The sequence below is a fragment of the Cetorhinus maximus genome, chromosome 11, assembly GCF_964194155.1.
Source record: "Cetorhinus maximus chromosome 11, sCetMax3.hap1.1, whole genome shotgun sequence".
NCBI classification, from domain to species: Eukaryota; Metazoa; Chordata; class Chondrichthyes; order Lamniformes; family Cetorhinidae; genus Cetorhinus; species Cetorhinus maximus.
Genome location: NC_135889.1, coordinates 106,089,563 through 106,161,651, shown reverse-complemented (window position 1 = coordinate 106,161,651; position 72,089 = coordinate 106,089,563). Strand labels below are relative to the sequence as shown.

Sequence of the window (72,089 nt, the reverse complement as noted above, 5' to 3'; positions counted from 1 at the left end):
AAACATTTACTTAGGACAGAGTCACAAAACTTTAGAATATAATCCTCCATAAGCCTGATGATTATAATGCCATTGGTAAAACAAAACTATATTTCCATTATTTTAGTTGTCTATTTGTGCATTGACTTCTTGGTGATTGTGTGCTGCTTGAATAGAAAGGTAAATAATCTTGGGATTTGCCCAGAGCTTCATAAGGATCAGTATTTGGCTATGTGGGTGTTCCTACTTTGCAATAACTGCCTCTAAATATTTGTCTCTTTTCACTGTGATTCCTTCTTAGTTGTTTAGTTTAGTTTGGATATAAAGCATTTACTGATTTGTGTTTTCTTTTGACAGCCCTTACTTCAATGATAAATGAAGGGAATGGTGGCATCATAACACAGGTAAGAATCGAGTCCAGCTGGTGCTGCTGTTCTGGTAGCAGTACCACTCCGGGGGCAGAGTGACCCAAGCAGTTAAAGTTAAAACTTATTTGCTTCATCCTCATTTGCTGATGGTTGGACAGCATCCAGTCCTATCTGAAAATCCTCAGGTAATGGAGTAGTCCAGGGCTGCATGCAGTAAGGTCTGGGCAACATTCAGTCTTGGGCTTACAAGTAGAAAACACACACATGCCAGACAATGATCATCTCTAGCAAGAGAGAATCTAACCATCTACCCTTGCTATTCAATGGCATTATCATTGCTGAATCCCCCGCCATCATCTTGGAGGTTACCGCTGACCAGAATCTTAACAGGACCCGCCAAATAAATACTGTGGCTACAAGACCAAGTCAGAGGCTGGGAACGCTGTGATGAGTAACTCACCTCTTGACTCCCCAAAGCCTGTCCACCATCTACAAGGCACAAGTCAGGTGTGTGATGGAACTCTTCACTTGGTTGAATGAATGCATCTTCAACAACACTCAAGAAGCTCAATACCATCTAGGACAAATCAACCCAATTGATTAGCATCCCATCCACCATCCAGGATCAGACATGATCGCATTGAATGGCAGAGTAGGCTTGACGGGCTATATGGTCTACTCCTGCTCCTATTTCTTGCATTCTAGGGTTCCCTGGGAATTGGGCTGGGTGACCCCAGAACGGGTGTGGAGGTGGGCTGGGCAAGAGGCCTGTCTCGGTGTTCTGGCACTGAGTTGAAATTTAATTTTTAAAAAGCAAAACATAAAACAGCACTCACACCCCTCAATCTCCCACAAATCCCCCTAGCCACATCCATGCCACCCATGCCTCCTTATGCCCTCTGCCCTTCCCACATGGCCCTTCGGAGCCCCTATGCGAACCTATGCCGCCAACAATCCCCATGGCCCTTTATAGCCCCTATGCCAACTTTATCCCCTCTCCCCATTGCCCTTTATAGCCCCAATGCCAACCTCTGCCCCTCTGCCCACTCCCATGTCCCATTATAGCCCCTATGCCAACCGCTGCCCCTATGCCAACCCCATAACCTTTTCTAGCCCCTAGGCCAATCTCTGCCACTCTGCCCACCCCCCATGTCCCTTTATAGCCCCTATACCAACTTATTCAGGTAGACAAAGAACGATCTTTCTAAAGAGCCTCACAAATTGGATGAATGTACCATCAACTAAGATGATCCGTGCCTCCAGGGCAAGATTAACATGGAGGTCCATGTTCACCAATGCCCTTTTAGGGCATTGTACCTGAAGAGAGAGGTGCTAACCTAGGCCCCTCTGCCCACTCCCATGGCCCTATACAGCCCACATGCCAACCTTTACTTCCCAGCCATCTCCATGGCCCTTTATAGCCCCTATGCAAGCTTAGTGCCAACTCATAACAACCCATGCATTCCACCCCCACCCACCACCTTTTGCCTTTACATCTACCATGCCAGCTCAAACAGGACCCATGCTGAGGTTAAATAAAATGAAGTTACAAGTGTCTATTGCAGACTTCATTAAAAAAAAAAATCTCGTTCACAAAATTCATTTACTACATTTATATTCCTTCAACTACATTATCCCTTATAACAACAAACATTTAATTCAATTGCCTATTTCCTTACAAAAACAAGCATTGGAATTCATGGTCCCTTCAAAGAGTCCATAACTACTTGGAGCTGACAATCAAACTGTGAAATGTCAGGCACCCTCCTATGATAATGGATATTTGAAATTAGTCATGCAGCACTAATCCAGTAATGGAAGCCCTCAGGCTTACCGCAACAGACAGAGTGAAATAGCAAGCTATCTTTTTCTTTAACACTCCAGATGATTTTTTCCAAAGAGTTATAGGGCAGCAGTTTTAAATGCCTTGACAACTTTACAGCTCGACTTGATAGTTCACCTTGAAGCTTTTGACATTTGGTTTTGACAACTCCAACGAGCTTCACAGTTCCCATGAGTTTATGCACTTTTTACGCACATTTTTTGCCCACGTTTAACAATCCCAAAGGGCACCTGACCTCCCACAAAAGACAACTGACCTACTCCAAAGGTGCCCCTGGACCGTACCCACCTTACCTCTCGAAAAGTGTATGATGGATATCCAAACAAATGCACAAAGTTCAGACCTGCTCCTACCAGGTCTAACCTGTGTATGCCAGATTTCAGGCACCTGTTGGGTTCCTATGACTTGGAGAAGAAACCTAACACTGTATATTTTAAAATGTTATCTTAATTGCTATTTTATTTTTAAACTGAATTTTTTCTGCTGAACAAAAAGATTAAGATGGCTGCTATAAGTCACTTGATCACAGGGCTGACCCTCTGTCTGGGAGCTGTCCCCAGGAGTTTCAAGGACAAACGAGTTCCTTTCTTTTTTTCTGGAACATCAAACTGTGTTAGGCCTAGACAGCTACTAACAGACTCACATTACACCTGGGACTGTTCAGACCAATTTCAGAGGGAGCTACAGGAATGTCATTTGCATTCAATAAGCCAACCTTTCTAGTGGAGTGAGTAGGTCTGCTGAGACAATGGCTTCCCAAATGCCAGACCCTCAACACAGATAGCAACCCTTTCAACAACAAATGACCGAGACATTATCAGTCCTGAAACCAAAACCAATTCCAGTCATTGGATAAACATCCCTTTTGAAGTCATTGTGGAGAAGGAAAGACATGACCCAAGCCTCTGGCCTTTTGGATAGTTTAATATTACATCTTTGGCCTTTGCAGCCAGAGTGCTGTTTTAACATCAACTGGACTGAATTCTTTGGACAGGCTGGCTAAGCAGTCTCAACTCCTCAAAACCTGCTTGATTCTATAAGTATCTGATCAATTCTAGCCAAGTTGTGTAAATGCAGGCAAGCCCCTCGTGCAGCAGCATCATTCATTTCAAGGATTTTTGTATTGTTCAATCAGCTAGAAACACATTGGAGCAGAACCCCACCATAAAGGAAACATCCCCCGGACTCTGACTTTGAACTCTGGACGTTACTATTCTATTTTTCTGTGTTCTTTACACTGTAAAACTCCTTTTCTCTATCCCCCTTTTACTGCGTGAATGCGCAAGAAGGAAGTGATGAATACTCTATTTATTCTTAGTATTGAATGGCGTTTTTTATTCATTCATGGGATGTGGGTGTCGCTGACTAGACCAGCATTTATTTCCCATCCCTAATTTCCCTTGAGAAGCTGGTGGTGAGCTTCTTGAACCGCTGCAGTCCATGTGGTGTAGGTACACCCACAGTGCTGTTAGGAAGGGAGTTCCAGGATTTTGACCTAGCATCAGTGAAGGAACGGCGATATATTTCCAAGTCAGGATGGTGAATGGCTTGGAGGGAAACTTCCAGGTGGTGGTGTTCCCATGCATCTGCTGCCCTTGAAAGTGCTGAACCTTGGCGAATTCCTGCAGTGCATCTTGTAGATGGTACACACTGCCGCCACTGTGAATTGGTGGTGGAGGGAGTGAATGTTTGTGGATGGGGTGCCAATCAAGTGGGCTGCTTTGTCCTGGATGGTATCGAACTTCTTGAGTGTTTTTGGAATTGCACTCATCCAGGCAAGTGGAGAGTATTCCATCACACTCCTGGCTTGCGCATTGTAGATGGTGGACAGACTTTGGGGAGTCAGGAGGTGAGTTACTCGCTGCAGGATTCCTAGCCTCTGTCCTGTATTTATATGGCTAGTCCAGTTTAGTTTCTGGTCAATGGTAACCCCAGGATGTTGATAGTGGGGGATTCAGCGATGGTAATGCCATTGGATATCAATGGGCGATGGGTAGACTCTCTCTTATTGGAGATGGTCATTGCCTGGCATTTGTGTGGCTCAAATGTTACTTGCCACTTGTCAGCCCAAGCCTGGATATTGTCCAGGTCTTGTTGCATTTGGAAATGGACTACTTCAGTACCTGAGAGTCGCAAATGGTACTGAACATTGTGCAATCATCAGCGAACATCCCCATTTCTGATCTTATGCTGGAAGGAAGGTCATTAATAAAGCAGAGACCCAGGGTAATGCTCCAGGGACCCAGGTTCGAATCCTGCCAAGGCAGATGGTGGAATTTGAATTCAATAAAAATCTGGAATTAAAAGTTGAATGATGACCATGAGAACATTGTCGATTGTTGTAAAAACCCATCTGGTTCACCAATGTCCTTCAGCGAAGGAAGTCTGTTGTCCTTACCTGGTCTGTCCTACATGTGACTCCTGACCCACAGCAATGTGATTGACTCTTAAATGCCCTCTGAATGGCTTAGCAAGCCACTCAGTTGTATCAAACCGCTACAAAGTCACAAAAAATGAATGAAACCGGACGGACCACCCAGCAACAACCTAGGCACCGGAAATGACAATGACAGTCTCAGCCCTGTCAACCTGCAAAGTCCTCCTTACTAACATCTGGGGGCTAGTGCCAAAATTGGGAGAGCTGTCTCACAGACTGGTAAAGCAATAGCCTGACACAATCATCCTCACGGTATCATATCTTACAGACAATGCCCCTGACACCACCATCGGCATCCCTGATATGTCCTGTTCCACCAGCAGGACAGACCCAGCATAGATGGCAGCACAGTGGTATATAGTCAGGAGGGAGTTGCCCTGGGAGTCCTCAACATCGACTCTGGACCCCATAAAGTTTCATGGCATCAGGTCAAACGTGGGCAAGGAAACCGCCTGCTGATTACTATGTACGATCCTCCCTCAACTGATGAATCAGTGCTCCTCCATGTTAAACACCACTTGGGGGAAGCACTGAGGGTGGTAACGGCGCAGAATATACTCTGGTTGGGGAGCTTCAATGTCCATCACCAAGAGTGGCTCGGTAGCATCACTACTGACCAAGCTGGCCGAGTCCTAATGGACATAGCTGCTAGACTGGGTCTGCGGCAGGTGGTGAGGGAACCAACAATAGAGAAAAACACATTTGACTTCATCCTCACCAACCTGCCTGCCGCAGATGCATTTGTCCATGACAGTATCGGCAGGAGTGACCACTGCACAGTCGTGGAGACCAAGTCCCGCCTTCGCATTGAGAATACCCTCCATGATGTTGTGTGGCACTACCACCATGCTAAATGGGATAAATTTTGAACAGATCTAGCAACTTAAGACTGGGCATTCATGAGGCACTGTTGGGCATCAGCTGCAGCAGAAGTATACTCAAACCCAATCTGTAACCTCATGGCCTGGCATATCCCCCACTCTACCATTACCATCAAGCCAGGGGATCAACTCTGGTTCAACAAAGAGTGCAGGAGGGCATGCCAGGAGCAGCGCCAGGCATACCTAAAAATTAGGTGTCAACCTGGTGAAGCTATAACACAGGACTACATGCATCTCCAGTCTTTTTACAGAACTGAAGTCCCTTATATATGTAAAAATGAAAACAGAAAATGCTGGAAAAACTCAGCAGGTCATCTACTATCTCAGCAGCTACTCCCTTTAAGACCCTAGAATGAAGTTCATCAGGATCTGGGGATTTGTCGGCCTTTAGCTCTCACAATTTTCTCATTACCCTTTCCCTGGTGATTGTAATTCTTTTAACTTCCTCCCTCCCTTTCACCTCTTAATTTACAAATATTTCTGATGTGTTATTTGTGTCTCCTACAGTGAAAACAGACACAAAATATCTGTTCAATGCATCCGCCATTTCCTTATTTCACATTATTAATTCCCCAGTGCTTTGATCCTAGCTGATGTTACTAATGGACAAGAGAGATCCCAGGGTGGAACCCGGCTTGATAGATCCTAACTTTTATTTTTTGTTTAGGAACAGAGTCACAGGAGTCAGCTGATGAACTTTTAACAAAAGAATAAAACATTTATTAAACAAGAAAAGATGAACTACATTACCCACAACTATACCTTTATAGATATATACAGTAAGGATAGCACAAGTTACAAAAGCTGACTTATATTCTAATGTTCATAGTAAGTGCACCATCTATATAATCTAATAGGTGATCTGTGGTCAGGCACACCACACTCTGAAAGAGATGCCACCCCAAACAGATACTATGGATCCCTCATTAGCTTCCCTCAGACACTTGTCACACTGTAAGCCAACCAGTCTCACTGAACTCTATCTTTCACACGAGGGTTTCCAATCTCCACTCTCGAAGAACTTGTTTTGAAATCTTTTCCCAAAGGACATTTTCTCTTGGACACCTCCCAAAAGGGTCCACTTAGGGTTTTGAACTCTGCTTCCAATGTTCCTCTCCCCTGGATCGCCACATGCATTCAAGCTTTCTTCCATGCTCTCCCTCTCAGATACTCAGCCATGCCAACAGAACATCACTGCTTCACATGCCCACTTCACCATCTTCCTGGGACCTTTCTCCCATTCCACTCCCTGATTTTGGGACTTTTCCTTTCATTCTTTGGAGCCTGCTTCCTGCAGTTCCCTCTCCTATGTCCAACTTCTCCTGGCATCTGCTTCCAACTGAATTTAAAAAACTGCTGTTCTGTCTCTGTGGGTCCCCTCTCTAGACCCCTGTTGCTAGGCAGCAGCGCAGTTTTTTCTACCTTGTGTTTGTTTCAACTTCTCTTTAAGAGTCACAAAACCTCATTTGAATGCAGGCATCTTTTAAAGTGAAACCAAACTGAAGTCTTTCTTAACACATCAATACAGAAACACAAATCAAACTTGAACTTAATGCTAAAACTCGTTCCTATCACCTGCAAATATAAATATAACTTAATTAAACTATTACTGGTTCCGAACACCAGATTATCTCTTTAGACGGTCAACATTCACTTTAGTTATTCTTTACCTGTAGAAACTCTTACGATCTGTTTTTCATTGATGTCATTGATGAAGCATCTGAAGATGGTCCAGCCTAGGGCATTAACCTGAGGAATTCCTGCAGCAATGTTTTACTTCAGTTTCAGAACTGGAACTAGTAAAATGAATCGATTCTCAAAATCAAACCTAAACACTTTCAGAAATAAATCAATTGTAATTCATATTTTTGCAAACAGTTTTTGCTGTGGTACAGGGAATAACATTCCCACTGTGAGACCAGAGCACTGAGATCCACAAAATACCTACATGCATTCCAAGAGGTTTTTTGATTCCCATGATGTAATTTTATGCAATATTAGGTTTCAACCTTGCCTGCGTGGATAGCACATTATCTCTGAATCAGTTGGTTGTAGGTTCAAGCCCTACTCCAGAGATTTGAGTACATAATCAAGGCTGACGTTTTAGTCCTGCACAGAGGGAGTGTGATGTTGTTGCACACTCTTGTCAATTGGATGAGGTTTAATCTGAGGGACAATCTGCCTCTCAAATAAATGTATAAGGTCCCATGGCAGCATTAAAAAAAGAACAGGGATGTTCTCCCACTATTCTGGCCAATATTCATCTCCTACCCAACGCTACCAAAACAGGTTATTTGATCATTTAACTCATTTCTGCTTGTGGGTCCTTGCTGTACACAAATTGACTGCCACGATCCCCATTTTGCAAAAGTAAATTGAAATGGCATCTGCTGTGTAGCTGTTGGACGGTCTAGAAATTGAAACTCACCTTCTGGCAAGTGCTGGTGCACTTAGTGACTAGTTGTAATGATGAGCCGCCTACTCATGTAATAGGGAGTGACTATGATTAATGAAACAATATGCCATAATTCATTATCAAAATCTGAAACAAGGTTGGTATTAACAGAAAGAGAACACAATGGAAATGAATAGGAGGTTCATCAGGACATACTAATGCTTTGTTTGGTGAAACTCCAAGATTAATATAGCTGTAAATGTAGCAGCAAAACAGTGAGTATGGTGTCCCTAAGTTGGGATAGTAGAATCGAGGTCATAGTTTCAGGCAGTCCTGTAAACCTGTAGACTTTTTACAAAGTGTGAGGGTCTGAAATCTTAGGAACTATTTTTAATCTCAGGCACTTAATGGTAAGGAACTTTGCTGTGAATGCTTAAAAACATTTACAAAATTTTGAGGCAAGATTTGTTCTTAGGATAGGAAGAAGAAGATTATGAAAACATGGAGGAAGTTGGAAACAAGGAGACTGAGGCACCATCAAGGTGTAATGCCTTACTCGTTGATATCTATTATAGAGTGAATACCAAGCTAGCAGGTACTACTTCAATTATTTTCAATTAGGCCAACATTTCCCCACACCCACCTTACTATCCCAAAAAACTTTAGTAGAATTATGCCAATTTCTTGCCAAAAGCTTGCAGACCAAATCAACAAGGAACGTAGTTTTGTCAGTGACTTTAAAAATGATCTCAGCCTTGAATTTTTAGGTCACCAGGGGCAGAATTTTATGTCCCACGGGTGGCGCACACCTGACCCAATCAGGCGTAAAATCGCAAGATATGACGTCGGGCGAGCGTCCTGACGTCATCGCACACTCGCGCGTTATATCGCTCGACGGGCAGGCACAATGGAAGCAATTAAGAGGGCAATTAAGCCCATTAATGGTGCATTTGTCTCCTATTTTTCGTGGCCCGCCGTGCCAATCGTGTGCGCCCGCCAAGGGTAAAATTCAGGCCCAGTACTTCCAGGCAGCCTTAGATAATCTCAGTTACATGTGACAATCCACTCTATATTGGGTGGGCATCACAATTTATAATCTTCCCTATGTACTTTATCAGGCAAAGAAAGTAAGCAACGAGCCTTCAGTAAATAGCAAGATTCCTCGAGGTATGGGACAATCAATGAAACTTATCTGGCCTATATGAGAACATCCTCAATTTCATTAACAGAAAGCAGCATCATTCTATTAATGTGTAATTTGTGTGTGATGCTCATCCCATCATCTTGCATATGAATGTGTGTAACACAGGATGCTACCATGGCTTGCCAAACAACTGTACCATCATTTTTGAGCCAGAACGCTGTATCAGATTGGAGACTGGGGATACCTCCTGCAGCCTTGACTCTCCTGGCATCCAAGTTCAACAGTGGAGAACAGAATCAAAACGTTAAAAGAGAAAACAATTGACATATTGAAGCTGTATTTCAATTGCCTAGCTAGATCTAGAGGATCCCTGCAATGGACAGAAGAAGCAAATTGTCACTAGCTTTTGAGAAATGGCAGCAGATAATCACCTACTGTTTCTAATAAATATCATTAATGGCCGGCATACTAGACAATGATGCACTGCCAATGAATCATGGTTGAGCATCCCAGTGCTGAGGTGACACTCATCTCAGCAAAGTTAATGTCCTTGAAGAACTAGCTTAGAAGGGGTGTACTTAGACCTTCAAACGTTTTTTTCTGCTCCTGGGCATTCAATTATGAAGTGGCAGCATTGACACAGCTATTCTGGAAGAAATCCACCTAGAAGCCGTCTGATTTATTGGACTACTTCCCAAATGGCATTCGTGGCATCAATCAACAAATCTGAAATGTTACAAATCAGTACCTTGCCTCCTTGATAGTCCTGCTGAGAAAACACCAGACCTGTCATCTTAATATTGACAGAATACGTTGATATAAGTACCTCCTGTTTTAAATCCCACCTGTACATGCAACGCAACAAGATAACCTTTCCTTTACTTTGGATTTACGAATGTAGCTACTTTGACTTAAGATGATAAGAATTCCTTTCATTTCAATTAGAAGTGATATCACAAATACATTGTGAAGATGCCCTCATTTTGGTGTGTGTTGCAAAATAGTAAACAGTTTTTAACAAAAAGGACACATTTCTGATTTTACTATAAATACTGAATGGGGTAGTCTTCCTGAATATATTAAAGATGTCACTGCACATGCCAATCATTGGAAGCCTTTCTGCATAATGGAGCTGAATAGCAAAACTTGCTATGGTTCGGTGAATCCTGGATAAACACTTGCATTAAGTTATATTTTCCCACTAGGTTCTGAGTGTATGTAGGATATTTTAAACGTAACTCTTTAAATTTGAACTATTCCTTGTAATTCTCTTGAATTCACTCCAGACTCAGTATAATTAACAGTTCAAGATTAAATAAAATTCCAAAAATACCAGGGTTTCAATTAAGATTCTTGGCAATTGGATTCCTTGTATTCTTACTTTAACTTACCGCTGGATTAACTGTCAAGTGAAAATCCATCTATTATAAATTACTTCTATATACATGTTACCTTTAACTACAAATGCTGTCAACCCTCTAATTGCTTATGCCAGAAAACTGCAAATGCCAACATGATACTCTTAGGACATAACAGAATCAAATAAAAAATTTAACACTTGTCAATGAGAATTTTTCACTTCTGTTAAGTCACAGAGTTAAAAGCTGTTCAAAACATATCAAATGAATGGATTCTGCTTAATTATCATCATGTTAATCTATCCCTCAGAGACAGATGTATGCCATCTACAGATGTTCAAACTGATTGTGCCCCATGCTGATCAATAGCTACTGGCACTGGTGAGGGATCTGGGCCAGATCTGCAGCTGTCAACCCACGTGCCTGACATGAGTTGGAATAGAAAAGAATTGCTTTGACTGCACAGCCTAGCTAGCCTGCAGATATCATGCCCTAATCACACTGGAAACAAATTACCGAATCCTACAGTCCACATGTTGGATTTTATTGCAGCCATTCTCAATGTACAAGGGGACTTTGCGGCTGTAGTGTGTACACCTTTGTTTTCACCAGCTAATTAATATCGCTTTAAGAAAGGTTTTGTGAGTAATATTATGATATGAAGCTTAAGTTTCAGTCATGAATATCCTGGCTAATTGTCTGTAATAAGCCCTATGGAATTTGATATGATTGAAAAAAAACCTAAGGAGAGTCCATGACAAAGAGATAGATATTCCTCCTATAGACGTTCATCCCTTCAATAACTTACCATTATGCCAACTAACTGCATTTGGCTGTGTTGGAATAAATAATGAATGATTTTAGAGCAAGTTAACTTGTGAAAGTGTGACACTGCAGGAAAATTACATCTTGAACTGGGAGGATAAGTTAACATTTAGCTTCCTTTCCGCTGTTTTGCAGCTTCTAATGCATCTCCCATTACGGTCCTCAGGGTGAGTTGGTGGATAGAAGTGGAGTGTGGCGAAATACATTGGTTGATTCAAATTTCCCACAAACCATTCAGATTTTTTTTGGATAGCAGGCACTTACACTTTAAGTACACTTACCCACCCCAGCTCAGAAGCTGCCTTCACCTTAATATTGGGACCAGTATAATGGAACAGGCAAAATCCAGTGGTCAAATCTGCACGTCAGATTATCTGGCTTCAGCTTGATTGAGGAAATCAATTTTGCCTGCTGAGTTTCATACCACCAAGCCACAAAACAGGTTTGATGCATACAGGCATGATGTGACCTCAACTCTATTTGAAGGGACAATGTAGAAAATGAATTTGGAGGAGCCAGGAGGTGTTTATGATGGATGCAGGGAGCAAGGATTCCTGGAATTACTACTGGATGCAGTAAAGAACAGGAGGGACATACCTCTCCCCAGCAATGGAAAGAAGAAAACCATGGCTCTTATCAAGATGGCTGAAGAGGTGAGCAGCTGTAGCATTGTGCCTACATCTTGATGCAGTCCAGGAAGTGATTTAATAACCTAACCTGGTCAGGGAAAAATGAGTAGCCAAAATGCGTCTCAATTAAACCCATAAGTTTGTGCTTTGCATCCATTGACCAGAAACTGAACTGGACTAGCCACATAAATATTGAGGCTACAAAAGCAGGTCAGAGGCTAGGAATCCTGCAATGAGTAACTCACCTCCTGACTCCCCAGAGCCTGTCCACCATCTACAAGGCACAAGTCAGGAGTGTGGTGGAATACTTTCTACTTGCCTGGATGAGTGCAGCTCCAACAACACTCAAGAAGTTCAACATCATCCAGGACAAAGCAGCCTGCTTGATTGGCACCCCATCTTTCACCTTTAACCTTCACTCCTTCCACCGCTGACCCACAGTGGCAACATTGTACACCACGTACAAGATGCACTGCAGCAACTCACCAAGGTTTCGTCAACAGCATCTTCCAAACCCACAACCTCTACCATATAGAAGGACAAGGGCAACCGATGCATGGGAACACTACCAGCTGCAAGTTCACCTCCAAGTCACTCACCATCCTGACTTGGAACTATATTACCGTTCCTTCACTGTGGCTGGGTCAAAATCCTGGAACTCCCTCCCTAACAGCACTGTGGTTGTACCTACACCACACAGACTGCAGTGGTTCAAGAAGGCAGCTCACCACCACCTTCTCAATGGCAATTAGGGATGAGCAAAAAATGCTGGCCCAGCCAGCGACACCCAAATCCTGTGGAAACAATTTTTTAAAAGTCAAGATATAGTTGCAATTTTTTCGCCAAATTTAACTACTCACCCATCCCCACCCAGCCAATGATTCTTGCTGTTATAGTTTCCCTCTTTGTATGTGTCATGGAAATACCTGAAAGCTCATTTATAGGATTTTCTATTCAACTGCTCAGTGTCTTCAGCAATTTAAAAAGATTATTTTCTAAGTATCCTTCTCTAATCCCCATGAACAAGGCAATTCTCAATGGATTTAGAACAGGCTTAATGTGAATTCCATTGCATCCAGACAAAGCTCCTTCTACATGTTGCGATCCCCTGTCTGTTATTGCCAAGCCAGATCCCACCAAATTAGCGTTTTTATCAATAACCTTTGACAATAATGATGTAGTTTTACATTGCACCTTAAAGATAACAAACTATCCCAAGGCACTTCAAATTGGAAATGTCAGATGTGAGGAGGAGCAGATTTAGGAGAAAATACAGGAAACATGGTCAAAAAGATTGGGTCTCATGAGGCTTTTGAAGTCTGGGGCATAGAGTTGAACAATCATTCATGTCAGTGAAGCCTGGCTGATCCATCAAGCGCACCTGATAGTCATATAAAAACAAATAACGCAGAGCCTGAATCTCACCCTTGGCATGCGCGCCAAGTCGGTGGGCCCGGAAGCAGAGGTGAAATGCACTTCCACCCGCGATCGGCCCCCCCGAATGCAATTTCACGTTGGCTGGCCAATTAATGGCCAGCCAGCGTGAAACGTACGCTGAGAAAGCCTCAGCGCTGCCGAGGGGGTGGGAAGAAGGTGGCCGCCGACAAAAGTGAGGGTGCAGGTGGGCGCTTCTAGTGAGCTCCCTGAAGGCAGACAGCAGCTGCGGAGCTGCCTCAGGGAGCTGCAGACCTGGACAGATTAAATGGCAAGAAAAAAATGCACCAAACTGTGTCAATGCAGCACATTCAAGTGCCTGACAGCAGAACTCAAAAATACATCAGCCCTCAGCTGCCTTTTAAATTATATTTCACTCTGGACATTTCATCCCTCCCTTGGATGAGGTTTCATTAAAAACGGACTGCCCGCCTGCCCGTTTTGCCCGTGCGACGAGCACGGAATTGCACAGGCAATGTTAAATCCTGGACAATAGGATTTTTCATGGCCTTAACTAGCCCCTTAATTGTCAGCGGGCGTGGTTCTGACTTCTGCGTGCACCTGACGACCTCAGTATTGCTCACATGCACAATGACATCTGGTCTAGATATTTGAAATGTGAAATAAAAACAGGAAAAGCTGGAAAAATTCAGCAGGTCTGGCAGCATCTGTGGAGAGAGAAAAAGTGTGGATGTTCCCAATCCAATATGACTTTTCTTCGGAACTGGAGAGAGGTAGAAACATGATGGGTTTTATGTTGTTGAAAAGGTGGGGCAGGGCAGGTGGAGCAAAAGAGAAAGTCAGGGATAGGATAGAGGGCAGGGGAGATCAAAAGATAAAGATGACCGGGAACACAAGACAAAGGGAGCTTTGGTCTAGAGTAGGTGTTAATAACAGAATAAAGGTCAGCACTATCTGAAAACAAAATAGCAGGATGTGTTAATAGCAGAGAAAGGATCAGCGTTGTCTAAAAGCAAAAACATGAGGACGAGATACAGGCTTGAAGTACCCGATACTCATGATGGCTGAAAAATCATGACTGAACATTTAGCCTCCTCTAGCCTCCCCTTCCTACCTAAGGGCATCACAAAGACAGGGAGAGACAATTCCATAGAAGAATTTGTAAACAAGGAGAAGTATTTTAAATTTATTGCATTGTGAAGCCAGGAGCAGAGCAGAGGTTGGTGAGGTAAAGGGTAAATGGGTTAATTGGACATACTGTGGGACAGGAAGTGGCAATGAAGTTGTGAAAGTTAACGTTTGTAGAGGATGATGGCAGGCAAAGGCAGCATTGGGGAAATTAAGTCCTGAGGTTAAAGAAACAGCATGAATTATAATTTGCATGGCAGTGAGAGTCAGATAAGGGCAGGGGGAGCTATATGGTCAAGCTAGAATTCAGCGGTCTTAGTGATGGTTCGAATTAGGCTGCAAACTCTATTCAGGATTAACACGACACCATGATTATATGCCTGAATGAGCAGTTAAGCAGAGGAATTGAGCCAAAACAGGGACACATTTTATCAGAGGCTCTTCAAGGTGTCTTTAAGTTTCCCAGTGTTAAATTAGGAATCTGAATCACGGCTTAATGCTAGATAAACAGCCTAACAGCATGGAGTTTGTGTAGGTGAGTGCAAGGAGTTGCAAGTGCAAGTGAAGTATTAGGTAGAGCTGGGTGTCACCAGTATGCACGTAGAAATAAATCCTATTCTAATAAATCATGCAGATACGCAGCCCTGAACTTTTCGGATGGTGGGGTCTCGCTTTCCACCATCCAAAGAGCCAACAGGGAAACACATCCCCACCAACTTCAAGTGCACCACAGCCATTTCACACTCGAATGAGCATTAAGCAGATGCAGGTGGGACTTCCGCCCCCTCACTCAGGAGGAAGTCCCACCTTAGAGAGCTGCTGGCAGTTCTCCAGTCCCTGCAGTGACAGTGCCGCGGTGCAGAGAAGAGGAAGTTCAGGAGGAAGTCAGAGCCTAAGTCCGGGGAGCAGAGACTCAGGTAAATTCAAGGGGCCCCAGGGTGAGGAGGGTAGGGAAGGCCTTGGGGCAGGGGTGGGCAAAGGGGATGATCAGGGTCTCAGGGGAGAGGCTGGAGGGGGGGGTGGTGGCGGTGAAGGGAGATCCGGAGGCCATGGGATCTTAAGAGGGGGGCACCTGACTTCAGAAGGCTTCTAATGAGGCAAGATTTTTAGGTCGATGTGCAGGCACTTTCGGCCGGCCCGGGAGTGACCGGGGGAACAGACCACCTACCGCAATCGGCGCCCCCCCGACCATGGTTTCACGCTAGCTGGCCAATTAACGGCCAGCCATCTTGAAGGGTGCACCGAAATGCTCAGCACTGCCAGAGTGGGGGGGCGGGAGGAGGGCGGGCGCTGATGTAAGCGCAGGCGCGGGAGGGAGCACGGAATGAAAGCTCCACGAAGGCAGAGAGCTACCTCAGGGAGCTGAAGACTTTAAAACGAATAAATAGAGTTTTTAAAATCCAGAAAAACATGTCCATGCATCAGAATCAGTCACCTGAACATCTACGTAATAAAAATGTGTGCCCGCAGGCTGACCTAAAAATTCTGCCCATGATAGCAGCCCCCCCCACCCCCACCCCCAACTCCCCGCCCGAGATGTAACCCTTCCCCCCACGCCAGCTCAATCCCCCAACCAACCTAATAATGGAGGCTGGGCAGGAAACAGCCCTAAAGTGGCCAATAACTGGGTGAAGGACAGAGTTCCCATCCAAAGTCTTGTCCACTCCAGCATAAAATCATTGGCCAGGATTTCCCGGTCAGTAAGCGGGAGGGCGGGGTCCTCTCACCGACACGTAAAATCACGCGGGATGACATCGGGCGGAACCCCGCCCCATTTCAATTTTCAGGTGGGTGGCGGCTCGGCAGAATCAGCTGTGCGCCCGCCAACCTGTCAATTGCCAATTGAGGCCATTGACAAAGTCATTAAAGTAATTAGTGGACCGGCCTGTCCAACCTTAAGGTTGGTGGGCAGGCCGGGAGCCCTGGTGGGCATTAGAAAAAGCATCCCACCCGTGGATGAGGTTTCATGAAGGTTTTTAAAAATGTAATAAAAGTGTATTTGAAAGTGATGAACATGTCCCAACTCATGTCACAGTGTCACATGCAGCACTTAGCCTCAGGGTGATGAATGCGCTCTTTTGTGCACATGTGCGAAAGAGTACACTCTCAGCCCAGGGAATCTCCCCCCCCCCGCTGCCTGCACAGGGAGCGCATTGCGCTTAATTGGCCCACCCACATAAAATGCTGGCGTGCCCCCGATCAGAGGCACGCCTCCACGTGCCCGCTCCTAAACTCCCCCCCCCCACCACCCCCCCCCCCCACCAACGGGGGGAAAATTCTGCCCATTGAGTAGTCGGGAGCCAGGAGGGAATCCCATCCCTTCAATTTCACGCCCCCTTTCACCTAAAAACTCACGTAGGGGAGCATAAAATTTTCACCATGGAAATTGACCCCATGCTTACAGACAATGTTAAAGTCACATTGAATGAATGGGAGAATGTCCCACCCATAGAAATTCATCTCCAATATATCAAGGGCAGTATGTAAATATGGAAGAGGAAACTAATGATGGAACTTTGATATCCCAGAGTGAAAATAATCAGAGCTAAAAGGATAAGTCATTGATGGAAATTTTCTGTTTATGTAAGAACAGTTAGGAGTTGAACCATGAAATTTTCATTAATAAATAAAGAACTTACATTCATAGAGCACCTTATTTTTTTTCCCTCAGGACATCCCAAAGCACTTCACATCCAATGAATTACAGTTGAAGTACAATCACTGTTATTATGCAGGAAAACATGGGCAATTTATACATAAGCCCCTGAAACAGCTACTCAGACTAATAACCGAACAAGGGTTTTAGTTGTTTGAGGGAGGAATATTGTCCAGGACAATTCCTTATTCATCTTCAAATAGTGTCATGGTATTTTTATATCCACTTAGAGAAACAAACAAAGCCTTGATTTAACATCCCAGGCGGTTTGCAATTTGGGCACAGCCAGAAAAATTGAGGTTGCAGATTGGTTATCCATTTTATACACTGGAAGTCAATAAATGGAAGGAATCGAGTGGGATGTATGAAGAGTAACCAACCTGCAGCAGCTAGTTTTCTGCTAGCGTCCAAGCTGAAAATTACTCCCCCATTTGGAAGGCAGCGGGCAGAATCGTCCCAGATTTGCACTGAGTGTGGTAGTGGGCGGGAAGAAGGACATGTTGCTCGCTGACCGCAATGGTTACTTTCTATGCCGTATCGTCCCAATCCCGCCTCACTAATTATGCAGCCACTGGAAACATGTCATTGCGCTAGCGGGTGGCCTCTGAATTACCCGCCATGTCATTAGCTCATCGTTTCCTCACTCCGGGTGCCATATCTAAACTGCAGCTGCCCACACAGTTCTCAATGCTTGCAGCCCAGGACTGCTCCACTGAAGACATGGGCCTGAAAGCCAAAAAGAGTTCAGTGACCCATCTCTGGAATGCCTTTTGGAGACCACCGTGATATCCACCATCCCCGCTCAGGCCGCAGGAGGCCCAGCAATCTCACCACCCCGGCTTGGGAGGTGGTGGCAGTGGTGGTCAGTGCCAATACTGCACACAAGAGGTTGGCCATCCAGTACTGAAAGAGGATGAATGATTTCATCAGTGCCACCAGGGTAAGGCAACCATCTCATCACTCTAAACTCACAAACCCATCGCACATTTACTGGCATCTCACTCACTGACAGCTCAAGGGACATCACCACTCACTCTCTCACACACATCCTCACATCGCCATCTGGCCTCGTCTCCTCTGGAGGCTGCCTCTTCAGCCCTCACCATCTTGAGGCCACTTGCACAGATCAACATGTGTCCACACACACCCTAGGATATCCCCTTTCCCCAGTACAGCCCTCACCCTGCAGTCTCTTCCCTTGCCTGAGGCCACTTCTCGCCCTTCCCCAAGCAAGCCCTACCCTGCAGCCATTGAAAAGCCACCCCCACTTTACAGCTAGTCTAGTAGGTAGAGACCTGCCCATGAGCCCCCCCTAAAAGTGATGTGGTGCTGCCTGCGAAGCCTGGCGCTGATGACTGCAAGTCTGCCTGAAGCAAGGTAGGCAACCAAACCTCAAAGTCCCAAGCAAAGGACAACTCACCAGGTTCACATCGCTTATGTACGGTTGTGAAACATGTTGGCATGCAATCATGCCAACCTGCTCAGATGATCTAGAGTGGGGGGATGATTTTGGTGAACTGGGCTTAAAATGATATGCAGATGTATTACAATAAAGTTCCCGACATGCAGCAGTGGGAAACGCAGCCTGTCATTGATGGGAGGAACGGACGATTGCAAACTGGTTTCACAACATCGTGAAACCGATTTTTGGCCTTCTTGCCATATTGTCTGCCCACGCCCACCATGATACCCGGCACCAGCTGGCATAGAAAATTCTGCCCAGCATCTTAAAGCATTCCCTCAGTACTGCACTGAACCTAGCCAACCTAGATTATGGGCCAGATTTTGTGTTCAACAATGAGCGAAAGGTATTGTTCGATACACTGGCACTTGCCCAAAGACCTATGATTATTTTTTGCACCAGAACCGCCTATTTAAAGAGGTTGTGTAGTGCCCCTATAGAGTGTCCAGGACCTGTGTGAACAGGATAAACAACTTGTGTATCTTCTTAACTAATCAAATTAAAGAATCATTAATGAGCAGCAAGTGTCTGAACCAGGAAGTGTCTGTTATTGAATTCAATATCAAATCAGATACAGGAAGCAAAATAAAGAGAGGGAAAGACAGATTTGATTGAGAAAGAGAGAGAGAAATAACAGAGACAGAAACAGTAAAAACAAATATTATTTAATTGTTTTTGATTTATTAAATCTCCAACCATTATTAAAACCTGAAGGAATGAAACACTATTTGTAAAGAGTAATTTTTAGTGCCAGAGAGGTTGATTAGAAGTAGGCTTACCATATGGTTAACAGGATATTTACACTAAAATTGACAAGCCTCAGTTTCTTCTGCTGAGTTTAGTTCCTATCTCCTAAGGCAGGTACATTCATGCCAGGCTGTTTGATTTACTTGAATGGTGAGTCTCTCAGTGGGATTCCATTATTACACAACTTTTGGCGGAGCAGGACATTTCAGATAACAACTTCTAAATTTCTGCATTTAGCTCTGTATGTGAGGTCACCAGAAGTTGCTGTCCTAATTCCAAATAAATAACAGAGAGTGATGTTAGATCCATTCTTATTTCTATCACAAAATCTGGCTCTGTGTGATCAGAGGTATGGTTTGAACATTCAAACATCTGGCTTAGTAAGCCAAGTTGACATTTTAAAAGCATCATCTGTGGAACTTTAACAAATGCCTTTAGAAATTCCATGTGAATTGTATCCATTATGCAGTGTTTGCTCACTGATTTGCTTTCCTCCTTAAAAAATTCCATTAGATTTGTGAGGCGTGACCTATTATTTCTAGAAACATTTTAACTAATGTTCTTCTTACTGTGTGCACCCTCTTTAGATGAAAACTGATAGCATTCCATAAAATCCTTTCAAGCTTATTCCTTGCTACAAGTATTCACTTAACTGGTCTATTACTCCTTAGTTGATTCTTGTAAGCTCAACCACATCTGAATGTCCAAGTGCAAAGTTTAATTTTAGTCCTCTAAGGATCAACATAAAGGGATTAATTTTAACTGTACCTCTGGAAAGGAGTGGGTCAGCAACTTGTTTAACAACATGCCTGATTTTCTTATTCATGGGCTTCAAGAATGAGAAGAGACTATATTATCAGAGAATCAGGTACAGTGGGCATAACGTGCCTGCTTCATGCACTCATGACCGCAATTCTCCAGTCCATATTCAAGTAGAATGAGTCTCCACACTTGGATTAGCGCTAATGAACATGTATTCCTATGTGAATTTCAGAACAGTGGCCAGGATTTTATGGCCCCTCCCATTCGGCTGGATATTACGGTCCCAACGAACTGAATGGAGATTTAAGTGGCTCACCGCATCCGCTGGGGGGAGCACAACGCAGCGGGGCCGTAAAATCACATCTCCATTTTGAGTTTCCTCTGATATATTAAGACAAATGGCCCTATATACAGTATTGATGGAATTTATTGTTTAAAATAGTGAGCTAAGTATGCCGTAGCAATGCCTTAAACTCCTTACAGCAATGAGGATAACGTTTTTTATATACAAATTTAATCAAATCCCCAACATGGAAATTTCTATGACTTAAGTCAGAATTGGAAAATCAAAACCAGTCTTTATACTGATTTCATTCATTCCCCGTTGACTAAACCAGTTTAGCCGCAAATGCCCCATTACTTGAAACATATAAGCTTTCACTGTGCATTTCATCATGTACACAAAAGAAGCTGATCCATTAAACATTCTTACTTATACAAATGCATTATTTCTGACTTGTGCTATCTGGCAAGAGGAAAAGGGAAAACACACAGCCAGGGTATTAAGCATTGCGATCATCTTACCTGAAATCCAGTAAGGAATTCAGGAGAAACGTGTTTACCTAGAGAGTGGCTAGAACGTGGAACTTGTTGCAGTTGAGATGGTGAACTTTAGACACATTTAAAGGGAAGCTAGATATGCACATGAGGGAGAGAAGTAGGTTGATGGGTTGAGATGAATTGGAGTGGGAGGAGGTTTGTGTGGAACGTAAAACTTAAATATTCCAAGATGTTTGAGTGACCTGTTTTAGTTCTTAACAAGTTCTTGATCTTAATCATGTTGCCTGAGGATGGAATGGAGAGGATAGCAATCAGAAAGGAAGTACATCATGGGAGATAGGGCAGGAAACTTCAAGGAAGGTCAACTTAGACTACTTCCATGCACTTCATATCAGCTGTTAAGGGGAAGTGCAGACAAATGCCCAGATCCCTGGCAACATAGGAAGGTAGGAACTTCAGAGACATATAATGAAAGAGCAAGAGTGATAAGAGAACCACATGCTTGTTAGATACTGTGTATGATGGAGGGAATGTTCAGTTTTGGGCACCAATCCTCAGGAAAGATATATTCGCCTTGGGTGGAGTACAGCACAGGTCCACCAGAATGATACAGGGCCTTAAGGGTTAGATTGGAAAAGGTAGGCTGCAAGTTAAAGCAGTAAGAAAGCATTAGCAGACATTCAGGGAAGAGATAGTTCAGGTACAAACTAGAACGATTCCTTTGAAGGCAAAAGATGAAGCATTGAAAGCTAATGTGCCCTGGATGACAAAGGAAATAAAAGTTAAAATAAATTAGAAAAAGAAGACATATGAACAAATGTCAGGAGCAAGGTTCAGTAAATAACCAGGAAGATTATGAAAAGTGGAGGAGGGAATAAATTAAGTTAATATGGGTTCCCCGGCATGGAAAAGAAACCCAACATTATATATATTTATAATCTTTACCCTTACTGCTATTTTTTATTTTTAAACTGGACTCTTTCTCCAGAAGAAAATAATTTTCTCCTCAGTTTCTAGAATGTCACACCTCATTATGCTAGAGAGCTACCAACAGGCAACCTGGGACTGTACAGACCAATTTCAAAGGGAGCTACAGGAATGGCTTTTGCATTTGATAATACAACCTTGCTAGCAGAGTCTAGTGGGTCCACTGAGACAATGGCTTCCCAAACACCAGACCCTCAACATAAATGGTACCCCTTTCAACCCATAATGGCTGAAATATTATCAGTCCTGAACACAAAGCTAGTTACAGATGTTGGAAAAACATCCCTTTTTGAAATGACTGTGAGAAGGAAGGTCACATGACCCAAGACTCTGGCCTTTTGAACAGTTTAATGTTACCTTTCTGAGCTGCACACCCAGTTGGCTGTTTTACCATCCGACTGGCAAGCCACAAAGAAGCCAGCTCCGTCCAGACAGGGCAACCGACCCCTCTAGCATGACTCTGTTGGAAGATTTCATACCATCACCTACAGAAATGATTCAATCTCTGCATGCCTACTTCATCTTGCAACACCAACACCACCTGAAAAGCGAATCTTACAACACCATTCTCCAGTCAACCGAACTCTAAACGCCTACATGAAAGAATTCCTCATTGGACTCTGACTTTGGGACTCTGGAACTCAAACGAAACAATGTTCAGTTTTTCTGTGGTCCTTGTACTGTAAACTTCCTTTATGCATCCTCCCCCACACCCCCCTACCACCCCACCACCCCCCCCCCACCCCCACACCCCACCACCCCTTTACCGTGTGAATGTGGAGCAGACGCTCCTTTTGCAGATTTTGAATGTGTGAAATAAACTAATCTCCTGAGTTAATGCTAACTCGAGTTTGCTGTGGGTTATTTGTAAAATTGGATCACACAAAAATCGAGGGGTTGGGAAGAACACACCACCACTTACTCTTAAGCTAATTCAAAACACCTTCTGTGTTATGAGGAAAACAGTACTTTTTGAACTGATCCCCTCCTGTCCATAACAGTGGCAAAGATTAGTAGGTGACATTAAATTGGACCTTAAAATAAGTTATAAATATATCAAGTTTAAGAGGTCGATTGCAGAAAACTTTGGGTCGATTAAGGGCCCAAAAAGGAAACTTGATATGGGGCAGAGGACATGACTAAAATACTAAAAAGGGTATTTTTCATCTGTGTCCATAAAAATAGTGGATTATGTGAAGGTTACATTAAAAGAGGAGAGGGGTGTTATGGACAGGATAAAATTAGATAGAGAAGACATATTAAAAAAAGATTAGCATTATCAAAAGTTGTGTCCAGATGGAATGCACCCTAGGTTGCTGCAAGAAGTACAGGTAGAAATAGCAGAGGCATCGATCGCAACCTTTCAGACCTCATTGCTGGAGGAAATTTAGGAGCATAGAAGGATTGCTATTGTTACACCATTATTCAAAAAAAGGGGAGAGGGATAAATTAGGAAACTGCGAGCCAGCCAGCCTAACATTAGAGGTGGGGAAGTTATTGGAAACCAGTATCAGGGACAAAATAAACTTTCATTTTTAAAGTTATGAGTTAATCGAAGAGCGCCAGCGTGCATTTGCTAAACACAAATTGTGTCTGGTTAACTTGATTGAATTCGTTGATGAGGTAACAGAGACAGTTGATCAAGGTAGAACAGTGAATATTGTGTATATGGATTTTTAGAAGGCGTTCGACAAAGTACCATGCAGGAGCCTTATTAAGATGATAGAAGCTCATGGAATTAAGGGGAAAATTGTTGTATGTATACTGAATTGGATCAGTGACAGGAAGCAGGAGGTAGTGATGGATAGATGTTTTTCAGGGTGGGTGGTGATTTGCAGTGTTGTTCTTCAAGGTTCAGTTTTGGGTTTACCATTCTTTTCAATCTGTATGAATGACCCAGGCTCAGGTGTAAAGAAAAGCATTATAAAGTTTGCAGATGATACAAAACTTGGCAATCTAGTAGTAGTGATGAGAATAGTGGTTTACTTAGGATGCTGAATTGGACAGAAGCGCAGCAGATGTAGTTCAATGTGGGGAATTGTAAGGTGATGCACTTTGGAGATTAATATGAAATGACAGTATACTAGCGGCAGAATTTTTCTCTCATCGAGCGGGTGAGCGCCCAACCTGAACGGCAGAAAAATAGTGCACGATGACGTCGGGTGAATGTTCCAACATCATCGTGTACTCGCGCAATATTTCAGTGCTGACTCCCGCGCTCGTTCCCCAACAATTAACAGGCCTATTAAGGCCATTAAAGTAAGAATTAAATGCAACTTTTTGTTGCCCATCCAACCTTACGGTTGGCGGGCAGGCAAATCAGCCTTTGGATTTTTTATGAAACCTCATCCACGGGCGGGATGAGGTTTCCAACAGGAATTAAAAATAAAATAAAAATACTTAAATCTCATTTATAACACGTCCCTGCTCATATGACAGATTCACATGAGGGGGGATGTTTTTAACATTTTTAAATTCTTTCTTTATGGTTTTAAAATTCTTCAGCTCTCTGAGGCAGCTCTGTGCCTTCAGGGAGCTTTCAGTGCATGCACCCGTGTGCATGCACAAACTTCCGCATTCCTCCCGCCCCCCCACCCCGACAATGTGCAGCGTTGCAGTATGCGGTTCACACTTGTTGGCCATTAATTGGCCGGCCAGCGTGAAATCGCGGTCGAGGTCCGATCGCGGGCAGTGGTCTGTTTCGCAATCGCTACCGGGCCCGCCTGCCACGCCTGCCCGACGAGGTAAAATTCCTGCCCTATAAACGATATGATTTTGGGGAGTGTAGTTGAGCAGAGATCTTGGTGTCCGTATACATAAATCTTTAAAGATGGCAGGGCAGGCTGATAAGGTGGCTAAAAAAGCAGATAGCTTACTTGGGTTTATAAATAGAGGAATAGAAGGAAAAAGCAAAGTGATCATGCTGGGACTTTATAAATCACCGGTTGGTCCTCAGCTGGAGTATTGCGGATAATTCTGGGCACCAGGCTTCTGAAAAACACCAGAATGTTACAAGGAAATGGGGGACCTTGGTTAAGAAGAGGATTTGTAAAAGTTAGCACTGTTCTCCTCGAAACAGAAAAAGTTAAGAGGCAACAAGTTTTCATGATGATGAGATGTTTTCATAGAGTAAGTAGAAGAATTGATTCCTTCTGGCGAGTGGGCTAATAACGAGGGGTCAAAGATGTAAAACAAGTGGCAGAAGGCCTAGACGGAAGGAGAATTTTTTCACTCAGGGAGTTGTGATGTGAAATGCACTATTTAAAAAAAGCTGTGGAAACTGGTCCCATAAATAACTTCAAAAGGGAGTTAGACAGGTACTTGACAATGAGGAACTTACAGTGTTATGAACAAAAAAGGGGTTTGACAGAGTTACCACAGGCACAATGGGGTTGAATGACCTCCTTCTATGCTGTAAGCTCCTGTCATTCTGTGATTGGATGAAATTATGATGGCATTTTACGGCCCTGCTCCCACCATGACAGGGCCGTAAAATTCCGCCCAAAGAGTCACAGAGATCAGGAACCCTCTTCCCAAAAAGCTGTGGACGCTGGCTCAATTGAAATTTTCAAGATGAAGATCCAGAGATTTTTCTTGGGCAAGGATATTAAAAGATAAGGTGGGTAAATGGAGTTGAGGTACAGATTAGCCAAGATCTAAATGAATGACACAGCATGATTGGGCAGTTGAATAACACACTTCTATTTATCTTTGTGTCAGCATGGATGACACAAAGATCGCACTATGGCTTTCAGCTTACACAGAAATCTTGTCACAAAATGGCATTCTTTATCCTTTTCATTTCCAAGATACCTTAACATGAATGTGCTATCCTACCAATGTTAATGATGAGTTAACTTATCGTATTTTCTGTGAACAATCTGGGAGGTCCTGCGACATTATTAACCTCTTCACCGTAGGTGGTAAATTAACATACATACAATTGTTGACCAAGCTAAACTGGGTTTAAAGATAGAAATAAATGATTGAAATGACCTTGTGGTACCATTTGTTATGTAACATATTAGACATATGGGTTGTACATTGCTATCAATGCTGTTGTGCTGCTGATTTCCAATACAAAATTCTCAAACAAAATCCTGTTACTTACCTTGTAATCTGCCCACCCTCTTTATCTCTATGAACTGACATATCAGATACAAATAAGTGTTGCTGCATTGACTTTTCTGTTATTATAATGCTGCCAACACTATCAGTCAACCTTTACCAAACCCTATTTTATAACTGCAACACATTATGGGTAAAAGTAGTGTTCAAAAAGGAAGTGAAACAACTACCTGATATAGCCTAGGGGGAGGAGGAACCTTATTATACCCTCATTATAGTGGAATCAGTGTAAAGCAGGAGCAATGGGGTCATATCCATCTAGAAGGGATTCTGAGAAATTCGATCTTATTACTTACACTGCAATACGGCTTAACAATTAGCTCTCAGTACAGGTTCCTCTGAAAAATCAAACAGTTGGTCACAAGGGACTGGGACTCACCTCAATATATTTTTGCTTATTTCTGTTTTTCTGTGAATTTTAAACAAACATTGATAAAAACAATTACTGATAATGTCTTCTGAGAAACCGTGAGTCATGCATTGTGAGAGCCGAATTAACACTAGTTGAAATGCTCATTAATCTGGCTGCTAGAACAGTTGTCACTTGAGCAGCATAGGTTCATTTATCTCCCTTGCAATATTGGATTTGTTAGCTCTTCCAAGCCAATTCTCTCAATTATGTCACCAGCACACATCTTTTCAACAGAATTATTTTAAATCAGTTGAAACAGATAGAAGGAAAAAAAAAGAATAGAATTTCTATGAGGTTCTTTCCAATTGTCCAATGCAACTTCAGTGGAAGATCCACGAGATACTCGGGGAAAAAGGGCATAAAATCTATTTACATAATTGGGAGAAACTGTCCAGGTGATCGAATTTAACAAAAATGACTTTGTTCTGTGATTCTTACTGTTTCACAGATGGTAATCTTTAACTTCAAATGGCATTCAAACTTGCACTTGACTGCACAAAGCACTGTGAACAAACAAATGGCATGTAAAAAGGTTTCCAAAGTTTGTGCTACATTAAGTGAGATAATAATATTCAATTTTTATTCAATAATTTACATCAATTACAATTAACAACAACCAGAGCGTTTTAAGTAAGAAACAGGAAAAATGACACTCCTCCACATTTAGTCATGAGGTGACGAGAATACTGTGCAAAGAATCACATATACACTGGACAATGTTATCAGGGAAAATCACTATCAATCTCATAGCAACATGTAGATGCGTTACTGTCTTGGAATGCAACACGCCCTGCACTATTGAGATGTAGGGTAGAATTTTCAGGTTCCCAGGCAGCCACGATCGGCGGGCCCGGGATTGGCCGGGGAAGGGGACGCCACACGCGATCAGCCCCCGACCATGATTTTATGCTGGCTGGCCAATTACCGGCCAGCCAGCGTGAAAGGTGCGCTGAAAGGCTCAGCACTGCTGGGGTGGAGGGGGAGTGGAGGGGTGGGGGCAGCAGAGGGCGAGCACTGAGCTCCCTGAAGACAGAGAGCTGCCTCAGGGAGCTGACAAATTTAAAATCAATAAAGACAGAATTGAAAGTGTGGTAAAAATGTCCCAAGCATCAGAATGAGTCACCTGTGTGTGGACGTTATAAAAATTTTGTGTGTAGATTTTTGTTTTTAATTTAAATACGGAACCCTCATCCGGCCCTTGAAAAATGCAAAGGCCGCCTGGCCGATTCGCCCGCCTGCCGTCCGTAAGGTTGGACGGGCAGTGAAAAATCCCGGTTAATTGATAATTTAATGGCTTTACTAGGCATCCTAATTGTCAGCGGGCACACTGCCAATTCTCGCGCGCACCCGCTGACCGAAATATCATGAGTGCGCGATGACGTCGGCACACTCGCCCGACATCATCATGCGCTATTTCACGCTCCAGCGTGTCGGGCGCGCGCCCGTACGCCAAGCAGAAAATTCAGCCCATAGGCAGAGCTTGTGGAGTTGGTATTCATACCATTTTAATCATTCACTTTTGCCACTGGTGGATATTACAATACATTTGGATGGCAGTCAGGCACATCGCTTGCTCAATAATCTCCTGAAACGTCAGTGAAATATATTTAAAAGATAACATAGTAACATCAACCAAGCATATAGATGATTTATTTTAATTTCCTTTTCTCAGTTTCTTTGTTCTGCCCATTGTTCCTCAGTGTTTTCAGGTACAAAAATGGCTGAGGCGCCTGCTCACTGCTACCAAATAAATAACGTCCTTGCAGCCCAGGTAGCTCAGTTGACAGATAATGTGGATCTTAATCCAAGGGTCATCATTATAAATCCTACATGAGGTAATAATTTAGAAGTGGGCATCGTGGCTTAGTCGGTTAAGAGATGTTGGCGTCTCTGCTATCACTATCCTTAGCTCCAGACTACGACATGCATGCAAAAAGTGCTTATTGCCACAGCAACTTGGACTCCCTGAGTGAACTGTAACAGGCCACCACTGCTTACCAAAACCAATCTCCCCATGTTTGAAGACATGGTCACCAATATTAGGACATTGGAAATTACAGATGCACAAGGGGCCAGAATTGGAAGAAAGCAGAGTTCTCAGAGAGTAGTAGAGTTGGGAGGAGGTTACAAAGATAGGGAGAGGTGAGGCTATTTGGAGTGTGAGAAAGGATGTTTTATTTTAATATTTTTGGGGAATACTGTGTTATTCTGTGAAGAAGGATGTGTGTGTGTGTGTGTGTGTGTGTGTGTGTGAGTAAATGATTTAATTAAGCTGGGGAAGGTTACTAGAAGACAGGTTGTCTGGGAGGTTTAATTCATGAAAGGATACAGATGTTAGGTTTGTGCATTTGTAATAAGATATTATTTGGCTTTGAGGTACAACTGAATAGGTTGGATCTAATATTTGCATTTTTAGATAAGTTGAGAGTTTGCTTGAATATCAAAAGGAAGTTAAAGGTAGTAAGAAACATGTTTGCATCCTGCAGGAGTTACACATTTAAACAGAAGAGGGTATATTACATTTTAATGACCCAAAAGCAGAGACAAAATAGAAGCATGAAAGATTTTATAATTGGAAGGTTTTGAGTTCTAAAGAGGTGTGAAAACAATGGAACCTGTGATGAAAGGGGTAAAAAGGTATTTTAGAGTTACTGTGGAAAGCTTAGTGTAGCTGTTGAGCTATTAGATGTAGCTGTGGGCTATTGGCTGTGTGAGAAAGATCTCCAGGAAACAACTCTAGGCTGGGAGAAGTTGTAATTTGCATCAGCCATCCAGCCAAGCCAGTAAAGCCTTGGGCTTCAAAAAGCCTTGGATTTCCATAGCAGAGTGGGAGAGAGTTTAAGAGGTCGTGTGGTATGTCTTTATTAAAGCCAGAGCAGATTCCCTTGGGTAATATTACTGGATTTTTATAGTTAAATATCTATAAGGGAGTGTTGCCTGGAAGGTGTTTACATGTGGGTCTGACCAAGTAGAGAGTCTTTTAGGGAGAATGTGTTGTAAGACTAATTTTAACTGTGTAACTGCAATCATGGCCAGGATATTGAGATTGGCGAGCAGTGGGCGGGGCCCGCTTGCCAATGTGTAAAATGATGCGGGATGACGTCGGGCGGAACTCCTGATGTCACCCTGCGTCATTTCAATTTTCAGGTTGGCGGGGGCACAGCCGACTCAGCTGTGTGCCCACCAACCTGTCAATGGCCTATTGAGGCCATTTAAAAAGTAATTCAAGTCATTAATGGACTTGCCCGTCCAACCTTAAGGATGAGGTTTCATGAGGGTTTTTAAAAATTTAATAAAAGTTTGATTAAAAGTGATGGACATGTCCCAACTCATGTGACAGTGTCACATGAGGGGGCATGTCAGGGGAATTTTATTTTTGTACATTGACCATATTTAAATTTGGCGCCGATCTCCCTGAGGCAGCACTTAGCCTCAGGGAGATGAGTGCGCTCTTTGGTAGGCGTACACGAAAGAGCGCACTTTCGGCTGAGGGAATTCCCCCCACCAGCCTGCACAGGGAGCGCATAGCGCCAATCGGAGGCGCACCTGCACACGCCTGCTCCTGCACTTCCCCCCCCAAGGGAGGAGGGGGGGGGGGGGAGGAATTCTTCTCCATGTGTGCTTAAGTTTTCTTTTATTCGTGTTAATAAAACTTTCACTTTTAATTTTTTTAAATCCCAAAAGTGTTACTGGACTTCTTGCTGCTGAGATCAGCAAGATTTCTGATCGTATTCAGAATACAAAAAAAAAGGTATGGCCCATAAGCCAAGTCTCCCTTTGGGATTTGATTTGCACAGCAATTAACATTGGCTGTGGTCAGAACAAGAGATTTGAAAAAGTATGACCATTTTAAATTTGAGGTGTTGCTGGACAGTGAGCCAATGCAGCTCAGCAACCACAGCGGTGCTGGGAGAACAGGATTTGCTGCGAGTGAGGATATGAGCAGCAGTTTTTTGGTTGAGGCCCGGTTCATGGAGAGTGAAAGATGAGAGATCAGCCAGGAGAGCATCGGACTAGTCAAATCTGAAGGTAACATGCATGGATGATGGCTACAGCAAAAGATGGGTTAATATTATGGAGACAGAAATAGGCAGTTTTGATGATGGAATGTGTATGGGGTTGCAAGCTTAGCTCAGAGTCAAATAGGAGGTCATGAATTGCCTGGATAGATGGGGAATAGAGTTGGTGGCGAGGGAATGGAGTTTGTGATGGGGGGCCAAAGACAAAAGAACAATTTAACCCCTACCAGAACTATACTTATCATACAGTAAGCAAGTCATCAAGAGGCACAAATCAACAGTGCAAAAAGACACTGACTCCTCCCTTTGCAACAGCCTGATGGATTTTACTAGCACTCTAGGAATAGGTTGGAAGGAGGCCATAAAATGGCAAGTGAAGGTGGTGGTGGGGGGAGGGGGGCGGGGGTTGGGTGGGATAGCATGTAGCGCCTGTTATCAAGCTGCCACCATGGCACTTTACCAGCAGAGGGGAAAGTGGAGGACAGCCCCCTCAGCCAGAGGTCAATCCTCATTTACCCATCTTGTGACCTTCTCAAAAAAATATCCTCACTGCCCTGGTCAATGTTTTTCCCTCAACCAACATCACTTATAAAAAAAAAAACAAATGATCAGGTCATTAGCACATTGCTGTTTGTGGGAACTAGTTGTGCATAAATTAACTGAAAGCTTTCCAACATTACAACAGCGACTAATTTAGGGTTGCCAACCCTCCAGGGTTGACCTGGAGTCTCCACGAATTGAAGATTGATCTCCAGGACACTGTTGTGTGTAACCCCCGAGGGCAAAAAAAAAAATCATCAGGACATTCAGATAGGAGCTCTGAAGAAGGGTGATATGGACTCAAAATGTTAACATTGTTTTTCTCTCTTCATAGATGCTGTCAGACCTGCTGAGTTTTTCCCAGCATTGTCTGTTTTCATTCAAAAAGATTATTATTTTCTCATTTTCTTTGAACCAGATATGGAAAAAAAAATATTTAAAATGGGGTGGGTCCAGTTGGGTAATGCGACTTTTTGCTTTTCGATGTGATTGATGACTGGCCGGAGCATGGGGGCAAGTCATGCGATGAAACCTCCAGGAATGCATTTAATTACAGTTGGCAACCCTAGTGGCTATGCTTCCAAAATAAAACCAAAATACTGCCCATACTGGAAATCTGAGGCATAAACAAAAAATGCTGGAAAAAACTCAGCAGGTTTGACAGCATCTGTGGAGAGAAAGACATGAGTTAACGTTTCGAGTCCGTATGACTCGAACCAGACTCGAAACGTTAACTCCTTTTTCTCTCTCTCTCTCCACAGATGCTGTCAGACCTGCTGAGTTTTTCCAGCATTTTTTGTTTATGCTTCCAAAATAGTTCATTGGCTGTAAAGGGTTGGGGGTCGTGAGGACGAGAAAGGCATGGTACAAATGCAAGTTTTTCCTCTTAACCTAAATACTTGTTAGGGGTGGGTGAAACATTAGGGTATCAGGGGGGAAACAATGCACACAAATTGAGATTCCATCAATGATGGGATTCAGGGCGGGCTGGTAGGAGAGCGGGAGTGGCTCTCTCCACAGGGCTGTGTGTATAAATCTTTCCTTTGTCCCTGAGAATCCTGTTACCGGTGAGGAGCCCCTGGGAGCGCACCTTCGACCTAAAACGAATTAAAAGTGCTGGCCGTTTTCCTGGTTTGCGTAGTTCCGTTCCAAATGTACTGACGGAATTTACCCAAGGAGCGGAATCCCAAACATATCCTCAGTACTTCAGCTGGTTAAACTTTTACATATGTTCACGTCATGGAAAACAGGCGGTCATATCTCGGTGCAACTGTTCATTGCTCCATTCCCTTGAACTTGAGATCACTGAGCCGCCTATACTGTTCCCTTCCTGGAACTGGTACGGAGTTTATCAGCGGGAATTTCCCTACTCCCTGGCGCATTCAGCTTCTGCATTCCCTGGTTTAATATCTGCATGAAACAATCGGCTCTTTGATCTCACTTCTCCCTGACTTCCGTTTTTAGCTGTTAACTGTCCGTTTTTTTGTTGTGCCTTTCTCTGGGTCACTTTCCTTGGCGACGTCTCTCTCCGCTAATTCTGTTCGCATTTTACTGTTTTAGCCAGCCCAATACGACCAGATGTCTCTCTCTCTCTCTCTATTACTGTCATTAATTTTCTTAACAAATCTGCTTACATCGCCTCGCTCCCTGAGTGAACAGATCCTGCGATTTGCTGTGTGCAGCAACCCCTCGGGCTACACAGCAGATCTTCATTCACACTGAAGAGGGCGACAGTTAAAGGCGATTTTTGCTCAGCTTGCTAGAGAAAAATATCGGGGGCGGTGGATTCTTGTTGGCCCTTTTCGAGTACTGTACTATGGCAGAGCATCTGCAGGCTAACCGATCATTTTTTGTTGGCTTGTTCTAATGCCATGGTTTCTAACCCTACACGCAATAATGTTAACCTGGTCTGGAAAACTGGCCGCCTGAGTTCGGAAAAGGTTTACACGGCAGAGCTGAACCTGGCCCGTTTCCCCCCATTTCAGACGCTGGGGGATCTGCTTTGTATTCCCATCATTTTCTGTTTTTTTTAAAAGAAATAAATCAGATTTACAATTATTTCCTTCAAAATGGCACGGCTATCTCCCGCCTCGATCAATCACAGACCAAACCATTAGAGCGATCGGCATTGCTGGGTTTCACAGGGACAGGCTCCTTAACATTTATCACAAGTGGCGTTACTAGGGAATAGTGTTTCCTATGCGGCTGAAATGACTGCGTACAAGCAATCTATACTTGCTAGTGTTGAGGGAAAATTACATATAAACACTTTTTTTTGAAGGTGGGGATTGTGTGAAGGTGAGTATTACAAATGCTGAGTCAGTGCGCTCGCTTCGGGAGGAGCGCTCTGCGCTTTCCACAATCATAGTGTGCACTTGTCTTGCGGGAGACCCGCACATCTCCGATATTCTGCATAACCCTGGACTCATAAGAGCCTGTCTGTGGTATTACAAATACATTTTGTGAGTTTATCCAAATCAGTAACATTGAATCCCTACAAGGGATAAAAAGATGGGAGTGCTGTGTGCAGTTCTGGTCGCCACACCATAGGAAGGAGAGGGTGCAGAGGAGAGAGATTCATCAGGATGTTGCCTGGACTGGAGCGGTTTCAGCTATGAAGAGAGACTGGATAAGCTACGGTTGTTTTTCTTAGAGCAGAGAAGGAGAGGGGGGGGGGACCTGATTGAGGTGTACAAAATTACGATGGGAGTAGATAGGAAGAAACTTTTCCCCCTAGTGCAGGAGGCAATAACCAGGGGGCAGGAGGTTTAGAGGCGATTTGAAAAGGGAAAAAAAAATCACCCAGAGGGTGGTTGGAATCTGGAACACGCTGCCTGAAGGGGTGGCAGAGGCGGGAACCCTCACAGCATTTAAGAAGTATTTAAATGAGCACTTGAAACGCCAGAGCATACAAGGCTACAGGCCAAGTGCTGGAACATGGGATTAGGGTAAATAGGGGCTTTCATGACCAGCACAGACAGGATGGGCCTCTTTCCCGGTTGTAAAACTCCATAGACCAGATGAGTAATACATTTGGAAAATTAAAATGACCACATAAGACTATGGTCAGCCTCGTTGTGCCTTGGTCAGAACAACAGGAAAGGAGGGGAAATTTTGCAGTTGCAACATTTATAAGTTAACATTTAAATTACTCTCAAACACGACCTTTCTGGGTCGCTGGCAGTTACGAAATAAAAAAAAGCCGGATCCCGAACACTTGGTGGGGAGGGATGGAGCGGAGTGACAAACTATGGTAAAGGCAGCTCCTGCGATTGGCAGCGAAGCAGCCAATGATAATCTGAAGCGGCCCCAAGGAGCCAATCAGAGCTGGTCAGGGAGGCGCGCACTCCAGCGGGAACAATAAGGTTCTCAAGGAGCTCAGCAAGAGACCAATCAGCGCCGTGGAGAGACGGGATTGGCTGCCGGGTTTCATTGATAGACTGGGTAGGGAGGGCAGTAGTTGTAGTTCACAGTTTCGCTCTCGGTACAGTTGGGGTTGAGCCTCTGGACTACAGACTCCAGTAGTCCCTGCAAAGGCTTATCTCCGCCCTCAGCCCACAGTGAACAGGGGGAGGCTGTTCCAAAGCGCCCCACGGTCTTTGGGATGTTATATTAGGAGGTGCGCAAACCCTAAGCAGAAACAGTTGTGGGGTAGCTTCCAGTGTTAGAGGAACGGAGAGAGGCAGACAAGGCAGATCCAAGAACTCTCCGTGGTTTCTTTTTTGTTAGGGAAGTTGCCAGCAGCACATCACCTTCCACTTTTCACCGGCGGCTTGTCGCTAGCGTTTGCAACCGGGCGAAATTAATTTTTTTAAACCCCCCTCCAAATCCACGTCAATGAAGGAAAGAAGGTCAAGCCAGAAGCTCACTAAAAACGCAATGGATAATCAAACCGTCAAGTGTAAAATTGTTGTGGTGGGTGATAGCCAGTGTGGAAAAACCGCTTTGCTGCACGTCTTTGCCAAGGATTGTTTCCCGGAGGTATGTTCCCGGACCTGGTTCAGTCAGTGTGATATGATCAATGCTCTTTTTAACTTTTAGGATTTTAAAGAATCCCGCACCGTTTTTTGTCATGTTATTACGCTGTTAATATTCTCCAGCCGGTGCTGTTAATCTACTTTCACATGTTCGGGATTCATTTTAAATGAATGAACGATAGGTTTTTAGTCGCTGTTCATCTTTTGACCGCGAATGTTGCACGTGCGCTTTTTTAAACGCTATTTTTTTATTTGGTCTCTCGGATTTTTTTTCCTTGCCTTTTTTTTAATACATTTTTCAAAATGAATAATTTATTCTTCGTCCTTTGTGTTTAGAGCTATGTGCCCACGGTCTTTGAGAATTACACAGCCAGCTTTGAGATTGAAACACAAAGGATAGAGTTGAGTCTCTGGGATACTTCAGGTAAGGAAGACAGACCCTAGCTCCAAGAATGTTAAGCACCGTATTAACCCAAACTAGCATCTTATATACGATGAAAGCAAAATACTGCGGTTGCTGGAAATCCGAAATAAAAACAGAAAAATGCTTGTGTTGGGGGTTAAGAACTCAGCAGGTCCTGGCAATATCTGTGGAGAGAGAAACAAGAGTTAACGCTTCGGGTCCGTATGACCCTTCGGAGCATCTTACACCTTCTGTAGAGAAATCAGCAATACTTATCCGGCAGCAACTTTGGGTGATCGGTTCGGTAACCTGTCAGTTTACCCTGGAGAAAACAAGTCGTGTTTTAGTTGGGGGGTGGTCCTCTGGGTGTTAGCTGAGCGGGAGGTTTGAGACTGACGAGATTCCCAGTGAAATTAAACCAAGGACTCAAACGGGGTTGATTTCAGCGCGTTGTTCGGGAATTGACGAACCGCTAAGAAGCGGCGGGTTTGATCACACCCAGCTTCTCTCGGCTCCGTGGGAAGGGAGATTCACCCCGTTGCTTTCAAATTGCGAGAATTTCGTAAGGAAATCCATTGCACCCCGCCGAGGGAGTGGGAGCGGGTCTTCCAGCCGAGCCGCTGCGGTTGTCTAGGTTTCAGACCCAAAGGTTTTTGGAACCTGGGGAATGTGCTTTCGATTCGTTTCTCGGGTTCAAGCACCAATTGGGCCCAGGGGGAAGGGTGGGCTACATCGGAGAGATGTTCGTTTCTCACTACTTTAGAGGTTTCTTTTTAAGAGACTTCAAATGGTTAAATAAAAAATAACATCTTGATGCGTTCTTGCATCTTAAACACGAACAGGTTTACTGATTGATGCAAGGATTTAATTGCATCTCAGGTCATGAAATCAAAGACCAGCTCTCCTCCCCACCCTTTACACCGTGTGTGTATGTGTATATGTATATGTGTGTGTATATATATATATATATGTGATGTACGTATTATTATGATTGTGAATTCCATTTCATGCAACGATTTGAACATTTTTGGAATCGACACCAATAAGGATAGTTCGAAATTCTCAGCATGCAGTTTGGTAGAAAACTCTCTTAAAAGCCACAATGTGGGAGCATTAAAGGCACATCAAAGGCGAGGAGGGGGGGTGGGGGGGGGGGCGAGGAGCCGAGATAAGTGCCCCGATTGCCACGGAGGGAGTTTGCTTGCTTGCTTGCAGTGGCCTGCGCCGATCAACCATTCTTCAAATGGTTTCCATTTGTGTGATCTAACAGTGCTGGAATTTTCCCTTTCCAGACTGGAATGTAAGGAATTGCGCTGACAAGCCCATCAAGAACTGTCCCGAGCCCAAACCGGTCTGTCTCTCAGCATGAGGCAGAGAGGAGAGAATGTCGCCGCCTAGAGAAACCAGCTTTCATTTGCACTTTCCTTGCTCGCTCGCCTCTCTGCGCAATGTGGCCCCACAAAGGAGGTGTTTTGATGACTCCAGAAATTGTACTTACTTACACGACACTTGGCCCCTATTCCCAAGACGGAAACGTTGTTGTACCCAATACAATTAGTCCATTAATAAGATTTCTGATAGGTTTTTTTTTTACTCCCAGCATTTCTTCAGACTCACCGTCTGAACGAACCCATTCCACCGGATCCGTTTCGGACAAAGTGATATTACTTTTCAAAATATGCCTATTTTGACATTGAACTTCAGACTGTAGTAATAAATCATATTAAAAGGGATCACAGCTTCAAACAACTGATTAAAATGGACATCCTCAAATAGTCTCTTCTGTAAGATAAGTAACTAAATAGCTAACTACATATCTGTTTCCTCTTGATTAAAAGGTATCTAACAACTGTGTGGAGAGGATTCAGAAAGACATTTGGTTTAAAAAAAAATCTAAATCCATTTTACTATAATGGGGTGCCCAGTAGACTTCCAACTTGGCACTCTGATGTTCTCAATTTTAGAATGAACGTGCTGACTTAAAAGAATAAATTGAATGTTTGCTTAGATTTTAGTTTCCTCCCTATTGGAACAGACAGCAACTATTAAAATAGGGTGGACTTAAAGAGCTGTTATAGTTGTTTAAAGCTGATTGTATAATCGCCCTCATCAAAGTGCTATTTTTCTTCAAGGAGTGATGTGCTAGAAATATCAATGAGTTGGGTACCCTTCAACCGCACTCAATGATTTTGAGAGTTCCTCCAGATAATATTATTCAGTTGTAATTGGCTGAATTCTCTTGCTCCTTACCTGCGATTCTCAGTTGGCCACAGCATTGCTGATCCTGGGCCAGTTAATTACTTGTCGCTCTTAAATGTGCCGGGCCACTAAATTAGCGATGTAATTCAAAGCACAGTAAGCATTCCCTACTGAAGCAAAGCAAAAGCTCTCAAACAGGTTTGGAACCTTGGGTGGTGGTTATTTTTAGGGCACTTGCTTTCTAATACCAAAGCAATGACTTTACCAGGAAGCCAGAATTTCCCCCAAACCATGAGATTTCTGCATTCCTGCTTCTTAAAATTCACAAACACTAACAATGGATTAATTGTTACTCAGAAGCTGTACCAATAAATTTCAGGGGGCCAGCACTGATAATGAAATTGGTCTGTTCTTTGTTAAATGAACTGTTCCTTCATGTAAAATGCACCTGTACTGTGATTCAGAGTTGGAAAATAAACCCCTCAAAACGCTGCACAATTTCAGCTCTTAATTAATTTATATTTATTAAAAATTTTATAGCCTAATGAGAGCCCAGTATGCAACAAAGTTGACGATGTAAATGATTCCATTACAAGAATCTTGAGTTGTTATTTCCAAAGCCTTTAAGTAACTGATCTTACTATTTTTTGCAGATAAGGTGTCACAATTTGTAATTGTTACATGACTATATCCCTGGGAAAAAATACAGTGATAGATTTACTAACAATATTTGTGCTTTGGAACACAGGGTCATTGTAGGGAAATTCTCATTATGTATGTCTTAGTGTGCAAGTTAGTCATACTGAATAGGATGTTGGAATGATATTGCAAAATACTAAGCTTATCCAGCAACCCAAATCCTTTGTTCTTTTTGTCTCTGTGTTATTGGAAACTGTAGCAATGGTTCCAGAAATAAAACTCTGCCAGATGGTTGAAAATATGTAATGGGCTATGTATAACATTCTTGATACTGGTACTACAACAAGAATTGAAATTTATATATAATACTCGCTATTGACTTGGTGCAGTTCATTGCAAGTATGAAGGGCATACAGTTTGGCAGCAGCAAATTACTTTTTGAACAGAAGTTCTAAGATTCAGTGCATGTCGAGATAAACTTATCTTAGAGTTCAGTTGTTTGATCACTTCCCTTGTCTCAACTAGACCCGATCCAAATCCATATTATCTTATCCAGTCTTCTGGCAGGAAGATATTTGAAGAATATATGAGCCATATCCTCTGATCTTGAATGGGGTGACTGCTCTGTAGATGATGGGGTCTGCTGAAGATTCTTTGATCTTAACTACTCTGCAGTAATTAACCAGTGCAGTAATTAGCCAGTGTATCATCAGACATTTCAATTTTAACTGCTTAAATTAATGTTTTTATGTACCTTTGTAAATGGATTACACTAAAATGGTGTACATAATGCCTGTCTGATAGTTGAAGGTAGTTTGGAAACCCTCAATATTTAATTTACAGCTGTGTTACCACTTTCATCAATATTGTTCCTAATCCTCCACAGTACTACTTCACACAGTGCTTTGCAGGGAACAGATGCTTTGGCTCATTTGCCTCAACCAAACTACAACTCCTGCACTGATTGTAGTTCATTCAAATTAGGTTGAATGAATTGATTTTGAAAGGCTTATACATTGATAATTAGCCACACTCTGTAATGACTGGGCACCTATTTGATAACCAGCCTAATGGAACATTGCAGTTTCCTACAAAAGTTGAGAGGCAGTTATATAAATACAGTAGCATGAATTTCATAAGCTGCAGCTGAAGCTCTGGGCAGATAAAAAGTTGATAAAGAATTGAATTTCTGTCATGGAGTGTAAGACCCCAGTGACATGGTATTGTCTCATTTATGTGGCCTTATGTAATCCTAGAGTGAAGATGATCTATTTATAACAAAGCCTGTGTGGATGACGAGAACAATCATTGGCTGCCTGACCCCCGCCTCCCCACCCAACATGTGCACGCACGCATATGTGTGTGCACACGCTAATCTATAGTTGGTGAAACTTCAAATCACACAGTTATAAATTTATATTTGGTTTTCTTCAACACATTGCATATTGCTTGGCCATTTTGTAGGCATTGTTGCCTATCTTTTGGTTCATGAGTTGGTATCTAAAAATGCTCCTCATGTCTTAAGGTATATGTGGGAGGAGATTTTTTTGAACTATTTTCACAAGTCCCCTGTGAGAAACTTTTAAGCTTCTATTAGCTGAACTGCTACACTGCATTTTACATTATCATGTTTACACAATAAAAAGTTCAGTAAATCCCAATTCTTTAGATCATCAGTGAATTTTTTCACCCCCACCCCTACTCCTAGCTTAGTTTTAAGAAATAAATAAGCATTATTTCATTCCTTCAGACCTGTAATTTGATTTCCCTCAATACAGTAGGTTCCTTGCTTTGGCAAATGAATTGCCTTTCACTAGTTTGAACCTCACTAGTGCCCTCTCATTCGACTGCAAAGAGTTTAGCTTGAAGCTCGAAGATGACAAAAGAGACAGTGAGAGATTATAAAAGTATTAGTGCAGTCCAATGTTCCTTGAATTATTGAGTCCCCATTTTATAATCTTGCTAAAGGCATTTACAACAGCCATGTGCAACCATGTTAAATGCTATTCTCAGGTGATTAGTATGAAAGCTCATGCAATATTTCCATTGTATCGTTTTAATTTCACATGGGAACATCTGTGAAGCTTCAAAGTAAATTAGCTTTTGCTTCACTGGGGAAATTCTAATAGTGCAGCATACCCAGCTGGAAGGATTGGATTAATTACTGAAGGGAAAAAAAATCTGAAATATATTTAAATCCTGAACTAAATAGAATAATGCAAGAAAGAAAAGTATGAAATCTCTCTAAATCATGTATTGCCCACTCTTTTGAAGTGGAGTGTTTTTTTTTAGAAAATGTCATGTAGTTTTAATGGAGGCGGTTAATACCAGAGTGCTTAACCAGATCACTGGATCAAGACTAGTCGTTAGCAAGAATTGTATGATTTGGAGGGAAACCAGTGTAAAGCTCACAGGTATTGACATCAGTATAGTAATGCTCATTCCCTTAAAAATGGACATTAGCCTGGATTTACAGATATGAGAGCTCCCAGATAAGTGGTACTCTGTTCTTATTTGAGTGGCCTGAACACTTGTCAAATTCACTTCAGTGTAGAAGGTGATTTTCATGGTCAGCAGCCGTTAAATTCCCAGTGGTTGGCATTCTCATATATGGAATGTGGTTATCTTTCTCTGCTGCTCATGCTCCAGTGTACCAATACAACAGAAGTTCACTGCTGGACTAGTAACAGTCAGAAAAGACTACAGGAGGGCAAGACTGAATTTAAAAAAAAAATATATATATATAATATATATATTGAACCAATGCATTGAACTAGACTGTCTTGCCAACTGTATGAGGGAGGAGCTACCTAGACACACTATCACTGCACGTTTCAGATCCTCCGTTCAACTGATTTGATTGATGGGTATTACAAATGTAAATTGCAGTGCAAGAAGCAGTATTTATCATAAGCAAATGGGGGGTAAAAAACCTGTAAAATGGAAAGGCAGAACAGTCAGACACTCCTGTCAACAGCTAATAACTTGCCTCACATTTTAATGTGCTTTCTAAGCCCAATAAATTAAGCTGACCCTTTATGCTGAAGTGATACTAGTGTCTTTCAGAGTTTGATTTCGCTGTGAATTTAGTCTTTCATTCTTCACACATCAGTGCTTCAACAAATGGCAATGGAAATACTACACTCAATTCCTCTTATAAATTGACCCTGTTTATCAAATTTAATAAGGTCACTTGGGAGAACGTTAGAATATTTTTAACCATATTATGAAAGTACAGTTTTGACCATACAGGCACAGGATTCAAAGAAGTCCACAAAATTCAGAGCTGAAATCGTTTGATTCATAGGAATAATGGCAGAATCAATTTTCAAAATTCATTCTCGTGAAAACAATTCATTATATCAGGTATTTACTTAACGGAAGTGGCAGGGTTGGATCAGAGAACAAATTCTAGAGCTGTTGGGTTTCACTGGTGTTGTAATTACTGAGGGTAGTGAGTTAAACCAGCTTAATTTATTTGTTAAACCACATAATAAACTTATATATAAGCTGTTGGAAGATGGTGCTTAACCTAAAACAGAATGAAGAATGTTTTTTTTAATAACAGTTGAAGTATTCTTTACTGTTGGAATACTCAGTAGCTGTAATAAGGATTGGATCATGCTAGCTGCAAATCAGTAGGCTGTAGAGTGTTGCCAGCAAGGTTATGGCCCATGGACCTGTTTTAATCCGTTCCTTAGGCTACCAGGTGCTTCCTTCTCGTTCAGTGCTCATCAATTTTGATGTAATGAAGAATGCGTTGTTGCAAGCTACAATTACAATGAATTCTTTTTACAGGGGAAAGCCATTGTGTGCTCTATGACTATTCTGGCTGTTTGCACAGTACCTAAAGCAAGAGAAAACTATCATGATTACATAATGTCCATTTTCTGGAGGGGTGGGGGACATATCCAGCTTTAAATTGCAAAAAAAAGTCCTTTGAATGTAATTTGCTTATTTTAGTTACTACATAGCACTTTTGCTTTCAACCATTTTTACCTAATAAAGGTTCAGTGATAGTATTCTTGCCTCTGTGTCAAACTCCACCCTGGAGACTTCAACATACAATCTAGGCTGACATTTCAGTGCAGTATTGAGAAACTGTTGACGGTGTCAGAGGTGAAGGAAGAGATGTTATAACACAGCTCGCGTTCATGGCACACTTTTTTACCATAGTAACATTTCTCAGAGCTTTGTGGCTAGATGCTGAGCTCTCCGGCACCTGTGATGAAGTGACTTTTAAAATCAGATGCGTAAGAGGGCAGATTTGGAGGAGCGCAGAGATCTTGGGGGATTGTAGGGCTGGTGGAGGTTACAGAGCTGGAGAGGGCTGTGGCCTATGGAGTGATTTGCAAACCAGGATAAGAGTTCTAAAACTGATGTGTTCTCAAACTGGGAATCCGGGTGAATGAGACATGGTGCAAGTTAAAATATAGGCAGCAGAGATTTGGATGAGCTCAAGGTTATGGATGGTGAAAGATGGGAGGCCAACCAGGAGAACATTGGGGTAGTCAAGTCTTTAGGTAATAAAACAAAGACGTGAGTAGATGTAAAATGTCCCAATGTGCTTGTCAATGAAGAGAAAGGGAGTCCTTCTAGTGTGCATGTCAACATCTATTCCTCAGAACATCACAAACAGATTACCTATTTATTTATCTTGGCTTTGGTTAGATCATGCTGTGCTCAAATTAGTTGCCATCTCTGCCTGCATTACTAACTCCTGGAGGTTTGATCATGAGATGTTTGACCATGTGATGTCTTCAAACATTACTGTATTTTATAGAGCTTGGGTCCCCAGTTGTTGATTGCCTTGAGTCTGGCTTTCTCACCTGCAGCTGCTACATGAGAAGCTCTGAGATTAAAGAGGTGGGGAAGAGGGAAAACCAAATTTGGGGAGGGGGTGGGCAGTAGTGGCAATGTCACTGAGCTAGGACGCTTCTCCACGTGTGGCTGGTAATATCACGGAGAGCAGTCTTGTCCGTGTGCTGCAGTGAGAGATCTAAAGGGCACAGTTCTCCCAGGTTGGGAGCAGCAGTGTCCAGCGATTCATCCCCCATTCTGAGTCTCCTGGACATTCGGGAGCATTAGAAACCTAATCAAGTGATTACACGTCAAAAGTACTTCATTACCTGTTAGGGATTTTGGAAGGTTGTGAAGATAACATATATGATATATAAATGCAAGTACTTTCTTCTTTATGCTTTAGTGCCAATATCGCATGTGGTAACGAAGTAAAGTTATCATTCTTCAAGTGCCATGAATTTGAAGGGCTGTTTTCAACATCATTTGCATATTTGAAGATGTGCAGATTAAATATTCTGAAGACTCTCATTTTTCTATTGTCTAACACATTTTTTGACATATCTGCTTCACAGTAATGAATGTTTACAGTTCCTGCCTTAAGGATCCAAATTACATTATTCACCTGAGCTGTCTGCATATTACTTTTTTTAAACTGCCGTGCCTAAAATGAGTTGCCAGGGGGGTTCTATATTGTGAGGGATGTTAAACTGAAGAATGCCACAGATGATGCTTGTTGTGCTGTTATGTTGTGCTTTGCATAAAGACTATTGTACAACTGACAGTTTGGGTTTGTTTTGTCCAGGATCTCCCTACTACGATAATGTCCGACCACTTTCCTACCCAGATTCTGACGCTGTTTTGATTTGTTTCGATATAAGTCGCCCGGAGACCCTTGACAGTGTGCTTAAGAAGGTAGGTGCACCAAAGATCATATTCAATTTTAACACAAAACATTTCATTTTGATCCAGTGGAGAAATTAATTATCAAAAAGGAACATCGTTTTATTCCATAATGTAGCTGTCATAACGTGTGGAGGAACCAAACTTGCACTCCTTCTGGTCTGTTTCCCAAGTGCAGTTATATCCCAGAGTGGAGCTTCACAACCTCTCGCACGTCAAAATCCTCAGTTGACCGAATTGTTTTCTCCTGATTTTTGTTCAGCAAGTCAGTTGTGTGGAAAACATAACTTTTTGGTATCCTATTTGGCATTGTTTACTGAATATTGTGTTGGCAAGCTGGAACAGTTTCTGAAAACACATCGAGAACATACAGTACTGTCTTTTTGAACCTGAAGCAAATGTGCTCACCAAAGAAAGTTCTCATTGAAGAATTTCTGTACTGATATCCTGACTTGCCAATGACATCACAGACTGGGGTGTGGATGGCACTCCCAGGAAGTGAGTTCGCCACAGAGGAACGTGGTGATATAATTACAATTTCAACACTTCAGTGCCAGCTATCAAACTAGCAGCTAATTGTTTGGAAGCTTAAAACAATGGAATCAAAAATATTAAGAGTTCTGGTGGAAGATGAATGCATTTAAGATTATATGGGAATTCTTCACAATGAGTACTGAGCCCAAAGAGATTACTCACTTGTTTTAAAAATTTAAATGCTGGTGGTATTAGGTTTTGACTTTTCTATATTTTATAAGTTTATTTTGGTAGCATATTACAGTCAATCTCAACTCATTAACTACCCTTTTAAATAAAACCAATAACAGACTAAAGTAAATACAAGCAAAGATCAATGAATTTAAAATCTGTTTTCCTCCAATAACCCAGATTAAATTTGAACGAGGAGCTGAGTAATAATTGCAGTAAATGTCACTGTGAATGCAATAACCTTCTGTTCAGTTATTGTGGGAGGAAGGCAGCGGTGCCACTTTTAATAATAGAAATAATAGATTTGTGTACATTGCTTTGAATCCTTCCTGCTGGAGGGGCTCCTGTTTGTTTACATTCTTGTGTACAGCTGTGGACTTCGACTTGTTGCAGCATAAGGTCAGCGGCTGAGTCACTAGGAAGACTTCAAATAGATGAGCACAGAAATCTCCCTGAGGCCCGGAGCTGCCTCAGGGAGACTAAGTTCACATTGAAATATTTAAATAAAGAAAGGTAAAAATTATTTACACATGCCTCCTCATGTGACAGTGTCACATGAGCTGGGACACGTTTACGAAATGTGAATAAATTATTTATAGATTTTATTTAACCTTCAGGAATCCTAATCCCGCCCATGGATGAGGTTTCCTGAAAAATGTGAAGGCCGCTTGGGCTCTTTGCCTGCCCGCCAACCTTAGTGTCGGTGCAGACTTGATGGGCCGAAGGGCCTCTTCTGCACTCTATGATTCTGTGAAGGTTGGATGGGCAGCATTGATAATTAGTTTAATTGGCTCTTTAATGGCCTTAACAGGCCTTTGACAGTTCAGTGGGCACACAGCCGCCAAATGAAAGATCTGACTGACATGCGATGCTGTTGGGACGCACGCCTGACATCACCGCGCGTCACTTTACGTGTCAGCGTGCGGGGCCTGCCCCCGCACACTGGCGTGAAAATTCCCCCCTATGATTATGAACACACAATTGAAGCCTGAGCTAGATGAGGGGCTGAGCCAAGTTCCTATGTGTGTCACTTTAACTTGTTAACCCCATTACTTTGTTAGCATAGTACCGTCAGGAATGCAATGCATGCTTACCCATCATTGAGCTGATGATAACACATGGAGGAATTTCAAGAACACAGTGATTTGTTTTAAACTCATTTCTCTTTTGGTAAACAGTCCAATTACAATGTGGAAAATTCTAACCCAGTAGATTATAATGCAATTTATCCACTGGATTTAATTCATAATTCAGATCTTTAACACTTATCATTTGTGGTAGACAATCATATTCTGATCTAAGTAATGGGAGCTATAACACTGAATGTAACAATGACAATTGTAATTTTTATTTCTACATAGAATTTTTTTTATTCCATCCCACTCCACAGGCAATGTCTCAGGCTATACCAGCCATTGCAACCTCAGCACCCTATTTGATCCTTGGCTGTGGTTCTGACCCCCCATATCCTCTCTATCACAAAGACTGCCTGCTTCCACCTCTGTAATATGTATCCCAGCTTCAGCTTATCTTCTGCTGAAACCCAATCCATATTTTTGTTATCACCCGATTTGACTATTTGAATGCTCTCCCAACTTCCACTCCTCTCTGTAAACTTGAACTCTTCCAAAACTCTTATGCCTGTATCTTAACTCCCACCAGGTCCTGCTCATTGGTCACCCCTGGGTTTACTAACTTACTTTGACTTCCATCCAGTGTCTTGCTTTTTGAGATTCCCATGGTCAAAGACATCCATGGTCTCATCCCTCACATCCTGTAACCTCTTCCAATACTAAAACCCTCAGAACTCTTCACCAATAATTCCATTCCTCTCCACCAATTAACTTCCACTATCTAAACTACATTTTTACATCCCTTGTGCAACCCTCAATGCCTTCACCTAACATTGGAAAACATATCTTCAGTCTTCATGGCGTTAAGCTTTTAAATTCCCTCGATTTCTCTCCCTCTCCCTCCCCCTTTAAGATGTTCCTTAAAACTTCAACCTTTGATTTTAGTCGCCTAATGCCTCCTTGGTTTTATGTCCATTTTTTTTTTTGTTCCGTTGGTCCATCTCCATGAATCTCCTTGGGAAATTTTCCCAATTGAAAGGTGCTATTTAAATACGAATTGTTGTTGTCTCATCAAATGCAGTTTTGAATGGTACATGTGATGGAATTCAATTTCATTAGCGATAACAACAATAGAAAGGAACAGCAGGTTATGACTCGTCTGTAATGATTAACTTTCCATAATTTGCAAACTGCTAACGAACAATCTAAACATTATAAATGTCACAAAGTTAGTTCATTCAGCTGTGCATTGTTCACTTTTATGGTAAATGATTCAACGAAAATTGGCATAATTTGACTTGCCCACAAGCCATTTTTTGGCACTCAGGCCTGTTGTGTAGTCTTGTCTGGCCTTGAGTGATTTAAAGCACAACAGCTCATTGTTGTATTTTGGTAATAAACACCAAGCCAAACTCTTGATATCATCTATAATGAACTACTTTTAATGCACTTCGACTTGGAGAGCATGCCTTTAAGCGTTAACTTGCTGCCTACTGCCTTCTCTTGTTAAATTATGCTTAATAGCTCGTTGTTTAACATTTTCCTTAAATGTGTGCTGCAACCACAAGCAGAACTGCAAAGAACTGGACTTTAGTTTCACACACAGTCTCATTATCTTTTGTTTCCTGTCTTTTCAGTGGAAAGGTGAGATCCAGGAATTCTGTCCAAACACAAAAACCCTGTTAGTTGGCTGCAAATCTGATCTGCGCACAGACCTGACAACATTAGTGGAACTGTCCAATCACCGACAGAATCCTGTGTCCTACGATCAGGTAGATATTGATTTCCATTACTCAATGACAGCCATTGTTCTGGTGCAAGGGAATGAGTATCGCTGGTGTGCTTCTCATTTGAAATATGCACTCAGTGCAATGGAATTAATGAACTCAGAATCCTTGTTGCACTCAACAGAAGTTTAAACATCAGTGATGTGATGGAGTTGCATTTACTCTTAATTGCTCAGAATATGTGCTGGTGTAATTCTTACTGTTGATGCTACTGGCAGCCCCAAATCTAACCATGGCATTGTTTAAAAAAAAAAGTTGTATCTTCTGAGGAGTCTAGCATTCCACCTGCACCCATGCTGCCCACCAAAGTTCCATGTAGCACCAGCTACATGTAACTACTAGCAACAACTAAGCAAATGCTGCCTTTGGTTGTGTAACTGCCATTTTTTCTACCCCTTTGTGTTTTGTGATAATGGTAAAATGCATCACCACAAAAAGTAACACCCAGTCTAAATTGTTTTCCTGACTAAGTTGTAGCTCAGAAATTCTGTGAATTTGACCAGCAGTAATTTCTCTGCATGACAGTTGGCTTAAAATCTTACAGAAAATCCTCATGTCAGACCATTCATAATGTGATATACCTTGGAAGTTGCAAATCGCGCTCATTACTGAGCAGGGTTCATTAATGCCCTTGTTATAGGGAGACTCTGGTGTGAGTGAAGCATATCAAAAAGCAACATCAGTTATATCTCATAGTTGTTTCAAACTGGGAGTCCCATGACGAAGGTGAAGGCTTGTGAACAATGCATGATGCCACTTATCCACGCCCAGTGGTGCTTATGAGTTTGAGGGTGTCGTAGAAATTTCCATGTATAGGTTTCATAACACAATCTGAATAAACTAAAGCACAGCAAGGTCATGACTATGGTGACTTCCCATTCCTGGCTCCTGTGTTAGTTGATATTGTTTATGGTTCTCCTTGGGTATTATCCCCTTCTCCTTCAAATCTGCTGTCATCACCCCTCTCCTCAGGGGTACCACCTCATTCCAAAAGAAATGCATCAAGAAGTTACATACAGTATGTCTTTGACAAAGACACTTCCATTGAGAAGGTTGACAGTGTAACTAATTGTTTGATTATTCAAAATTTGTTTTTTTTAAAAAAAATTGACATTGACTTTCCAACCTGTCCTTCAAACGTTATGATGTCTTTGTGGTCGTACCACTGATCCAACCATTAATCTACAATTTGTGTCTCTTCAGGGTACCAACATGGCCAAGCAGATTGGAGCGGCAACGTATATAGAATGCTCATCGTTGTCATCAGAGAACAGCGTTAGGGACATTTTTCATGTGGCAACGCTGGCTTGCGTGAACAAGCCAAACAAAAACGTCAAACGTAACCAATCAAAGCGAGCCACAAAAAGGATTTCACATGTGCCCAGCAGACCAGAACTATCCACAGTGTCTCCAGACTTGCGAAAGGACAAGGCTCGAAGTTGCACTGTGATGTGAGGATGGTGGGGTTTGGGGAACAGATGGAGACAGTCAGACGAAGTTACAGTGTGGAATGAAAGGCTTTTTTGACAAAACAAAAGGACCACGTGCAGTGCACAGCATCATTTACATACCAACGTGTCTCAAATAGCCTTTGAAAAGATATCCTCCACCTTTTATGTGCGGGACCTTGGGGTTCAGCAAGTGGAATGATTTGGCCTGAAAAAGCTGGATATAGATGCTGTTACCGGAATATGTGAGAAAGATAACCTTATGAATCCCTGGAACTCTTTTAAAGGGATACCAGGTCAAAGACTTGAGGGCCTCATACCAGTAATAGGCACATGAGCTTGTTAGGTGGGGGAGGGTGAAAAAGGAAAAAATAAACCAGCAAGCAAAATAACAATTACACTTCATTCTTGGAAGTTTTTTCAGGGATGCTGTATTTATAAGGACTTGTGGTGGGGGCAATATTGTCCAAATAATATTGAACATATAATGAGCGCTGTAGTTGCACTTTGTCCATCATCATTGCAAAAATAAGGTCATTCCATTGAACACCATTAAACAATTGGTTTCTTCACTAAACAATGCTTTATGATTGGTGCATCATGATGCTTTAGGGTGGTATTATATAATGGCTGGCAAAAGCTTCTCTGTATTAGGTATTGTAAACTTAAATTATAAAATGTTTTCAAAAACTGTAGAGCGTCTTACATTTTTTTTGAATGTTGAAACTTGTAAGTCCATTCTAATGTTTTGGCAGTATTTATTGAAGTATAGTTTTTTTTTCTTGGAAAATGTAATCCAGTATTGATGTAAATTATTGCAATAATTCTTTGTTTTAAAGACCACCAATTAGAATTATTCAAGCTGTTTATAATAAGCAGGCTGTTCTGTACCTGATCACTAAGCTGTATTTTTAATCTGAGCTTATTAAAGCTTATGATCTATTACAAAGGATACGTATTTCTTTGCCAAATTAAAAAAAACCCTCTGATCACAGCTATGATTTTTACTGCATATGCAGGTATAATATGTTAAAGTAGCACCTCCTTGCTCATAAGACAAGTTTTAGATCAAACAGGCCTCACTATGTGGAGAGGATAGACAAGTTGGGTTTGTTCTCCTGAGAGCAGAGCATGGAAGGTTATGAGGATGTTGCACAATGGTGTTCAAAATTATGAAGGGTTTTGATAAGAGTAAATAAGGTGCCATTTCCCATCGCAGAAGGGTCTGTCACCTAGGGACACAGATTGAAGGAATCACAGGATTGTTACAGCGCAGAAGGAGGCCATTTGGCCCATCGTGTCTGCACCAACTCTTCGGGTGAGCAACTCACCTATTTCTGTTCCCCTGCCTTCTCCCTGTAACCCTGCACATTCTTCCTTTTCAAAATAAGTCTAATTCTTGTTTGAATGCTTCAATTGTGCCTGCCTCTACCCATATAGTGCATTCCAAAACTAGAGTGGAAATGAGTTTTTTTTATTTACAATGATATAGGATTTGGAATGCACTTCCTGACAAAGTTACTCTAACTTTGTCAAAAGGGAATTGGATATATACTTGGAAGCATTAAAAAAAAATTACAGGGCTATGAGAAAAGCAGGGAGGGGAAAAATGTGTTAGCTCTTTCAAAAAAGCCAGCACTAGCATGATGGGCTGAATAGCTGCCCGCTGTATCATTCTATGATTCTCCACTGTTCAGTCCCGTCTTGTCAAAATGCCTACCATCTTCCCTACTGCCTGGGGCAAAAAAACACTAATGATTAGATAAGGGAGATCAGTGAAAGCTCTCTGACAATGAAGCATTCCCTTAGTAGTCCACTAAAGTGTCAAGTCCAGCTCCTGCATTGAAGAAGGATTCATGTCCACAACTTTCTAAATCAAGGATAGGAGTGTTGCCAATTAAGTCAAGCTAAATACTCTGCAGAATGGATTTTAACCCTCCTCCCCACCACTACTCCTGGTAGGAAACAGGTTAGCAGTTTAATTGCCATTATGCAATTTACCTATGGTCCTGATTTTGCATTTTTTCACAACCATAGGGCATCCCAAACTGTTTTACAGCTAATGAAGTATTCTTAAAGTGCAGTTGCTGGAAGTGGAAAAGAGGTAGCCAATTTGCAAACGGCAATGTGATAATGACCAGAGAATGTTTTAATGATGTTGCTTGAGGGATAAATATTAGCCAGGACACTGGGGTAACTCCCCTGCTCTTCTTTGAAATAGTGACATGGGATTGTTTATGTCCACCTGAGAATGCAGATGGGGCCTTGATTTAATGTCCATCTGAATGATGGTATCACCAACATCACAGCTTTCCCTCAGCACTGCACTGGAATGGCAGCATAGATTTCCCTACTCAAGTCTCGAGTAGGATTTTTTAGGAGTCAAGCAGGCGGCACTTTAGAAAGCAGTGGAGTCCAAATATGTTATCAATGTCCGACTGCAATCTTATCCCCATGCCTTTATGAAGAAACTAGGTCAAATGTGTTGAGGACAGGAGCTGGGATCAGAAGAGGCCAAGAAAGGTAAGTTTGTTTTGTTTCCTTGTGGACCCAGAGGAGTAGAGCTATCCTTCCAAGGAAATATCAGGCTTCTCCTTCCCTAAGCACCCCTTCTTCCCCCTTGACTTTCTTTGGGGCTTTGGATCATATGATCAAGTGTCATGTCATCCAAAACTTTGTTTCCAGCTACTGGATTCAGGCAGGAAACCGACTGATCATAAAAATGAGTTCAAAACCTTCCTGGTTTCATGCAGCATTGTCCTGAGTGGCTTCCCATTCATTCCCCTCAGCTACACTAATCCTGTTCCTCCTTTAAATCAAACCCCCCACCCCACTGCACCCTCAGCCTCATATCATGAATATCTCTGCTATTCACTGTTGCATTAATCTTCGAACGCCTCTGAAATATAAACACCTAAGAATATACGCCTATGTCAGTTACTATTGCAAAGGTAGAGCTAGTGAATGGGGAATACGGGGAACTGGAGAACAACAGGAAATGGGTGGAGCAGCCGACATCTGATAGTCAGAATTTAGAGAGCTGTAACTGCAGACTGAATATTTTCATGGATTTTGCACAGAGCTAGTTTACAGCAGCATCAGAAAAGTTGGATTGAGACTTTTATATCTGAATGTAATTATTGGGGGAGCTGTTCACAGATGATAGAAAGATTTGTGTGGGCATTGGAACTGTAGATGAGAGTATTATATTACAGGAAGATCTTCCAGTAATGGGGGAATGAACCTACACCTGACAGCATTGGTTTAATGTAGACAAATGTGGTATAATACACATGGGTATGGCCAAGGGCAAGAATCTGCAACTTTGTAAGTTTAAGGCTGTTGAGCAAGAGCAAGACCCTGGTGTTATAGCATATGGATCTCTGAAGGTCACTGTCGAGACGCTACTGCAAAAGCAATAGAATACCATCATGTATTCCCTCGATAGTTAAATACAAAAGAAAACTACTGTTCTTTGCCTATAGAAAACCTAGGTCTCAGGTGAGGAAGTGGCAGGTAGCCATTGGGGGGAGGGGGATTGGGGGATGGAGGTTGTTACAGTGTCCTAGTAAAAGTTCAGAGGAGGACACCAGATTGATACATAGTTTAAAGGCCCTTGGTTATTAAAATTAACTTAGACAGGTGGGGATATTTACTCCAAGAAAATATAAACCAACAATGATTGAGATTTTAAAATAGTGAAAGGGCTAGATTTGGTCCACTTGGATGGGTTAGATAGCTAGGTTAAGGAGAATCATGAGTAAAAGTTATACAACTAGTTTAGGCAGTAGAAGATACTCCTTTCACAGAGTTATTAACACATGGAACAGGATTCCTGTTCCTTCAATAAGTATGGAGATGTACAAGTAAAGTGGAGTATAAAGGGGTGATTCTCCCAGTCACCATGATCTCCTGGTATTTTCTTACTAATTTTCAAACGTTGGAGATGAATTTCCAAAGGTATTTGTTTCCTCAAATGCTTGAGAGTTTTCCTTTTTTTTCACTTCCCCCAGCATGCCTGGCTGATATTGGGGGTAAGGTGACATAGCAGATGGAGGTCATGTTACATAGAAACATAGAAAATAGGAGCAGGAGTAGGCCATTCAGCCCTTCGAGCCTGCTCCGTCATTCATTATGATCATGGCTGATCATCCAACTCAATAGCCTGCTCCCGCTTTCTCCCCATACCCTTTGATCCCTTTCGCCCCAAGAGCTATATCTAACTCCTTCATGAAAACCTACAGGCCAGGTTTTCCTGGTTGGCGAGCAGGGGGCGGGGCCCGCTCGCCGATGCATAAAATGACGCAGGATGACGTCGGGCAGAACTCCTGATGCCACCCTGCCTCGTTTCAATTTTCAGGTTGGCGGGGGTCAGCCGAATCAGCTGTGTGCCCGCCGACCTGTCAACGGCCTATTGAGGCCATTGACACATAATTAACGTAATTAGTGGATCTGCCCGTCCAACCTTAAGGTTGGTGGGCAGGCCGGGAGCCCTGGCGGGCTTCAGAAAAAGCATGAAACCCCATCCACGGGTAGGATGAGGTTTCATGTAGGTTTTTAAAATTTTAATAAAAGCGTAACTAAAAGTGATGGACATGTCCCAACTCATGTGACAGTGTCACATGAGGGGACATGTCAGGGAAATTTTTTTTCTCTACATTTAACATTTTTCAATGTGGAGCCGATCTCCCTGAGGCTGCACTTAGCCTCAGGGAGATGAGTGCCCTCTTTTGTGCGCGTATGTGAAAGAGTACACTCTCAGCTCAGGGAATCCCTCCACCCGCCCACACAGGGAGTGCACAGCGCTTCATTGCAGACGTCACGCCGGGCGGGCCTTAATTGGCCCGCCCACGTAAAATGGCGGCACGTCCCGATTGGGAGCGCTGATCGGAGGCACGCCTCCACGCGCCCGCTCCTGAACTTCCCCCCCAACGGGGGGAAAATTCTGCCCACAATGTTTTGTCCTCAACTACTTTCTGTGGGGGTGAATTCCATAGGCTCACCACTCTCTGGGTGAAAAAAATTTCTCCTCATCTTAGTTCTAAATTGCCTACCCCACATCCTCCGACTGAGACCCCTGGTTCTGGACTCCCCCACCATCAGGAACATCCTTCCTGCATCTATCCTGTCTAGTCCTGTTAGAATTTTATAGGTTTCTATGAGATCCCCCCTCATTCTTCTGAACTCCAGCGAATATAATCCTAACCGACTCAATCTCTCCTCATATGTCAGTCCCGCCATCCCAGGAATCAGCCTGGTAAACCTTCGCTGCACTCCCTCTATAGCAAGAACATCCTCCCTCAGATAAGGAGATCAAAACTGCACACAATATTCCAGGTGTGGTCTCACCAAGGCCCTGTATAATTGCAGCAATACATCCCTGTTCCTGTACTCGAATCCTCTGGCTATGAAGGCCAACATACCATTTGCCTTCTTTACCGCCTGCTGCACCTGCATGCTTACCTTCAGCGATTGGTGTACGAGGACACCCAGGTCTTGTTATACATTCCCCTCTCTCAATTTAATAATAATCTGCCTTCCTGTTTTTGCTACCAAAGTGGATAACCTCACATTTATCCACATTGCATCTGTCATGCATTTGCCCACTTACTCAGCTTGTCCAAACCACACTGAAGCATCTCTGCATCCTCTGCACAGCTCACCCTTCCACCCAGCTTTGTGTCATCTGCAAATTTGGAGATATTACATTTAGTTACCTTATCTAAATCATTAATATATATTGTGAATAGCTGGGGTCCCTGCACCGATTCCTGCAGTACCCCACTAGTCACTGCCTGCCATTCGGAAAAAGACTCGTTTATTCCCACTCTTTGTTTCCTGTCTGCCAACCAGTTTTCTATCCATCTCAATACGCTACCCCCAATCCCATGCGCTTTAATCTTACATACTAATCTCTTATGTAGGACTTTGTCGAAAGCCTTCTGAAAGTCCAAATAAACCACATTCACTCGCTCCCCCTCATCAACTCTATTAATTACATCCTCAAAAAATTCCAGTAGATTTGTCAAGCATGATTTCCCATTCGTAAATCTGTGCTGACTCTGTTTGATTCTGCCACTGTTTTCCAAGTGCTCAGCTATTAAATCTTTTATAATGGACTCTAGAATTTTCCCCACTACCGATGTTAGGCTGACTGATCTACAATTCCCTGTTTTCTCTCTACCTCCCTTTTTAAGTAGTGGGATTACATTAGCTATCCTCCAATCTGTAGGAACTGTTCCGGAGTCTATAGAATCTCAGAAGATGACCACAAATGCATCCACTATTTCTAGGGCCACTTCCTTAAATACTCTGGATTATCAGGCCCTGGGGATTTATCAGCTTTCAATCCCATCAATTTCTCCAACACCATTTTCCTACTAATACTGATTTTTTTCAATTCCTCCCTCTCACTAAACCCTGTGTTCCCCAACATTTCTGGTATGTTTTTTGTGTCCTCTTTTGTGAAGACAGACCCAAAGTATGTATTTAGTTGGTCAGCAATTTCTTTGTTCTCCATTATAAATTCCCCTGTTTCTGACTGTAAGGGATCTACATTTGTCTTCACCAATCTTTTTCTCTTCACGTACCTATAGAAACTTATACAATCAGTTTTTATGTTCCCCGCAAGCTTACTCTCATACTCTATTTTCCCCTTCTTAATCAATCCCTTGGTCCTCCTTTGCTGAATTCTAAAGTGCTCCCAATCCTCAGGTCTTGTTTTTTTCTGGCCAATTTGTATGCCTTTTGGTTAAGTTGCAAGAGACTGACCAGATGAGCCAGATGTCTTTTCCTGCCCTTTATTTTCATGTGGACCTATAACATTTGGTGTAAAGATTTTTCTCTGATCCTCTCTGCTTACAGTTTTAGTGATAATTTTAATTTAATACCCTCCTGTATCTGCCTCCCCAACCTGAGGAAATAGTGTTTCTTGATTAACAATCTCAAAATTCTTTGTAATGTTAAAAAAATCCATTCAATCTCCCCAACTTACTCAGCACCAGTGGAAATAGTCCTAGTATCTAAGTTCTCTCCTCATAGCTGTTGTTTCCCATCACAGAAATTATCCCGGTGAATCAATGCAGACTTTAATGATCTTCTATAGTGAAGCACCCAAAACTGTCCACATTACTCCTAACTGCAGCCTTACGTATGTTATACGCAAATTCATCATGATTTTTGACTATTTTTAGCCGACTTTATTTGTTAAGTGTCAGCTTGGAATCAGGCAGTTTAAGCTCTGCTCCAAAGCATTAGCATGCATTCTGGACCAATGCTTAGCATGACACTGAAAGAGTAATACATTGACAGCGATACTGTCCTTTGGATGTGAAGTAAGTCTCTGTTTGCCTCTTCCAGTGGTTTAGGGACACATTAAATAATCACATGGAGATCTCTTGGCTTTGCCGTGAGCCAACAAAGCCAAAATAATAAATTAACTGGTCAATTCCTTCATTTCTTGTAATTGGGTAAGTGGCAGTTATAATAATAGTGACCACACTTTAGAAGTAATTCGTTGTATGCTTCAAGAATTAAGGGAAATATTGAAGCCATGGAGAAGATGCAGAAAAAAGCAGTTTGGCAGCTCCTTAGTGTCAAATGATTGTGTGATAAGGGAAGAACTGGAGCTCTTTATGCTTAACGGAAGTATTTTTCACTTTGTTAGTGGATAAGAAACTTGAGCGGGGTATATTCTGGGAAGTCAGTCTGCAATTGACCATATTCTGCAAGCACCCAGAGTGAAAATAATCTTTGGTAAGTGCATTGTTACAGAAGAACTACTGAATATGTTAGAAGTAAACTGGAGAATATGGGAAATCTTGCATACACATGCATAATATCAAATGGTTACAGCACAGGAGAAGGCCATTTGGTCCATCAAGTCTATGCTGACTCTCTGCAAGAGCAATTCAGGTAGTCCCACTCCTCTGCTTTCTCCCTGTGCTCTGCGATTTTTTTTCCCTTCAAGTACTTTGCTAATTCCCTATAGAAAGCCATGATTGAATCTGCCTCTGCCACCCGTGAAGACAGTGCATCATAGATCATAACCACTTGCTGCATAAACTAACACTAGAGAATTAAGACTTAGGAGATGTCAAGAGGAACTTCTTCATGCAAGAAGTGATTTAACTCATAAATATCCTGCCTGGAAGAGGAGCCATGGGGAAAATCATACACCGATTAAAAAGTCATCTTAAATGATGGGTTAGGAGAAAACTAGTTTTTTTTCCAATTCAAGAGTTTAAGACGGGCCAAACAAATCTCATGGTGGGATTTGAATTCATAATCCAGGCTTTTGAATTCATGGTGCCATGACAATACACAAGTGTGCCAAGGCGTTCTTGTGAAAGACATTATAAGGCACTATATAAAAGGGAGTTTTTTTTGTACATTCATGGGATGTGGGCAATGCTGGGAAGATCAAAATTTATTGTCCATCCCTAATTGGCCTTCAGAAGGTGATGGTGAGCTGCCTTCCTGAATTGCTACAATCCATGTAGTGTAGGTACACCCTCAGTGCTGTTAAGTAGGGAGATCCAGGAATTTGTTCCAGCGGCAATGAAGGAACAATGTTGTACTTCCTAGTCAAGATGGTGCGTGACTTAGAAGGGAACTTAGAGGCGGTGGTCTTTCCATGCCCTTGCCCTTCTAGATGGTAGCGGTCATGGATTTGGGAGGTGCTGTCTAAGAAGCCTTGGCGAGTTGCTGCAGTGCACCTTGTAGACGGTACACACTGCTGCCACTGTGCACTGGTGGTGGAGGGAGTGAATGTTTAAGATGGTGGATGGGGTGCCAATAAATGAGGCTGCTTTATGCTGGGTGGTCAAGGTTCTTGAATGTTGTTGGAGCCATACTCAACCAGGCGAGTGCAGATTATTCCATCACACTCTTGACTTGTGTCTTATGGATGGTGGAAAGGCTTCAGGGAGTCAATGGGTGAGTCAATTGCTGCAGAATATCTAACCTTTGATCTGCTTTGGTAAGCATTTGCCTGACCCAGTCAATGGCGACCGTGAATATGTTGAGGGTGGTGGATTCCACAATGAAAAATGACATTGAATGTCAAGGGGATGTGGTTGGATAACTTTCTTTTATTGGAGATGGCCATTTCCTGGCACCTGTGTGGCATGAATGTTACTTGCCACTTATCAGCCCAAACCTGGATATTGTCCAGTCTTGTTACAGGCATAAATGGATTCATTATCTGCAGAGTTGCAAATGGAATTTAACACACTGACAATGTCAGTGAACATCCCACTTTTGACTTTATAATGAAAGGAAGATCATTGACGAAGCAGCTGAAGATGATTGAGGGTAGGACACTACCCTAAGGAACTTCTGCAGTGATATACTGAGGCTGAGACAATTGGTCTCTAACAACCACAACCATCTTCCTTTGTGCTAGGTATGACTGCAGTCAGTTCAGGGTTTTCCCTCAATTCTCATTGACATCAATTTTACTAGGGGTCATTGATGCCACACTCAGTCTAATGTTCCCTTGATGTTAAAGGAAGTCACTCTTGCCTCATCTCTGGGCTTGAGCTCCATTGTCCATGTTTGAACCAAGGTTGTATTGAGGTTTGGAGCCAAGTGGTCCTGGCAGAATTCGATTTGAGTAGATTAATGGTGAGTAAATTCCACTTAATAGCGTTGCTGGCAACATCTTCCATCATTTTGCTGATGATTGAGAGTAGAGTGATGGGCCAGTAATTGGCAGGATTGGATTTATCCTGCTTTTGTGGACATACCTGGGAAATTTTACACTTTATCAGGTGGTGTTGCGACTGCAGTGGACAGTGTAGCTGGAGGCTAGAACTTTTGCCTTTTGACAATGAATGGCTGTAAATTTAGCCCTCTTTCTTATACGGTATTGTACCTTGGACTGACTAGGCAAGATTTAGCATTAGAAAAAAACTACACGCAAGTTTTGATTTCATTCTCATTCTGCCTTGCTTTTTTTAAGTAGATAATGATCTCACCTTCTGTTTAAAGAACAAAAATAAATTGTTCCAAAAATAATACAAGAATTAATGATTACGCTGTTAAGACCTAATAATTATTAAGAAGCTTTCAGAAACACAAGACATCATCAAAATATAGGCCTGAATCTTGCATTCCGAGGTCAGGCACGTCCGACCTGTTCACATGTAAAATTGCACATGCTTGCAGTATTGAAGTCGGTGGGCGCGCATGGGAGTTGGAGCAGTACCTGCTGACAATTAAGGGGCCAATTAAGGTCATTAATAACTATTGACTGCAATCTTGCATTGCCTATGTGATTTCGTGCTCATTGCATGGGCAAAACGTGCAGGCGGGCAGCCCATTTTTAACAAATTGTTATTCGATGGTGGGATGAAAAGTGTCCAGAGCATTGCCATTGTGAGTAGTGAGGGGTTTAGGAGATAGTTTGCTGCTGGTTCACTAAGCTGCTGCTTAGTGAAGCTTGACAATGTTATCTCTGTTTTTAACTTCAGTCTTTGCATTGCTAACTTTCATTTCAGGGCTCATTGGTGTCTCCAAGGCCCCTGGGGGATTTATACAGTGTGAACCCTTCCAGTTACCAAACAGCCTTCTGTTTCCCTGGTAACGGGGATTGTCTACTCCACTGGTCTACTTCCTCTGAGGAGGAAGAGAGGGGCAGAAGGGAGAGGAGGCCAGGTGTCCATTGGCAGCATCCAAGGGAGGAGAGGCGCAGACACAGGGGGCACAGGGCCAGCAGGGAATCCATTGCAGAAGGGGCTGCACAGGATGCCACTATCTTGCTGCCAGAGTGTACAGGCAGTGATGCAGCTACCTCAACATATCAGAAGTGCAGTGCCGAAGGAGGCTCCGCCTCTCCAGGGAGACTGTGACCTCCATATGTCAGATGATTGGGTTTGAGATCACCTCCAACTATGTGGGTGGCTACCCCATGCCAGTGGCTCTGAAGGTCACAGTGGTCTCAACTTCTATGCCTCCGGCCCTTTCCAGGGGTCAGTGGGGGACCAGCTGTCCACAGCTGCGTCAAACTGGTCACTGATGCTCTGTTCAGACGGCCATGACATTTATTCATTTCCAGATGGAAGAGGCCGGCCAGGCTGAGCGAGCTAGTGGCTTCGCTGCAATTGCTGGGTTCCCCTGTGTCCAGGGTGCCTTCAACTGCACACATGTGGCCTTCAAGGCGTCAGCGGGTGAGTCGGGTGCCTTCGTCAACAGGAAGGGCTTCCACTCCATGAACATCTAGAAAGTTTGTGACCACAAGGGGCAGATTCTGCAAGTCTGTGCAAGGTTCCCTGGCAGCTCCCAAGACGCATACATCCTCCGACACTCCCAGGTGCCAAGGATGTTCATGGCTCCAGCCCGACTGGATGGATGGCTGCTGGGTGACAAGGGCTATCTGCTAAAAGGTGGCTTATGGCTCCTCTCCGGCACCCAAGGACAGAAGCAGAGGCATAATAGGAGTCATGCCTCCACAAGGGCAGTGATAGAGAAGACCATTGGACTGCTGAAGATGAGGTTCAGATGCCTGGACTGTTCAGGGGGAGCTCTGCAATACCCTCCAGAGCGTGTATCTCTGATGGTGGTTGCATGCTGCACTCTCCACAATCTGGCTTTGGCAAGGGGGGGACCCACTGGAGGAAAAGGATCTTGAGGCAGCTCCACAGGCCACAGAGGATGAATCCAGTGGTGGATCAGAAGAGGAGCCTGGGGAAGAACAAACTCCTTCAGCTGGGCTGCCAAGGCACTGCTTACACCTCAAGCCAGGGGTGCCGCCTCCTTATGAAATGTTTGAAATGATCCGTTCCATTGAAACCAAAGCCCACTCAGTACCTGTGCAATAAAGTTTAGGGCCACTCACATCCAGCATGGCACACTGGTGTACCCTGCACCTACAAAACAACTGAAGCATACTCAGGCCATTAACACAAAAGCAAAATTTATGTAATGTCTGCACTCACAGAAAATGAACATAACAATATAAGGTGTTAATGGTCACAGCAGTAAACAATTTAACAAAACATGGCAGAACAGAATATCACCCGTGAACAAGCTCTCTTGTGCTCATGGTGCCTTAAACTTACGTTTGCAAGTGCTGCATCTTGGTGGCCATCCCCCCCACCCACCCCCCCACCCCCCACCCACCCCCGCACCCCCCACCCTTTGCTGGCAGTGGTATTGGAGGCAGCCTCCTGACTGTGCTGTGCTGTTAGCCTTGATGACCTTGGTGGTTGTCCTCTGGCCAATGGAGCCTGTGCAGGCCTCACCTGGGAGGGAGCGTCTAGCATCTCAGCTGGATACTCCCCAGTCATTGCTGCCTCATCAGATACCACGGTCACTGGCAGAGGGGCGGAGTAGCTGCTGCCGTCATCCAGAGTGCCCCGAGAGGAGCCCTCAGAGATGACAAGCAGCTCGTCCGCCAACATGAGGTCACTCTGGACCTCCCTGCTCACCATTGATGGACAGGCACTTAGCAAAGATACCAGGTCCCTCATCCATCTCTCACACTGGCAGTGACCTCCTTAGATCATTGCCTGTGTGAGGGCTTGCAGGTCCAAGTGCAACCCCAGAGACCCCTGACTTTATTCCTGGAGCTGCCTCTCCATGAGAGTCGCCACTCTCTCAGTGGAGGAGGAAGTGCGCTCGGCCATGTGGGTCAATACAGTGCTCATGCTCCACATGGACTCCTCCATGACAGAGACTATGGCACGCAAACCCTCAAGAATCTCTACCAGATCCTCCCGTCCATCCACCTGGACATCAGCATCTGCCGCCTAATGGGTGACTCCAGAGGCTTGTTGTTTGCCTCAGACTCAGCATGGTCCTGGTCTCCAGCTGTGCTCCCACTGTTGATTCCCTGGACACTCTCTGCCTCCTCCTGCTCCTCACGCGAGTGTGCCGTGCCCTCACCGCTGTGCACCAACATTCTAGCCAACGATCTAATGCCCACCGAGGTGCTGGTATCTGTGCTGGTGTCTGGTGCAGAGAGGGGGTGTGACACAGGCGCATCGACAGGCACTGGTCCTCTGGTGTCACCGGTGGCTCATCAGGGTCCTGCCCTCATTGGCTGGATGGTGATTCAAGGGGAGAAAAACGACATGTCATTAGTATTAGTCACCATCACACTGCCACTGTGCATGCTAGACGGGCTGTGAGACAATGGAGATCTGCATCATGTTCCATTATCTTTCAATGAACAATGCGGACTCCGGGTTTGAGGTTTCCATTACAGATGAGGCAACACAACAATGTTTACAAACTCCGACAATCTCACATCTGTGCAATGCATTCTTTGACAGAGACCCCTGCATCTCCACGACTGGTGGACTGAACTGGGCGCCGGCACTCCATCTCTAAGGCATCCACCTTGTACCTCGTCAATACGAGTAGGTTTGGGGTGGGGGGTGCCTCCTCCCATCCTGGACCTCTCGATGTTGTTATGCCTCATCTTCTCCTGAAAGGACAGAGGAGCATTGATTAGTCCACCCTCTACCTGCAGCGCCACTGCAGCCTGGCCAACCTCAGCTGAGGAACACCTTGCAGGGCACATCCGAGTCGTGGTCCTCAATCTGCACAGCAATCAGACCAAGAAGCCAAAGCTCAGCGCCGATGTCATTGACAGTTGGCACTCAGACTCTTACACCCCTGAGCACCACGCGGGAATGGCCAGCCATTAACATTTCTCCACACAGATCCATGCCAATTCAGTACTCACCATTGCCAAGCGCGGCAGATCGTTGAACCTTTTGCGGCACTGCACCCATGTGCGCTGCACAACATCATGACTTCTGCCCATGCTTTCTTGGTCAGGCATGGTGGCCACCCCTTGCCATCCTTGGGTATCAAGATGTCACGCCTGGCACTGAGTACCTTCTCCACTAGGATTCCCAGGCACTCATCCAAGATCCGGGGGTGGGGAGGTGCACAGGACTTGCCCTCCTCTCTGGTGGCCCAGCAGGTGCAAATGCCATTGCTGCTCAAAAAAATGTTTCGTCAAACAACTCCAAAACTACAAAGTGTCCCCTGGCAGCCTTCAGGGAGCTGCCTCTGCTGCTTTTAAATCCCTCACCGGGTCCCAATTGGACCTGGCCCCCGGCAGGTTCCCGCCCCCGCCTGGCCCATCCGGCCATTGAGAAGACGTGTTTCACGCCGGGCGGCCCTTAATTGGCCACCTAGTGTGAAATTGCGTTGGAAACGCGATCCGGCCCTGGAGAGGATCACACGTCTGCTTCCAGCCCCACTGACTTGGCGCGCACACCAAGTGTGAAGTTCAGGCCAAGCAGTCAAGAGCTTGAACATGCAAAATAAGAAAACAACAGTAGATCATGCTCAGCTCTCGTCTCTGTTCATTACTGTAGATAGATCAGGTCAGCATTCTATCCATAATATATTTATTACCCAAATTTAACTTCAAACTAATTTGTTTGGCCCATATAAGCAGTGCCTGAAGGTGCTGAGGCTTTTTTTTTTAAGGTTTTCAAGCAATGCAGCTAGCCTGTTGAAAAATCACATTTTGAAGATGCTTCTTTTCCTATGCAGTTGTTCTTAAACTTGGCATTTCCTCAGTTTATGCATATGTAAACTGACCTCTGATATTTACTCCTGACTCAATATTAATCATGGAGCCAGGATTGAGGGTTACAGAACAGAGGTCCGCACTGTGTACAGGCAAAACACACCTCCCAATCTCAGCCCTTGTGGAAAGAAATGAAATGTCTTCAGACTTATACAATATGATCCCCTTTCTCTTGAGTTAAAGCCTTTATGCTGAAAACCTTGTGAGACCTCATAAGATCAATATTTTGAAAAAAAACAATTTAATTCATTCGCAAGCTCCACGATGTCATGAGTAGATATTTGTCTACTAATGTAATTCAATCGAACTGATTAAAAATGGGTACAAATCTAGCTGGGATGATAATGTGCTAATTGTATATACAGTTTCCCTGTGCCAGCACCTTTGTATAATTACTTGCATAATTCCAAGTGGAACTTAAATCTGTTGTAATGAACCTGCTTAAAGGGGGCCCAAAATTATTTGATAAGTACGGTTTAAAGGGTGTAGTTGTTTAAAAGGAAATCACAATATTGACAGGCAGAAATTCTTTCACCAAAGGCCTGGATGGAATTTCAACCTAATAGAACCCTTTGGCGAGGCTCAAGGAAGAGATGGGGAGAAAGAAATGTAGTAGTTATGGTTTTATTTAGTGTGTAATGTACCTTTAAGTATAATACTTGTTAGGCAAGATTATCGGCGGGATTTTCCGCACCCTCCCCCGCTGCGAACATCCAGTCCCAACACAAGTCAACGGGCTCCTGGCTGGGGCACTGCCTCGCCTGCGGCGGGTCCTGTCTGCAACAGGGCTGGAAAATCCCGGCCCATATGATCTGTAGTAACCAATAAGAGAACCGGGCAGGTGACCTCAGCAGTCAGTGTAGAGATGGAGATGGAGTTGAAAGCACACGTGTAGCTGCTGCTGAGTATATTGTAAATAAACTTAATGTTTCCACCCACGAAGTGTCTGCAGATCAGCTCCATCATTCACCGTATGACTTAGCCACCCGACAACGCAAAGTGACAGGCAAAATGGAACTAATGGCAAATAGCCAGGAGAACGCATATAAAGATAATTGATAAATGGGTCTAGATGGACTCACATTGTCTGATTGAAGACCAGCACCATTTCATATATTAGTCCAACTGCTTTAATGTAAAACTCCCTCACCATCTTTTTACCGACAGTTGGCTTTTTAAAGCCCAGTGGGCTCAATTTAATTAAATTTTATAATTTAATGTAAATTACACCTACCTTTCCATGGCAAAATCGGCATGGCACACCGGTCAATGATGGCAGTTAATTGCATATAAACTTCAGTACTTCTGGGGGTAAATTAAGCCATTGAGTGACCACATGTTGGCAATCATTTCCTTAAGCAACTTGGTGAAGTTAATATATTAACTCCTTCTCCTTTCATCCATTTAATGCAATATGGCATAAACATAACCAAATGAACATTCACTTCAAAGGACCTGGGAAATTGGATGGTGGGATCACCAGAATAGTAAGTAGAGTATATCATGGAGATAAATGGGGGAAATTGCATAACTGTAATCAGGCACAGGGATCAAGATACACAATTAACCTGTGCATATTTGTAGCAATGCAAGCAACACACAAGCTTAATACTGCTAATTTAATTGGTGGCAGCCTTCCATCTTGTAAAATGATTGTTTGTGCTGTGGTTGTCAACTCTGTGCTAGGCATTAACTGGTGTGACTCAGGAGCTCCACTCTGACATGGCAGCCTCTGCCGCTCTTGCTGCAGAGGAAGACAGAGCGATTCCCTGGCTTCTGTTTTCCCCAGATCCTCTTCTCGGCCAGTTGGGCTTTTCATTCCTGCTCACCTCTTCCAGTGCCCTTCCAAACAGTCGGCCTTTAGGGGTCACAACTGTCAGCGACTGTCTCCCAGTTGTCAATGTCAGTGTCTGCTATCTTCACATCTTGCTTATAGGTGTCTTCTTTTGTAGCGGAATAATGGAAGACCAGGAGGTTGTGACCTGTGGCCAATTCACCATCCAGAAGAACACAGATTTTCGCCATGGTGAATTGGCACTGAGTTGTTTTAGGGGCTTTGATGGGGGGGTGGGGGCATGGATTGGCTTAGGTTGGCATGGATGGGGCACAGAGAATATGTGGGGGTTGAGGGGGGTGAGGGCTGGAGGGCTGGTTTTTATTTTATTATTTTTTATATTTATTTAAACACAGAGCTGAAGCACAGAGGCAGGTCTTCTGCTCAGCCTGCCACCACACCCAGCAGTCGCCATACTCATTCCGGGGTTGCCTGCCCAAACCCCTATTTCAGCCCCCCCGCCCCGCCCCAGCTGAAAATCCGACCTGCGGGCGGGCATTTTTAAAGGTTGGTTTTGCTGAGCCAGAAAATCCCCTGACTGTGCACCCAACCCAGGGACAACAATCTGGCCAAGCTCTTTGGGTATATGGCAATCATCCATCCAATGAATGTAGCCAAGCCAGTGCAGGCATTGTTGGCTTAGCAATGAGTGTGTGCTGATTTAGCTAATTTAAACAATAGTAGAAATGACAGTTGCTGCTAAACACACGACTGCGTGGCTGTATTTGTCACCAGGTTGCCCAGGTACATGAGAGGAAACACAGTTTAAGTCAAGCTTGGATTATTTAAAGCCAGCCTGCACCTCTGAAAGGTGAGGGGCATTCTGGCTGTGCACTCCTGGCACATGTTTTTAGCATCCACACTAGTGCCCTCACTAAGATGGCATTCAGCCTGGGCCATGCCAGATTCTGCACGTGCGATGCAGATGCTATTGTGGTAACTTAACAGCACGCATAGCGCCAAAGCTATCAGTACTACGGAGTCCAAATTTTGCAACCAAAACTTATTCAATAAACACAATGGCACAAAATATTGTATGATTTTCTATTTTTACAAATATACGAAAACTATGCAACCCAACCTTACTTGAATTGTTACAAAGCAAAAACCATTAAGACTGTTCATACACTATTCACATTGGTTGCATTGCATATTGAATATTGGAACAGTTAGAGGTTGAAGCTTAAGATGGGGTCTTAAAAAACAGCTCTTCCTAAGAAATGTTATCTACAAAGTGGCTGTAAAATCACCCTGAAGCCCCATAGTGTGATCGTGGATGTCGATTGTTTCAGCTATAGGTAGTGCAGTTACAAATGTCAGAATTTGAGGCTGTAGCAACTGATGGACTATCATTTCAACTGAACCTAAATGTAATGCAGACACTGCTGTTGGTTAAACCCAAATAGTTGGTTATTTGCCAGTAAACTCTTTGAAAAGAATGATGCTTCATTCTCTATATTCTTCTTCCGCTGCTGTAGAACAGCTGCTGTCAAAATAAAGATTCCACAAACATGCTGTTTTGTAGCATGCTTTGTAGAAAGCTGCTTTCTGTTTAAACACTGTTTCATTCCACTTCAAGTGCGTCATACAGTACCCAAGTATAATGCTATGTTTGAGATAGAAAATCACTATTTAACTTGTTTTAGCAAATCCGTCCCTTAACAATTGGTCTCATTGGTGATTTTCTGCTTGCTCATTAATGTGTTCTCCCCCGATTAACTAACAACACAAAATATGAGTTTGCTCCAATGAACCATTCTTCTATAAGCCTAAATGGGTGTCAACCTTACCAGAGACGGGACAAGCCCACCTGCAGTGTAGTTAGCATATAGCAGCTTCTCAAAGAAATTCTGGTTTAATTGTGACCAATCAAACATTTCTAATGTTTTCTAGGCAACAATGGCTCCAACTCTTATGGTATTATATTCAATATTCCTACAGTTGTATCTTTTTTACTTTGCTTTGTGTTGGATATGTTTCAGAGACAATATAATGACACTAAAGTGTTCATCTCAAGCCCAGCAAGAGCTGAATTTTCCATACAAGTCCTATGTGTAATTAATGCTCAGAGCCAGCTGCCTAGTGAGAAGGAACCACAGATACTGCCCTGACTTGGCAGCATTATAAGGGAGGGTTAAACTCCCTCCATCTGGCCGACACATTCTATACGATCATCACACTGCTGGAGGGCTTTGAGGCATTGCTGGCTGTGACTCAGGCTGCAATAATGCTGGGTCATTGAAATTCATATTTTTCACTTACATATTGCTGTCAGTGATAATTAAAAAGTCTCATGATGACAAAGTTGCGCAGATTCACAGCTTAAATGTTTTGGGAAAGCACAGCTATTAGTTACTTAAATGCTGGTAGGTTGCAGCTAAATGTTCTTCCTGACAACATTGGGGAATTCAAAATTCAAAAGCATTTTAACAACTGGATGAAATATTGTATTAAATGGCCAGGAAAATGGTTAATACACTTTCCAATCTTTAGGGCGGAATTTTACACCGGCAGGATTTTACAGTCCCACCGCGATTGGGGCCATAAAATTCTGCCCATAGTTTCATTGAAATACATTGGGCAGAATTTTGCTGTCAGCGAGCAGGGGGCGGGGCCTGCTCGCCGACATGTAAAATTACGTGGGATGACGTTGGGCGGAACACCCGACGCCATCCCGCCCCATTTAAATTTTCAGGAAGGCGGGGGCGCAGCAAAATCAGCTGCAGGCCCGCCAACCTGTCAATGGCCAATTGAGGCCATTGACAGGATCATTAAAACAATTAAAGGTCCTGCCCGTCTCACCTTAAGGTTGGTGGGCAGGCCGGGAGCCCCGGCAGCAAATAGAAAAAACATGAAACCTCATCCAGCAGCAAAATGAGGTTTCATGCAGGGTTTTAAAAAGTTTAATAAAGTTATAGTGTAAATTATGAACACGTCCCATCTCATGTGACATTGTCACATGAGGGGGACATGTTAGGAAATTTTTATTTTTCTATTTTTAATCTTTTTCAAAGTGGAAGCGATCTCCCTGAGGCTGCACTTTGCCTCAGGGAGATGTGCGCTCTTTTGTGCGCATGCGCGAAAGAGCACACTCTCGCTTTTGGGGAATCCCCCTTGCCCACACAGGGAGCGCATAGCGCTTCCCGCCGGATGCCACACTGGGCGAGCCTTAATTGGCCCACCCACGTAAAATGGCGGTGCGGCCCGCTTCTCCAGCGAGGATCGGCTCCCTGCCCACTGGAGATTGGGTTGGGCCCGCCCGCCCGACAGGCAGAAAATTCTGCCCATTCTGTTTGATTTGACTTTGCTCATTATTAAATGGTGGTAAGCAGAGCACTGCAGGGTTAATGTATAGATGAGAAGATAATAAAGATTATGATACCATAAAATGGAAGTATGCAGTGCCAGATGGTTGAACTAATAATGAAACCTATGCAAGAACATATGTCACATATATTTCTATTAATGAAAAGCCTAGACTCAAAAATGTTTTGGCTGTAGTTGTATCATTAAAACTAATATACTGTCCCTGTACAAAGTCATAAAAATGATACCATCTTCACTAAATTGCACAGCTCTTTAACTGCCACTAACACCTAAGTAGACTAGTTGTAATTATTGATATTATGGTGGATGTCTGGGCATGGAGCTGAAACTTGTGCAAGTTGCTATATTTTTCTGGAGACAATGCTTTGTGTGATTGCTTAGAACATAAACATGTGTTATTCCTGTCCCTGCACATTTTTTTCTTGCTTTACAAGTTGCCCATTACCACAGAATTAACTTTCAATTGGAAAGCTGGATGGTGTGAGTCAGACAAGTCTGAAAGGCTGCGTCAATGGTGCTCTGGGATCAACCAGCAGGCGTGTCAATTTTTCCTCCCATCTCCTCATTAAGGTGGACTTTTCTTGTTTCCCACATGGGGCCACCACCCAGCAATCTGGGTGAAAATTGCTAGGACTCAGCTAACCAAAGCGTATCTAGCAGACCATCCCCTTGCCACTGTGAACTTCTGATTGACAATAAAAGTCAGGACTGCATGAGCTATTTGGCCAACCTTAACTTTCCTTTCTTAATTATAATGTTTCTCATGAGTCGGGAGCAGTGGTGGATTGGTCAGAGACACAAAACTCATAACTTCAAAACTTGCTAACAGCAGAGGCAACGTTTCAAATACTGTCACGATGGTCTGTGCAACGGCACAATTTTATCAGTTTATTGCACAAGCATCAAACCCAAGGGCCTCTTTTGTTCAATAGCCTTCACGAAAGGCATCCATATTTATTATCTGTTATTACATCAGTGTCAAGAGCCCTTAATCTCTTTATTCCTTCAAGATATTAAAGCTGATGGTGCTACTCTGGTGGTAGGAAACTCACAAAGAGCCCTGGTTGGGCAATTGCCACTCACAAAGAGCTCTTGTTGGGAAGTTGCCAATCTGCAGTGATTAATTTTCTCTCCTTGCAGCCCCCAACTTTCAGGGTGCTATTGTAGCTATTGTACTGTGGGGTGCATATACAACACCATCTGGGATCTGGTGGGGGCGAGGGGATCAAAGATGGCTATTAAGTAAATCGCTGAAGCTACTGACGTCTCAATGGATTGAGGGCCAATGGAGAGAGGGTTGGAAGGCAGAGAGGATGTTGATGTGGAAGGCAGGGGATAATATCTTTTAGAGGTAGGGGAGAGGAGAAGAGCTGGAAGCAGACAATGAGATGTGGAGGTTGAAGGAGATGAGGAAATGGGCAGGGATTACCATGTTAGTGATCATAATCCTAGAGGAGGTGCTCGAGAAGCCAAGGATGAGTCAGGATCTAGGTGGGAGAGTGTGACTAGAATTTCCTGACTCCCTTTCAATGATGAGTGTAAAATAGGCTGGGAACAGAAGGTAGAACATTGCTAGCCCAATGGAGACAGTTTTAGAGGTGGTGGTGATGGGTACCTGGGGAAGTCAGAAAAAAACATGTTGGACAGGCTCCCAGATGTGTTGCCCCTTCCTCACGCTTTTCCCAGAGGTGGGCTCAAGGTAGTGTCGCCCAGCAGCGGCAGGAAGTCAATGAAGGTGTTAATGGTGGCAATTAGTGGGCATTTTTGGGAGGCTATGGAATTTTGTTGGCAGCGAACCACTGTGTCTGCAGTTCATTTACTCACAGGGGGAAAGAGCAGAACGGGAGGTTGGAGTGCCATGGGATTCATGTGCAATTGTCACTTCAAAGGACAAAATTGACAATTCTTAGGACATCCGCAGGCAGATGCTTGAAATTGTTTGCTTGTCAACTGCAGGTAGGTCGATCAGATAATGCTGGGCAGGAGGAATTGAGTGCTGGCGCTATCAGCAGTAAAATGCCTCCATCAGGTGCCGCCCTCTCCTCCTCCATTCACAGCGGGTGCGCTGGCCGCCCTTCACTTCAGGCTCCCTGATTGTCCCTCTCTCTCATTCTCAGGCATCCCTAATTGGATGGCGCTGTCAGAGGCAGCTTCTTAACTGACCCCCTCTGGGAAGATTGTGCCCCACGTCACGCCACATGCACTGCTGGGTTCACGAACCTGGAAATCAGCCCGACATCAGACTCCCAACTCAAACAGCAAAATTCAGCCCATATACTCTGCCCAATTTTAGCATCCTCCTGATTTCACACAAGGAGAGATGGCCAACATATAATAAGCACTCCCTTCCTAACAGCACGGCGAGTGCACCGACACCACTTGGACACAGTTCAACAAGGCAGCTCACCACCACTTTCTCAAGGTCAATTAGGGATGGGCAATAAATGTTGGCCAATTCAGTGATGCCCACATCCTGTGAATTTTAAAAAGCACACCCATATATGGTGGATATATTGTAAGCATTCACATAATAAGGGAAGGATATCATCCAATGTATTTTTGATCATTTGTACCATAGTAACACCAATTACCAGACAAGCCTGTCTGGTAATCCAGTGTTGCTATGGTGAGAGAGAGGTGATTCACAGTTTAAAATTCCAAATGTGCCATCAATCAATACTACATTATACAAATTAGCTGTGGTCAACTTACCACCTCATTCCTGTTCCACTACCACATTTACCGTAACTCTTTTTTAAATTCATTCTCAGGATATGGGCATGGCAACTGCCTAAATCAGGTAGTGCACACTCTGTGCTATTGTACTGGAAAGGAACAGGAGGAGGCCCCAAAAAGGTGATTGAAAAATTGCTTTCGTGATGCCAGGTGGACAAGAGTGTTTCTCTAGGCTCCCCAATGAAAATCTGGGTGATCTGGAATCCCCCTCCTCTGTAATTGGTTTCCAGGCCCAAATCCCAGCAGTATGTGTTCGCTTCCAGGTCTTCTGGATCTTCACTGGCAGAAACCTGAGGTCCAGCCTCCAGTGGACCAAGCCTCCTGTCAGCAGGATTGGATGTGTGGACTGTGCACTGTACCATCTGGCTGACCACTACAAGACTCTACCATGGCCAGAATTTTCCCCACGCGTAAAATGATGCACAGTGATGTTGGGCGAGTGTCCCGATGTCACCGTTCGCCATCGCGATATTTCGTTGGGCGGGCGCACGATGATCTCCAATGCACACCCGCCATTGATTAACCGGCCACTTAAGGCCCTTGAGGTGCCAATCGAATGCGATTTTTCGGCACCCGTGCAATTTTTGGGTCGGCGCATGGGCGCAACAGACAGGCGGGTAGGACACATTTGTATTAACTTCATCTACGGGTGGGATAAGAGGGCTCAGTGAGTGTGCTCTGTCAAATATTGATGTTTCAAAGTTACTGATACTTGCCTGTGTGATCTGCAATACTTCAAAACGCATACCAGCTGCTTGGTCTGGACTCACAACCTTCAGGTCAGCACTCTGCAGTGAGGAATCTTTTTTGGGCCTGCAGGTTTCAGGAA

General features: G+C 43.3%; 1 protein-coding gene across 1 annotated transcript; it reads left to right on the top strand.

Annotated features, from left to right (window-relative positions):
• Positions 1 to 34,337: 34,337 nt before the first annotated feature.
• Positions 34,338 to 49,758, top strand: rnd3b (Rho family GTPase 3b). The gene is made up of 5 exons (XM_078552542.1): positions 34,338 to 34,856; positions 35,189 to 35,276; positions 43,699 to 43,808; positions 47,212 to 47,346; positions 48,565 to 49,758. The coding sequence occupies exons 1-5, from the start codon at positions 34,713 to 34,715 to the stop codon at positions 48,814 to 48,816; spliced, it is 729 nt and encodes a 242-aa protein (XP_078408668.1). The 5' UTR covers positions 34,338 to 34,712; the 3' UTR covers positions 48,817 to 49,758.
• The last annotated feature ends 22,331 nt before the right edge of the window (positions 49,759 to 72,089 follow it).

What these genes read in the sequence shown, in the direction of transcription:
- rnd3b (XM_078552542.1), top strand. Translation starts at nt 34,713, where the DNA reads ATGAAGGAAAGAAGGTCAAGCCAGAAGCTCACTAAAAACGCAATGGAT. An exon ending in GAGTCTCTGGGATACTTCAG is followed by an intron (nt 35,277 to 43,698) that starts GTAAGGAAGACA and finishes TGTTTTGTCCAG; the next exon opens with GATCTCCCTACTACGATAAT. An exon ending in TTGACAGTGTGCTTAAGAAG is followed by an intron (nt 43,809 to 47,211) that starts GTAGGTGCACCA and finishes CTGTCTTTTCAG; the next exon opens with TGGAAAGGTGAGATCCAGGA.